The sequence below is a fragment of the Xyrauchen texanus genome, chromosome 5, assembly GCF_025860055.1.
Source record: "Xyrauchen texanus isolate HMW12.3.18 chromosome 5, RBS_HiC_50CHRs, whole genome shotgun sequence".
NCBI classification, from domain to species: Eukaryota; Metazoa; Chordata; class Actinopteri; order Cypriniformes; family Catostomidae; genus Xyrauchen; species Xyrauchen texanus.
In genome coordinates, this window is record NC_068280.1 from 22,178,034 (window position 1) to 22,250,122 (window position 72,089).

At 41.0% G+C, this 72,089-nt stretch overlaps 1 protein-coding gene across 1 annotated transcript; it reads right to left on the reverse strand.

The window, feature by feature from the left end:
* Positions 1-14,317: 14,317 nt before the first annotated feature.
* Positions 14,318-46,371, reverse strand: pudp (pseudouridine 5'-phosphatase). The gene is made up of 4 exons (XM_052127033.1): positions 46,242-46,371; positions 45,073-45,291; positions 44,661-44,890; positions 14,318-16,537 (listed from the first exon to the last, which is right to left on the reverse strand). The coding sequence occupies exons 1-4, from the start codon at positions 46,294-46,296 to the stop codon at positions 16,361-16,363; spliced, it is 681 nt and encodes a 226-aa protein (XP_051982993.1). The 5' UTR covers positions 46,297-46,371; the 3' UTR covers positions 14,318-16,360.
* Positions 46,372-72,089: the final 25,718 nt, after the last annotated feature.

A 72,089-nucleotide genomic window follows, 5' to 3' on the forward strand; every position in this document is an offset into this window, starting at 1 on the left:
AAACATGAGTGCTGATATTTATCCTCACCACACCCCCACTGATTAGCTTCAAAATCACCCTTATTTACATAAACACACAAGAATATCTAAACACAGAGCATATATTTGAATGAGTCATGAAGCCTGACTTTTTGGTATTAATGAATATTCAATATTTATTAAATATTGATAGAGCAACGGGACCTTTAGTCCTGTTGTACCCTAAAATACAAAGTATTTATTTTGTAACTACATGTTTTTATGCAAAATTCTCACAAGATTCACAAAGGTGTAAGGGTTAGGTTTAGGGTAAGGGTTAATGGTAAGGTTAAAAGTGTAAACAGATGTAGTTAAATACAGGTACTTTAAATGTAAGTACAATGCAACAACACATATGTACATAATGAGTACATTGTATCAAATGCATAAGTACACAGTAGTTGAAGACACCTAAAATAAAGTTCATCAGACTTTTTCTCTAACTTTTCTACTTTTGTTCAAATTTAATTGAAAAGTATGTGGCACACAATCGCGCAGAAGAATTTTGAGCAGCCCCCAACTTCGTAGCTTTGCAATGTCAATTGGTGTCAAATGGAGTCAAAGGTGTGCGTAATTTCTTTATATTTTAGGATGCTGTATATCGTCCACGTCCGGTGTTCGACCCCCCTTAACCCTTTCAGACGTACTGTAACATATTTGTGACACTTAATAACTGGCCTCCACAGAGGAGCTTCACACATTTGTGCATCTGCAATAGCCAGTGATGTCACAAGCTACCAGATTCTAATCGGCTTTCGTGCCAACACACAGAGATGTGCTGGCCAAGCAGATTCATTTTTGCACAAATAGTTATGCAGCCTTTTTAAGCACATGATAAGTACATTATATACACAGACATCCAAACAGTCACAAATAAAACCACAATAAAGCTCAAATACTGACAGTCAACACATCAAATGCTATCATCTACGAAGCCATGTCTGCCTGTGGTTATGCGGTTGTTATTCATCATAAGTCACACAAACGGCTACTCGAGTTTACAGCTCTTATATACACAGTCAACACATCTATGAAAGCTAGTATCTGGTGCACACAACCATGTCTGCTTATTAGGTGGATATGTAGTTGTCATTCACACAAACAAGTACTCAGTCTTTTCAAGCACGATATGTTTAATATCTAATATAAAGTGGGTCTGACTTTTCTATGACATGTATTTCTTGACGTTACTGGAAAGAGGTTTTCAAAAAAACAATTCTCAAAGAAGCAGGAATTCTTATGGCATTTCTGATAGAAAACAAATCCCCATCATCAAGATATTCTCTTTGAGAAACACCATGTGTATTGTGGCTTTAGTGACAGCAAAGAATCGATTTCAAACCAAGATACTGATGTGCTACATCAGTGGTATTAACTGAAAAGTATAAATAACAGTATCAGATGAATAGGCTCAGCTCAATATCAGTTTGATAACAGCCGGTTACACACACACACACACACACACACACACACACACACACACACTTGTAAACTGGCTGTCAGCAAGAAGCACTTTTGTTTTAAAAGCTGAAACCGTTTGCAGACGCTGTTCAACATCACTTTCTCATGGTCGACATTCTATTGATATATCAGCAGGCAACAAGCGCAACAGCAACAGAGCCATCGACCTGCCCCAGCCCCCTCTTGAGCAAGGAACCAGTGGGACATGGAGAAAAGAGGAGGAGGCAGGAGAGGAGAAGATCCTATTTGAATAGTCAAAAGGGAACATACTGAACTAATGTGGCAGATTCATGACTCTGCATAATCTGCCAGGTTAATGCAATGAGTGCTTTTCAGAAACAATTCATCCAGAGTTGGCCAAGTTAGTGTCATAGAGTCTTCTGAAAGATAATTCTGATCACAAAGTATATACAGTATCTCCACTGTTTGTTCAGTGTTTCAATGAAACTGTTCTTGGAGATGCTGTGCCATTATTTTAAAACTAGAAACAAACACAAATGTGGCAATTGGAACACAGTTTGCATATTCTTCTCTGTAACTATTTATAGATCACCAATTACCAATGTTTATGTTAAAAGTATTTAATCACCCTTTCTAAGTGGTTCATAAGAATTAACCAGTGTAAACTCCATATCGGTTGGCCTCTAATCTGTATTTTGTGACGTGTACCCCTCAATGTCTATAATAGTTTATGGCCCCGATTCACAATGCAGAAATTCTCCTTAGGAAACAAGGTTACTCTTTGTGGAGACCCCACTGCAGGTACTGTGAAGGCTGGTGCAAGTTGCCCTCCTGTTCTGACACTGCCTTTCCAGTTTCTCTTTGGGTTCTTAGATAGGCACTGTTAATCCTGGGTCAGTGTAATGAATCACAAACTATACAGAGTGTGGACAATGCAGAAGACTGGTTCATGCAAGGTTGTGATTTGCTCACATGTACATTAAGTAAAGGAAAGCAGGCTCGGTGGCCCAGGTATACGGTATAGAAGAGCTTTTCCTGAAACCTCTGGTTAAAGAGCGACAACAGCTCAAAAGCTGGCTGAGCATTTTATCTCATTGGATTTCATTGCTGATAAAGAGTCACCTGTTATAAAGGCTATATGGTGATAGAGCGGTAGAAAATACAGAGATAGAATTACTAAGCTTATGCAAACTCATATCTAGTCGCTCTTGTTGCCGGAAGTCGCCCGCTCAAATTGAAATTCAACGAGACGAGGTAGCTTTGTTGCCGAAAGTCGCTGCATGTGTGTACAGGGCTTAAGAGAGGCAATTGCAAATCATAGTTTATATGAAGAAATCTTATGGAACACATCTTATGGAACAAAAGTCAATTCCATTTTAAATATCTGTTAATAATGCATGGATTTGTATTATCTCTCCCTGTAATTGTAATTGTGCACAATAATTGAGGCAATGCAATAAATTTATGTTTCTGCAGAGGCCTGGTCATCACAATATCTATCCCAAAAAAAAGTTGTTGCATATGTACGCATTAAGGAATGACTAATTGTCTAGTATGTTTTGACTAGGAAAATCTTAGGCAGGTTGATTGTTCCTCAAACCCTTCTGCATATTCAGGAGTGTTTTTGTGTTTTGTTCTTTTTTTGTCTTTCCTCCCACCATTTCTGCTCAACCACCTGCTGTCATAATATAATTAATTCTCTCATCAAGCCTGTATGAATAAAGGATGCTGCAACCTTATTTCTCTCTGCGCTTTTCACTCAGAGCAAAATTGCAGGGCAAAATCTTTTTTTCTTTTTTCAGTTTTTCTTGGATAACAAATGTAGATCATTCAAAAGCATGATACTGTATACTTTCCTTTCACTTCAATATTAGAATGCAGGATGCCTTGCTTTCCACTTAAGACACAATGTTGCAGTACAAAATATCTTATCAGTTTTGACTTGTTGCAGTCTGATCTTGGTGCTCTCAGTTTTTTGTTTTAATCTTTCATATCAAGTCTGCTCATGAAAGATAGAAGGCTGATGTAAATGTGTCATCGCTTTGAAGTATTGTTTACTATCTATCTATCTATCTATCTATCTATCTATCTATCTATCTATCTATCTATCTATCTATCTATCTATCTATCTATCTATAAACTGCAGTTTGCCAGTGCACATGGGGACAAAGAGTTTACATTTTGTACAAATGTCCTCTGGTCTAATGAAACAAAACTTGAACTGTTTGGCCATTATGACCATTGTTATGTTTGAACGAAAAAGGGTGAGGCTTGCAAGCCAAAGAACACCATCCCAACTGTGAAGCAGGGGGGTGGCAGCATAATGTTGTGGGGGTGCTTTGCTGTAGGAGGGACTGGTATACTTCACAAAATAGATGGCATCATGAGGAAGGAAAATTATGTGGATACATTGAAGCAACATTTTAAGAGATCAGCCAGGAAGTTAAAGCTTGGTCGCAAATGGTCCTCCAAATGGACAATAACTACAAGCATACTTCCACAGTTGTGGCAAAATGGCTTAAAGACAACAAAGTCAAGGTACTGGAGTGGCCATCACAAAGCCCACAAATTTGTGGGCAGAACTGAAAAAGCATGTGCAAACAAGGAGGTCTAAAAGTCTGACTCACTAGTTCTGTCTGGAGGAATGGGCCAAAATTCCAACAACTTAGTGTGAGAAGCTTGTGGAAGGTTACCCAAAACGTATGACACAAGTTAAACAATTTACAGTTTTTCTCAGTTGCTTTGGTACATTTCTCAGATCAGATTTGAAATTCTCAAAACTACCTGTTCAATCTTCACATCATTGTGTCTGTGCACATCATAAAAGCAGTTTCTCATTTCTTTGAACAAGTTGCAAATGCTTTGGTACATCCATGCAAATGATTATGTACAATTCTCTGCTGTTTCCTACATTATCAATTGCTTATGTCATGCTGATCAAAATGTATTATAATGGGTCTCTGTTGAATAGTCTCACCCCCCACAACATTTAGGCATTAGTTCATAGCATAAGTCTTTACATGCAAAATGGTTGAACAAGTGTCATAATATGTCAAGCATATTTCTATACATTTCCATTAGACTTTTTTTCTTAATCTGTCCTGAAATGTTAAATTGCTCCCAGGTGAATCTTGACTTTCTCTAACGAAGGTGCATTTCATGAACCATCAACTGGCAAGTATATATATAGCCGGAGCACAACACAATGTTACAATATCTGACAATGGAAGGACAAGGAATTGGACGGGGTCAACAGCCAGAGAGAAGAAGAAGAGGAGTGAGGCTGCGTGGCAAAGGAGTTGGGAGGCAAAACAGAGGAAGAGGCAGAAGAGGCCAAGGACATATTCCTGATGAGATAAGAGCCACACTTGTAGACCACGTTCTCAATCATGGGTTTAAAATGGCCGAGGCTGGTCGAAGGGTGCAGCCAAATGTTGGGAGAACAACTGTGTCCTCAATCATTCCGACTTTTCATCGGCAGAACAGGTATGTAATCTAACAATAGACACTATACTGTAATACTGTATACTTTCTCTAATTCTTCATACAATATTACAGTATTCCACTTGCATTTTACAATATACAGTAAGTATACTTTACATGTAAACAGTGACATTTTATCTTACTCAATTTTGTGTTTTGCATTACTATATTTTTTCCACGTAGGACTGCAAGACAACTTCAGAGGGGTGGCAGAGGGCCCCTTTTCACACCTGAACAGGAGGAGGCTATTTGCACCATGGCTGTAGAATACAATTCCATAAGACTAAGGGAGATACATAGTGCCATTATAGAGGACAACAACATCTTTGAAAACATCAAAAGAGTCAGCATCTCAACCATTGACAGGGTGCAGAAAAGACACCAAATGAATATGAAGCAGCTGTACACTGTTCCATTTAAAAGAAATGGTGAAAGAGTGAAGGAGCTGCGCTACCAGTATGTACAGGTAAAACATGTATGAAAATGCATCAACTGTACCTCACAGTAAACAGTACAACATCGTATAGTGATATACAGTACAGTAAGTGTGACCTTTACACATTTGCTATGGCTGTAGAAAAGAAGATGCAACATGTGCTGTATACATTTGATGTAACTGTATCTTGCCCAAAATGAAAATGCATGTAATTCATAAAACTCATTTTTTGTCTTCTGGATATAGCGTATAATGGAACTGGATGAGGCTACATGGATGAGGCTGGCTTCAACCTAACAAAACGCAGAAGGAGTGGTCGAAATATCATCGGCCACAGAGCTACAGTTGATGTGCCTGGCCAACGGGGCGGGAACATAACCATGGGTGCTGCTATCTCTGAGAATGGTGTGCTAACGCATATTCCCATTATTGGGCCATACAATACAGAGCGTCTTGTCACCTTTTTAGACACTCTCTACAGAGATGGTCCTATGTTCACATTTCTACTTTTATTTTTTTCTTTGTGCTATGCAGTGCTGTCTTTTCCTTTCTGTATCACAATGACATAGTCTGTCAACAAATTACAGTACAAACAGTAATAGCGTAAATGTGAATCTTGTCCAGTCTCTTGCAATCAAACTCCCACATACACTAAGGTGTAACCTACAATTTACAATAATTGTCATCAAAATTTTTGCCATAGTTTACATCAGAACATCCCTCCAGAGTACACTGTTATATTGACAACATGACTAAGCAATTTGACTGTCTTATCCGTACACAATGACTCAAGAACTTGTCATTCTGATGGTTCTGACATGTTCATTGACACAGATATTTACTTTTGAGAGATGAACTAAGGATTTTGAGCAAGAGACTGGCTTGTGCAGGTAATCCATGGTGTTTTGCTATTTGTACGAATTGTTTTGAGAAATGCACTTACTGTTTTGCAAATGTCGAGGATGATTCGAGAAATGTACCAAAGTGACTGAGAAAAACTGTAAAGGCAATGCTACCAAATACTAACAAAGTGTATGTAAACTTCTGACCACTGGGAATGTAAAGAAATAAATAAAAGCTGAAATAAATTATTCTCCCTACTATTATTTTGACATTTCACATTCTTAAAACAGGGCTTGACATTAAGGCTTGTCCGCTTGTCCGGGACAAGTGGATTTTTTGTAGGACAAGTAGAAGAGAAAATTAGTTGTCCGACCGGACAAGTTAAATTTCAAACAAAATAAAATGCCATGTTACTTCATGTTATGTGCCACTCATTACGTCTATTTTACAGATTTAATTTAATCGATTTGAAACAACAAATTTTTTAATAAACACAAGATTTTGACGCATATCCAAGGGTTTGTGCGGAGTGTGGAGCGCGCACTGCATGGAACAGAGGCGTGGCGTGAACACTTGCGTTTTCCTATCAACAGTGGAAACAACTTAAATACTCTATCATTTCTGGTCATACTGAAAATAATAATACATAATTTGCAACTACTTTTATTTGTGTAAACTCACAATAACAAGAAAACGTGCTTTTGCAAAATAAAATAAAACAATCAGAGCGCTTTCATGGTCTCCGTGAACTGAAACTGAACTGAAACAAAATATAGTCTATGTAACGTTAGGCTAAAGCTTGAAATGTCCACTTTTAAAGAACCAATTCGAATCGAAAGAAAATAGCCTAACGTTACCGTCTGATTATGCAATCCATATGAATTTCTCTCTAAAGGCGCATCTGCTTTACATCGGAGATGGAGGTATATTTCCAGCAAACACTGATTTAGAAAACATTAAAATGCCTCGTTATTTTTTCAGGTTATAAACTGACTGTTTATAAATCACCTATAGCCTACATTACCTCTCTGTATATGATTCGAGAGTATGGCTCTTCTCATTCAGCACTGCGGGAAAAATATCATTACCGGGTTTGGCCAATTCTCGCGGTTTTTGACGAGGTTTTGGGCTGGAAAACCTTGCTGGCAGCAGTGGTGGAGAGTTATGTTTCTTCAGGCTCCGCAGCCCGGCCAAGCGCCAGGAAAAGCTCCAAAAACAAGAAGTCACCTTAAACCAACAACATACGAATTAAAACGGGAACGAAATTTTTTAACCAAATGGAAAGATGAATTCGACTGGGTTATTTATGAAGACGGAGTAATGTTCTGTGGCGTCTGTCGGGCGCAACCCAACCTGGCTGACAAGTGACGTTAGCTAGCTAGCGTCGGCAGCTGTGTAGCTACTGTAAGCAAGCATTAAAGCATTAGTTCACCTCAAAATGAAAATTCCATCTAATTTTCTCCTCCTACTTCAAAATCGTCCAACATCTTTGTTTTATTTTATAATTATTAATAAAAAAATAATATTTCGTGACGTTTCCAACGTCGCAGACAGCACAAGACCAACAATTGTGGTTATAAAAAGTATAAATATTTTTTGACACTCCTGAAAATTTACTTGGTCCTGCCAGTCAGCACAGCTGTGTGTGAGAGAGGGTTCTCAACCATGAAACGGATCAAGTCCGACTGGAGGACCAGCCTCAGCTCAGTCCAGCTTCATAGGCTGCTATTTCTGTCAGTAGAGGGCCCAAAGTTGCAAGACTTTGATGCTGGATTGGTGGTGGAGAGGTGGTGGACCTGCAGCCAAAGGCAGCGGCGCCCAGGATTTAGCCCCTGGGAATCAAGGCATCGGTCCGAAGATACAGAGGATGAATAGTGTTGTGGAGTAATAGTGTTTTTTACACCAAGAGTCACCACTACCTCTGGTGATACACTGCACACCAGCGTGCAAAGTATTACTTTGTATTATGGAGTCTGGAGATCCTTATTTCTTGTTGAAGGGGAACTCTATTCTTGGGACACAAAAAAATAAATGAAATTATAAATCTTTACCCGGGCAAGTGACTTTTGTGCAAGGACAAGTGAAACATAAATTTACTTGTCCGAAGGACAAGTGCCTCAAAAAGTTAATGTCAAGCCCTGCTTAAAATAAAGTAGTGATCCTAACTGACATAAGACAGGGAATGTTTTCTGTGCTTACAAGTCAGGAATTTTGAAAATCTGAGTTTAAATGTATTTAGCTAAGGTGTATGTAAATTACTGATTTTGACTGTATATATATATATAGTGTATATTGATAGAAGTGTTATAACAGGTATACCAGTCTTGCAGGTTCACGCTTTTCAAAATAAAGAAAATCAGACCTTTCCTATCAGAATATAATGCAAAGATCCCGGTCAAAGCTATGGCAATTTCAAGACTGGACTACTGTAATGCCCTGTTGGCGGCCTTCAGCTAGCACGATTATGCCACTGAAGATAGTTCGGAATGCTGCAGCACATCTGGTCTTCAATCAAAGAGGGCTCACATCACCCCACTTTTGATTTTACTCCACTGGCTAGCAGAAGCTGCCAGCATCAAATTCAAGGCTTTCACTCTGGCCTTCAGAACAGCCAATGGAACAACCCTCTTACTTGATTTCAATCCTCCTGGTCTATGTCTAAACTCCATTTCACGATCATTCACTTTATCTGTTCCTCTGTGGTTGAATGATCTTCCAACCTCCCCACGATCTGCTGAAACTGTCTCAACATTCAAGAACCAGCTGAAAACACATCTTTTCCACGAGCACTTAACCAAATCCACACTAAATGCACTTACTATATAACAATAATAAAAAATAAATAAACTCCTTGTCTTTCTCTTTCTTCTGTGCTAGCATCTCTACTACTCTAACCACTTTGAGAACCTGGCAGTGAGATACTGAAGATATTGTTGACTTTTGTTATTGTTATCATGCAGTATAGACATCTTTGATAGTTTTGATGTGTTTCCGGTAATGCGCGCAGTATTTTAAGAGTGGTCCAAGTGCAACTTTTAAAAGTGTATCTCATTCTGCAGCTGCCACTGACTATGAGAAACACTTGCAGTCCTGTGTGTAAAAAAAAAACATGGAAGATGTGAGATATGAAGACAGTGTCCCTGCTTTGGCCAGTTGAAGCCGATTGAAGCACCCAAGTTAACCATGTATTGTATTACGATTGTGCATTCAGAACATATCAGTGTGGATTGCTTGTGAAACAGTCACAATATGATTCAAGCTTTGCAAAGGAACTGTTTTTGAATAATGGGGCAGTTAAAACTGGACTATTGGAAGAAAAACCATGAGTAAATCTTATGATCTAATTAATTTAATTTATGAATATTTAATATGTCATGACTGTTTGATAGTATATGGTGCTGCTTGAGTGAACAGTTTGAAACATTCAGATAAAATGTGTTGGGTGTGCCTTATGTGTTAACCCTGAAATATAGTTTTGTAATGTAGTGTGGAGTTGGTTCATTTTCATCAGACTGCGTTTCAAAAATGGCTGAATTTGAAGGACTACATGATGTTAGCCAATCACAACAGTGAAGTCTTAAAGGGCCAGACAGCTTTAAACCGAGCATTTCAGACAGAGGGCAAGAGACAATGTGGAAAATTATTATATATGACCACATTTTTACTGTTTGGTGCAAAAAACAAACAAAAAACTTTACTTGAAATACTTTAATAAAAAAAAGAGTATGTCCTGACCCCTTTAATACAAGTGCTCCGTCTTAGTCTAAATATTATCTGCTACAAGTATGGCTTTCATTTAAATTAATATAATTTAAGTAAATGTTGCAACTTCACATGAAAGATTAATTTAAATAAAGACAGTACAGTAAGTAGCCTCTCTTTTCTCTAAAGCTTTTATTTTATAACTGAACAATGAAAAGAGGTGTCTGAATGGAGGTTTTAAATCAAGGACTGTCTGACTTATCAGATGAGGTTTTTTATGGAACAGTAGTATCACTCGTTCAGCAGGACTTGGCAGTCTCTAAGAGGATGAAACAAAGGCTTTTATGTTTGAAATGAGGTCATCCATACCAAAAGTCTCTTCGACAAGTGTATTCTGCTGTAAGGGCTGGTTCCCTTAGTTTTGATAAAATCCTGACAAAGACTGACATTGTGGATGAATGCAGTCCACACACTCTGCCCCTTCAGCGTTGCAGTGAATAGAGAAACAGAATGTGTGAAAAGGGCCATCTCTCTTGGTATCTGCTCCCTCGGTTTTCTATATATCAATGTTACCGCTCTTGCAGTCATTCCTAAAGCTTCATTCCCTCTTTCCTATCCTTATCACTTTGCTTTTTCCCTCTTCTCTTGCAGCTTTTCCTCTCCATATCTTTACTAACCACTCTTTCTCTTATCCTATCCAGCTCTATTTGTCATTTTGCTTTCATCTCTCGTCCCACTAGCCATTTAAACCACCCTCAAATAAAGCAAGCTCACCTCCCGAAAGACCTGCATATTATACTCTGCCTACTGGCATTCAGGTGACAGTCCCATTTCTGACCAATCAAAGTGTTCCCAGGATGGGTTGTCTGTGGTCTGGTCAGGCAGAGATGGCTTATTTTTAGGTAAACATTGGACATGGCCGGTGGCCAGCCTAAGGCATCTCCCCTTCTCCATCTGTCTTGTTGTGCATTGAAACAAGGGCACAGTGCTGGGAAGTAATGGATTACATGTAATTTGTATTGCATAATCAGATTATAAAAATCAAGTACTTGTAATTGGATTCAATTAAATTTTAAATCTAAAATCTAAATCTAAATCAAATCACTTACCTGTTAGTTACGGATAGAATAATAGCCTATTAATCAGGCAACTGCAGTAATTTATTTATCCCCCTAACTATTATCTTTTCTAAATTATAAATCAGCCTATCGCTTATATACGCTGATACTAGCCACTTGACTGGCGGCTATAATTACATGGAAAATGGAGCTGTCTCAATCAGCATTTGACCACTGGGTTTACAATAATCTTTAATCTTTAAATAAGATAGAGGGCAAAAAAAGACTAAGCAATGTAAACTTCCAAAACTTAATATCTTGTCCACTGCAAATGATTCAATGTCAAATCTAAAGCCTAGCGCAAACTACATGATTCAAGCTCGTCTCCTTTGATGTTTTGATTGGCCACTGATCTGCAATGAGAAGTCTCAGATCGCACAGCAGATGATCATGTAGTGTGCACACTTCTGCATCTTGCCCAATCAAGTCACAGACGTTACGACAGAGTTCAGACCTGCTTGAAATCTGACCGACAAGTCGTCAGGTGCACACACTGTCCTGAAAAGCGACAATGAACAAAAGCCAACGAGGTACCAAGAAAGAGCAAGAGAAGCAGAAGACAAAAAATTATAATAAAATAAAACATTACCCACATATCCCTACACACTTTACCATCATTATTTTCAGTAGTTTTTTTCCCATTCTGTACAAATCAGTACAACAAACTGGAGCGAGCCCTTCTTTCATGTTAATCAGATTACAAAAATCAAGTAATTGTAATTGGATTACATTAAATTTAAATCATATTACAGTTACTTGTTTATGGATAAAATGATAGCATATTAATCAGGCAACCACAATAATTTATTTATTCCCCTAAATAAAAAAATCTAATTCAGCTTATTGCTTATATACCCTGGTACTAACCAGGTGGCTATAATTACGCAAAAAATGAAGAGGTCTCACTCAGCATTTGTCGACTGGATTTACAAAAATCATTACTCTTTTAAGGAGACAGAGGGCAAAAACAGACTGTGCAATGTAAACTCTGTCTTCCAAAACTTAATATCTTGTCCACTGCAAATTATTCCATGTCAAATCTAAAGCCTAGCAAACACTAAATGATGCAAGCTCATCTCCTTTGATGTTCTGAGTACGCGACTCAGATCACAGAGCAGATGGTCATGTACCGTGCGCACTACTGCAACTTCCCCAGACAAGGTCACCCGAGCCACTGCCCCTTGCCCTCCTTGGCTGAGGTGCCCCTCTGGAGAAAAGTAATTTCATTTGCAAATACTAATTTTGTAGACATTTTTTTTTATCCACAGCATCAAAGCAATTAATACATGATGAATAGTAAAACACTCTCTGCATATTTTTTTTTTTTTTTATTGTTTATGTAAAAATGCAGTAGACGACCGTCTTTGGCTGTTGCGTCGCATCTCGTTTTGCAGGCAGCGGATCAGGTGCAATGGGGGAGGGGCTCTTGACACTTGAGCGGGTCCAAATGTTAGAAAATGTGCATTAATTAGTAATGGCATTGCTTGAGTGGGCCCAAATGTGCTAAAAACGTGTTCATACGGTGAACAATCAGATGGCAGAGCTAACGTAAGTCTCTAAAAATGTATACTTTACTTTCATTTTTTATCATTTAAACATAAATGTAGACTGTCCAATTAATACCATTGCTGCACAGCTAAATCATAAAGTTATAATATAAATATTATATATAAATATAATAAAAATGATAAAAAATGATAAAGTGAGCCCTTCAACTGTTGCTGAACTGAATAAATAAAGCAAGCTGTCTTTTACAATGTACGGTGTATTAAAGTATACATAAATATATAAAGCCTTTGTCAGTCCTATAAATATAAAAATAGCAGTGAGGACAGTGATAATAACACTTAAATAATCTTGAAATGTAATGTTAAATAACACCAGCTCTGCATAGCAGTCATATGCTGTGCATATTGTATATGTTCAAAGTGTGTGTTGCACACCATTTATAGTTCCATGCCTTCGCTAAATAATACATTGCAAAGGAAAGAGAAAAAGCGGAGTTAGGGAGGCTGCAAAAGGGAGTGATTCTTTGCAAAGCTGGATTCAAGTCACCAGCAATCAAGCAGGTGAATCATGTTGAAAATATATAGCAAAATAACATTCACACTGTGTCTACAGGAAAGTGTTTATTAGGAATAAACTCTCCCATTGCTATACGTGTGATTTGTAAATCTGGATTGTAACTTTAAGATGTGTTTTAGACAATCCGTTGCCATTTACATTAAAATTTAAAGGAAATAACTAGAAGTTAACGTATCTACTTCAGTGTGCCTCATATCAACATGCAGTGACAGATGAAAAGCAAACATATCTGACAGTTAAAACAAGTAATCCACTAATATAACCCTGCTATAAACGTCTTGTATAGACATCAAGTTTGTGCTTAGATTAAATGTAAGTATAATGAAGAGAAACGGTGTTTTGATTTTTATATATTTAATTTTCTTTTTGAGCTTTATTATCATCAGTAATAAACTGACAAAATTATGAATGTATTTCATAATGAAATCAGATACTCTCCCTTCAAAATCCATAAAAAGCAGGTCAAAATAGACGTCCAGGGTCTCCTTGTGATCCGATTACCCAAAACGCATTACTCTGTGTAAACGGCACTGCATATATAAACAACTCCTAACAACACATTTGAATTATTATTTGAATTATCACTCTGTGTGTCATATAACCATGTGTCGCTATGACTTTGGAAGGCTTTTGTCCATCAAACGTACTGAAATGCACAAATACATGTTATTTCATATTCACAATGTAATCCACACATAAATGCCATACTGATTGCAATAGTGCAGTAAACTTAGTTTTGTAAACTGTACTCTGCTTCAAAAATTTTAATGAACGCACTTTTGCCTTTCTGATAAATTTTGAGACTGTTTTTTAGGATGCTGATTCACAAATATAACTGGTCTGATCTGTTACCACCCATAGAATGCATAATGGAAATCGACGAGTAAGGCCACGTTTGTTTAACGCACCCGAGTAGGGTCTAGAGCTCCATCAGCATCAGGAGGGAAACATGAAACTTCCTTCATATTTTTACACCATGTAAAATACATTTGTGATCCATGCTTCTGAATCTGTGGACAAAAGCATCATTCAAATGATTAGACCATGCTTTCTCAATAATTATGCAAGTTATTTTACATCGCTGATATAAAGCTACATACTACTACAGTATGTCTACATTATATCCATTGACCTTCACTAATTATTTATTCTGGAAGCCAAATAAAAAAATAAATAATGAAATAAAATTCAACTTGGAAGACAAGTTTAAAAAAAATACAAATCTATAACCCTTTAAGTGCATTTTTTTTATTTCACTCAATAACAGACAAATAGAGATTAGTTTGATTCATTAAGCAATTTGTCTTAAATGCATGTAAGCAACATTATGTCAAAATGGTATAGATTGTCCTACTCAAATGTACACTCACCAATCACTTTATTGGGAACACCTGTACACTTACTTATTCATGTATTTATCTAATCAGCCAATCATGTGGCAGCAGTGCAATGCATAAAATCATGGAGCTTTTGTTAATGTTCATATCAAGCATTGTAATGGGGGAACAAATGTTCGACTGTGGCATGATTAGTGATGCCAGATGGGCTGGTTTGAGTATTTCTTTAACTGCTGATCTCCTGGGATTTTCACACTCAACAGTATCTAGAGTTTACTCCAAATTGTGCCAAAAAACAAACAAACAATTCCAGTGAGAAGCAGTTTTGTAGTTGGAAATATCTTGTTGATAAGAAATGTCAACGGAGAATGACCAAACTGGTTTGAGTGGTCAGAAAGGCTATGGTAACTCAGGTAACCACTCTGTGCAATTGTAGTGAGCAAAATAGCATCTCAGAAAGCACTGCACCGCAAAAATCCACATCGGCCACTTTATGAGGACTGTAGTGTTCCTAATAAAGTGCTCAGTGAGTGTATGTGACATCAAATGAGCAAGAGTTAGGTCAGAGGTAATCGAAAAATAATACAAAAATAATTTATTTAGATTATATATTTAACAAAAGAGATTGCGTTACTGATTGCAATTTTAGTCATGTCATTTGTAACCAATACCGGGCTGAAATGCAGAAGCAACCAGTAGTCCAGTTGCCTGTGCAGTACTATATTCAGTACCATATATCTTTATTTATTTGTTGAATTTGTTGAGTTGTTCAAGTATGCTCCATTACAATAAAATGTATGTCTAATACACACAAATATGTTAAAACACATGGTGTTCTCAGATGATGGGCACCACAATCCATGCTTCATTCGTGTTTCATGGGTCTCACTTGTTCTTTTCAAAAATCATCAACATAATAAAATTATTATACACAATATAAGCATTTAAGTATATGTACTACACCGAGGAATAAGCGTGTGTGCATATGCTAACATCCCCTCAGTCACTCACACCCTAAACCTTAAGTGTGAAATGACATGTAAAAGGCTTTCTTGGAGTGGAAATTCCCTAAGAAAGAAAAGCCTTCCAGATTACCCAATCTTTAAGGATGAAAGGACTCAGAATATACGGGGAGGAAGTGGATGCTGGAAAAAACCCTTTACCAGAGGGGAAGGCTCAGAGAGATGGGCCTGAGCTCTCTGAGATGTTAGACAGCACTGAAGAGGAAAGAGTGAACCTGCTAAATCCAGCTCTATGAGGGTGAACATGGGAAGAAGATGAAAGGCGACTGCGGTCTAGGATACCCTTTATTGGATTACGAAACATGGTTCAAACTCGAAAATTTCTTTGGTATTTTAATAGACCTCTCCATGAGGGAAAGGTAATAGAAATCATGGCTGGTCGAATGGGTTTGTTGAACCGTTACTTACTGTAAATTCAAAGCATGACCACAACGTTGTGAACTTGAAAGATGCACCTAATTAGAGATGTATATACACACAGACAGACATACGAAAAGAACAAACACTCATGAAGAGAGCACCAATGCGATTTGTATATATAAGAAATTCAACATTACACTCTGTTTGGTTGAAACACAAAATGTCAATATGGATTAATGGTTTGACTAAGGTTAATTGAGCAGAATAATCTAAATTAGTTTTGGTGTCACTCACATGGTCAGTCTGAGAGAAAAGAGATACAGCCTTGAGATTGCCTAATAAAATTAAACCACTGAGGCCATGACTAGACAGAATCAAAATTCGGTTCTGTCTCTGTACGGCAAATCTAAAGCTGATAGAATTTTTTTATTTTTGTTTTTTTAACTTTTTTTATTACATGAGCTATAGATCAGCCTGCTTCCATTTCTTCAAAAACTTATAGTGGAATTGAAATCACCATGGTGATTACTGTTCTTATTGGTAGGCTGGGAGACCGAAAAGTTCCGGTCTGAAGTCATCCATGCTTCTGAGAACCAAGGTGGCCTCCTTGGTGAGGCTGTGGTCCAGGTTATCATCTGGGATCATCACCACCTGCATTCCAGATGCCAGGCCCGCCTTTACTCCATTTGGAGCATCTTCAAATACTAGACACTGTGGAGGGAAAACCAGAACAGACTAAATTAATACAATTGAAGGCACACATATTTTAACACAGAAAACTGACTAATTATGGTAATGTTGATTGTGAATAGAGAAAATCCAAAAGTGGAAGACGGACAAGTCCAAGGCTGAAAATCCACTAGTACAATAAGTACCCCTTCACAGTAGAAAGATATAACTGCCATACTGTGGCATGTCTATCATCTTCAGAAACAGATTTTCTTGTACTTTCCAGAGACACATTTATGCAGGGTAAAAGAGTAAAGAGCTATTATTATGGTTAGAGTTTCGATAAAAGATGATTTGTAAAGAGTTTGACAGCAACTGTCAAGTGCATTTCAGAAGTTTAAATGCCAGCTGATCTGTCTCTTGAAGCCTTTTGGTCTTCCCAGTCATTCATTCATACTATCCAAGTTCAACAAAACCAATTTCAATTAGCCATATCATGGACAGGAAGTATCCAAATATCAGCCCACAATTTCAATTCTGAGAATCACGCAAACCATCAGCCTCTTGAATATCAAAATTTGCTGTGATATGACTCCAATAATGTGCACCTGTTCTTTCTAAAGGACATTTAAGTTTATATGAATTTCACATCACCTCTTCAGACAACACAACTCACAACCCTTCAAAGGTTGCCATGAAATAATATTACATTCCCAAAATAATAACAGAAATATTACACTAAAGACACACATAAAGCCATCATATATATATATATATGATCTATGGAATACAGACCTGCATTTCAATATTTTCATGGTTGGAATCATAAACCTATGAGAGATTGTGAATGTTTGCTCAGGAGATACTCAGTATGGATAACTGAAACTCAGGAAAAGAGACTCCCCATTCCCTTCCTCTCATCACGTACAGGAACAACACAAAAAGGCACTTGAATTTCCATGAATGGCCCTAATTGACTGATGTCACTAAGCCAGTTGTACGATGAGTGGAAGTGGCTCACAAAGCCCAGCGGAAGCATGGAGCGCACTTTAGAGAAAGAAGCTTAGCTATTTCCCTTGAATCGAGGGCACAATTAAAACTTTTAATTACGCAAAGAGCCTAGAAAATGACCCATAATTACCATGGCACGCATGTTTGTGAACAGAAAGGAAATAAAAAAGCTGGAGGAAAAAAGCTAATGCTGGCTTTTTCACTGTCAACAATTTAAAGTGGTGCATCTTGTTGGATTAGAAACAGTTCAGGACATCTAACACAAGATATATTCAGTATTTACTCATAGCTAGTGTATGAGAAGGCTTAAGATTCACATGTCACTTGAGCAGACACATGGGGATGAGAGGGTGAGATCACTGTCACAAACACCTCTAATTAAAAGAGTAAATCAGCATTTTAAAGTCAGATTTGCTTCACAAATCAGGATAAGGAGGAATGTTAAAAGGTACACTTTGTTACCAGTTTTATTAGAAATTCCTCTAACATGGCATCATCTTTACAAGACGACAGAATAAAGGTGTTCAAAATAAAAAAGGGCCAAACTATGACTTGAAGGTGCAAATGATAAAAATGTAATGAGAGAGACTTCAAATTACTTCAGGATCTATGCATCATCTCACCCAGTATTTGGCCTTTAATCGGGAGCATTTGCTTTAAGTAATCTTGTTTAACAATTTTTCATATTATGTTTATGTTTCATGAAAATAATGTGAAAAATAAGCCACATCCATATCTAAAATATGCAACTCTATGATGTACACTAATAAACAGCTTTCTGTGAAAAAAAAAATAAACAGTATGCCTGTTGTATTTAATTCAATCATTACACTAGCGACTGTCTATCTATTGTTATTTCTGATGTATGCAACCTTATTTGCTCTATGCTAATTATCCGGTTCAATTACGAAATGATTTTACTAAGAGTGCGATGAAACTTAATTTTGTGTGCATGCGAGGAGTTGCATTTGACAGCGGTCTAGAATTTGTTAGTAAAATGTATGATGGAACAGAGTATTTAAATTCGCTGCATAAAAACACTTCTACCAGAGCCATATGGCATTTACTGCTCAGGTGCCTATGAGCAAAGATGGCAGCAAGCGGATCACATTCTTCAGGGCGTGCACGTGTCCCAAGTATAAGAAAGATCCTTCAGTCATCCACCTCCATTTGTCTGTTGTTGTAAAACATTAAGAACTCCTTCAAAACGTCAAATGCAAGCAACTGAAAATATCTTCAGGACCAGGTTGTTGAATCTTTCTCAGCACACGACAATCAACACATAACCAAGAGTAATCAATGTGTGTTGATGTTATATTACCTCACAAAGAGTCATTACAGTGATGAACATTAATGGGGAAAGGCTGCAAAGGGTCCTTTCACAACAAATCTATTGTTAATAATACTTACCTCCCACAGATAAAAATAAAGATAAATGATTTATGTTTTAAACTGAAGTAACAGATTTAGGTGTTTAATATAATATTTAATGTATGGTGAATTAATGGTGAGGATGACACAAAGGATGACATTTAGCACTTTTACAAGCTATTGAGATACAGCCTCTAACACGTACATGAAAACGTGCCACACTTAACAACTAGACATGAATTCAAAGATGATGCAAAGATGTCCTGACACAGTAGAGTCCTTCTACATTCAAGCGCTCTGGGAAATGTCAGGGGCCAGATGACCATCACAGCCAGGCTACATCAGAGTGACTAACGTCACGTGTATAGAGAAGACACATCACCAATGCATTTCTCATGCACGCAAGCAATCACACACAAGCAGCTGACTTAAAATAGACTGAAAGACTAAACAAAGTTCCTAAATTATCTATTCTTGTAAGATCCTACAGAGAAAAGTATGCCTAAGAAGTACAGCCCAGGTTCTAGCATGTGCACTGCATGATGCTGTCCTAAACTAATTTGTTAGTGCCCTATAAGTTTTTAGAGCTTGCAGGGGTCTGTTAATAATTGACAGGGGAACCTTCTTCTGTTTCTCCAGAGCCATTATGTAAAAAACAACAAAAAAACATTATAACTATTTAAGACAGACACTTGGCATTTTCAGTTGATCCAGCTAGACAATAAACAACCTAATATCTTTACTACATGGAAAAATGGCAGAAGCAATGTCCATTCATGCCTGAGTGTCCTGCTAAAGAAATTATATGGCAAGTAATCACAAATCATTTCCTTAGTGCTAATTTGAAAAGGCTGTGCCTGTGGTCATTAATAAGCCCAAGTCCATCTGCTCTGATATGGAGCCAAAACACAGACATGACAAGACAGATATGACAACAACAAGAACAGAGAAGCGTGTGCACTCATCATCAAATAGCTGAGCATGCGAGTCACGTAAGTGACTGTACGTATGTCATGTGACTGTAGGTGTGTGCGTATATGGGTAAACATATGTGCCAGTAAGGAAGGTTGTTAAAGCTGTTCTCCAAAGACTTTGACAGATTGCTGACAGCATCTCATAAATGATCAGTGAGCCTGTGGCAAGCCTGAACGGAGATGATGTGTTTGGTTTATCATCTATGTTAGAAAAGAGAGGGAACGACAACCGCTAAGCGCCCACGCCTGACACCGAGCACTTTATTGGGTTAAGACGCAAAGCCCCAAGACCACTGTATTATAACACTTAAACATCATTGGATAAATGCAGTCCTCATCCATCTTCACCTCTGCCTCAAATGCCTCTGTCTCAAATGGACCATATATATATATATATGTAATATATATATATAAATCAGTTAAAAGGCATCAGAGATTGAAAAGGCATCTTGGTCAGCAAATTGTTGTTTTTTTGGTGACACTGAAATAATTCTCACAATTTTATGCTTGATGACAGTCTACTCAAAAAGATCTTAATTCATTCCTCTATAGACATATGCCTACATATATCAAGGAATTGAGTGGACAACTGAGGCAGTCATTTGATTATATATTTGGCCTAATCTTAAATTGCATTTCCCAACACCCAGTTGGCATGTCCTTCATAGGGACTTGGGCGGGTAATCAATACAACAAAGCTCCTCAATAAACTCACACACTCCACTTCTTCAGCCCACTCACTCTCTTCATGAGGTCTTGAACTTGGCACGGTCTCCACTCTGCACAAAGCTGCAAGTTGATAAAGTGCTGAAGGGGATTGCAAAGCACAGCTTGGTTCACTACACCACACATCTCATATATGCCAGGTTATGATGCTCTTCTCCATAATGTCATTATTATTGGACGAATTTCTGTGATGATCAATAAAAAATTCATCTCATTTTAATACAATTTAGTTTACCGCCTGTTTTCCTTGGGTTTTAATAGTGAGATGTTAATTTTGACAAATGGGAGTTTTGTGAATAAAGCACAATCTATAATGAACCTAATTTACATAAAAATTATGCGTGTTTGTGTGGAAAGCAATGACACTGACTTAATTTAAAAACTCAAGCTGTAGCTCTACTGTATTTCAGCGCCAGCTGAATCTAGATTGTGTGTGGTAGTGAATAAGACAAATGTTTTTGCATTGAAATATCATGCACAACTATTTTGTGAATTTCCTGTGTGTCTACATTACCTCACTTTGTTCCTTAAAACTATATTATCTTCTGTCCAGCTCTCTCTCAAATGTGCCGGATCAGTCCACTATTACTCTGTCATTATGATAGATAAGAGCAGAATGTGACTTACAGAATGTTCAAACAGAATCATGAACTTATGTTTCTCTATGTTTCATTAATCTATCAACGGGACTGAACCCACCTTTTGTAAAACTCCACTCCCTTTAGGGCACTACTCAGCATTGAGGGCTGCAAAATGTTTGGCTCTTCTAGGAAGAGGTAGTCCACTTCCTCGCCTCTGGTCACAATGGAGACAGATGACTGGGCATACATACATTACTCACCTGCATGAAAGGGCCTCCATGCCTCTGGAAAGACTACTCAATATTCACATCATGCTGGCCTTTCTAGCACATCACACATGCATGCGTGGAGTGAGATCCGAAAATCCACTTTAAGGCTCCAGCTCTAATGATGGTATGAACTTAAAAAGGTTCCCTTATGATCAGCTGATCAATAGATTTATTGTGTGGTGATTGTTCTACACAATCTTCTCGATATTGGAAATAAATTTGCTTCTGTGCCACTGAGATTTATCAAGTTCGATCCTGAGAAAAATATCTAAAAAAACAAAAGCTAAATGAGTGTTGTTTCAAAGGGAAACTATGTATTGTCCAAGGCCAACATATGCACAATGGAGAGGGATTCATTTTTGATCTGTTGTTCCCTTTGAAGAGCAAGAACCCACATATATTATTAAGAGAATTCCGGTGAAGGCTGATGAACAGTCTGCTATCACAGACAGACATCAATGCTTAGAATATTTTTATCATTGATAGCCAGACCTTCTCTCAGATGTCAGTGTTCTGAAGTGACATGAATCTGATTGATTTGTTTCTGGTTTAGTACTGCACAATAAATAACAAATTAAATTAAATTAAATTAACAACTACAGTGGCAAGAAAAATTATGTGAACCCTTTGCAATGAGCTGGTTTTCTGCTGGTTTATCTTTCATAAAATCTGATCTCATCTTCATCAAAGTCACAAGTATAGACAAACATTGATTGCTTAAGCTAACAACACAGAAACAATAATGATCTTTCATTTATTTACTGAAAACATACCATTAAACATTCACAGCACTTTGGAAAAAGAAAGTGAACCCTTGTTTTAACAACTGGTCGATCCTCATTTGTCAGTAATAACCTCAACCAAGTGTTTCCGGTAGCTGAGGATTAGACCTGCACAATGTTAAGAAGGAATTTTGGACCATTCTTCCTAACATAACTGCTTCAGTTCTGCCATATTCTTAGGATGTCTGGTGTCAACGGCTCTCTTGAGGTCATTCCACAGCATCTCTATTGGGTAAAGTTCTGGGCTCTGAATGGGCCACTACAAAAGGTGTTTGTTTTTTTAAGCCATTCTGTAGTGGATTTATTTTGATGTTTAGGGTCATTGTCCTGCTGCATCACCCAACTTCTACTGAACTTTAGCTACATAGTGCTGCGTGTTCTTCCCAAAAATTCAACCTTAGTTTCATCAGTCCACAAAACATTTTACCAGAAGCGCTGTGGAGTTTCAAGGTGGCCTTTTGCAAACTTCAGGTGTGCGGCAATGTTTTTGTTGGAAAGCAGTGGCTTCCATCGTCATGTCCTGCCATGGACAAAATGTTTAATGTTTTCAGAAGTAGACTCATGAACTGATATGTTAACCAGTTCCAATGATTTCTTCAAGTCTTTAGATGTCATTCTAGGGTTCTTTTTTACTTCATTGAGCATTCTGCGAAGGAAGCATTCTGTCCACCTTCTTTCTCCTGTCCAACCTCTCTGACCTGGGCATCACAGGAACTGCGCTTGGATTGGTTGAGTCATACCTCACTGGCAGATCTTTCAAAGTCTCCTGGAGAGGAGAGATATCCAAGACCCACCAGCTTCCCACAGGTGTTCCTCAAGGATCAGTGCTTAGACCTCTCCTCTTCTCAATATACACAACATCACTCGAACCAATCATTGAAGCGCATGGCTTTTCCTACCACCGCTACACAGATGACATGCAACTCTACCTGTCATTCCAGCCTGATGGCCCTACTGTCTCAGCTCGTATCTCTGCCTGCCTCTCGAACATTTTGGCCAGGATGAAGAAACGCCTTCAGTTCAATCTTGCCAAGACAGAACTCCTTGTGATCCCAGCCAACCCATCTATTGACCACAACCTCACTATTCATCTTGGCTCAACTACACTAACACCAACCAGAGCTTGTAACCTAGGAGTGGTGGTAGATGACCAGCTTAATTTTACTGCCCACATCTCATCACCTGCCCAGTCTTGCAGATTATTGCTCTACAGCATCAGGTCATCCAAGCGCCAGTCATTTGAAGACTGGACTACTGTAATGCTTTGTTGGCTGGTCTCCCAGCTAACATAATTATATCACTGCAGTTGGTCCACAATTTAACACCGTGTCTGGTCTTCAATCAGACAATAAGGGCTCATGTCGCCCCACACTTGACTTCACTTCACTGGTTACATGTAGCTGCCCACATCAAATTCAAGGCTTTGACTCTGGCCTGCCTCTTCAAGATAACTTTTTAACCCTTATTAGCTTTATGCAAAGCAAATATTCTTGATCGTAAGTCTTCTGCAATATGTTTTGCTAGGCATGGTCCATGTCAGCAGCTGCTTCTAGTGAATAGCAAACTCAAAATATTTGAGTGCTTTTTAGAAGTTGAAGTAGCTCTAATCCACACCTTCAATAGCTTTTTTGACGTTGTGTGTGTTATTAGTTAAAACAGATTGTGTTTGTTCATTACTGTAACTTAAATGAAGATCAAACCAGATTTTAAGACACATTTATACATACCGATCAGCCACATTAAAACCACCTGCCTAATATTGTGTAGGTCCCTCTTGTGCCACCAAAACAGCACCAACCCACATCTCAGAATAGCCTTCTGAGACGCTATTTTTCACACCACAATTGTTCAGAGAGGTTATCCGAGTTACCATAGATTTTGTCAGTTCGAACCAGTCTGACCATTCTCTGTACCTCTCTAATCAACAAGGCATATCTGTCCACATGACCGACCCTCACTGTATTTTGTTTTGTTTTTGGCACCATTCTGAGTAAATTCTAGAGACTATAGTGCGTGAAAATCCCAGGAGATAAGCAGTTACAGAAATGCTCAAACCAGCCCGACTGGCACCAACAATTATCCATGCGATTATCTAATCAGCCGATCATGTGGCAGCAGTGCAAGTTAAGGTTCACATCAACCATCAGAATGGGAAAAAAAATGTTCATCTTTTTTTATGATTTTGACAGTGGCATGATTATGCCGGACAGGCTGGCCTACAAAGTCTATGGTAACACAGATAACCTCTCTGTGCAATTGTTGTGAGAAGAATAGCATCTCAGTATGCTATTCTGAGATGTGGGTTTGGCGCTGTTTTGGCAGCATGTGGGGGACCTACACAATATTAGACAGGAAGTTTTATTGTTGTGGCTGATTGGTGTAAATGCAATTCCAAAGGGACACATATTTTTCTTGCGACTGTATAATATAAAATTTTTGTTATCTCTTACGTCATTGTGCGTTGATCAGATATATACTGGTTTAAATCAGCGGAATGCGTCCCAGAGCTTTCACCACCTTTTCACGTGAAATGATAACACAAAGTAATAGTGTTGTTTTACAGGTTAAAAGGCAATTCAAGAAGAGGAACTCCTGAACTGCTGACCTACATGACAGCTACATTAGCACTTGGGATGTGCATGAGTAGTCGGATATTCAAATATTGATTCTGCAATAATTATTATAATAGTAAAAATACTATATGAATTTCGCAAAGTTTTGCTTTGCTTGCCATATATCCATTGAGATGCATGTTAAATCCTGAACATACAAAAAAAATTGGCAGTTATTACAGAATGCACTGGGTGGCGCTGTGGAGTGTGGACACAAGTTGATCACATTTGTTGAGCAAACAGTTCTGTCACAGTACGTTCAGATGGCCACAAAAAAGTGGGTTTTTGAGAGAATGTGGCTTACTATGAGAAAGCTGGGTTCCTGTTTAAATGTACTGGATAAGCAGTGTATACATTACTCTCATATGCGTGCAGCTCGTCAGAAAGCAGCGACCCCGTTGCAACGTAATCCCTGCGAAGCTGCTGTAAACAACAAACATGGTATCCAAGAAAGACTATGCAAGCTGAGGTAAGGGACATTCCATCATATAAACTGGTGTGTATAAATGAGTACAGTTTACAGAGCACGTGGATATGCTTGTTTTGTCAACAAAAACATGACATGAGACACAATATAAACATGATAACTATTATATGCCAAGTGTTTATAGTCATCCTGTATGTTAACTACGTCAGTCTACTTCATTAACGGATTATTTTCTTTCATGTTGCATGAGATTTAATGCTTTCATTTCATTCTATGTCACCTTCTCCAAGACCATCACAACCATAGCCCCATACAGTTCACAGAGCGCTTCCTTAGCGTTAGCGCTGTGGGGAATGTAAACTCTGGTTAAAAATAACAGTGGTGAATTCCCGTGGTAAATAAAAAGGTCTGCATCTAACAGTCACAAGCTCCACCAGCGATGAGCAGTAACTAGAGACTAGCATAGAGTTATTGCACCATTCCGTGTTGATGTAAACACACAAGCCACCACCGCAAGACTTACTGCACAGAGCTGCATTTCTGTCGGCACAAAACTAGGTGAGCCCGTCTAGCTGAATGGCACCGTCCGGAACTCTGTCGCTGAGCCACGTCTCCGTGAAAACAAAGACGCAGCCGTCTCTAAGCTCATGCTGCGTAGTCTGCTGGAGTCGGATGTAGTCCAGTTTATTGTCCAGGGAGCAAACATTTGAGAGCAGGATAGACAGGACAGCCGGCCGGCTAGGGTTTGTTTTTAGCCTAGCATGGACCCCCGCCCTCTTGCCGCGCTTTCGCTTCCTTGCACACCACTTACAACGCCCCTTCCCCCTGGCACCGGCATCAGGCGATGCCGAGGACTGGAGGCCTGGTCTCCGCAGCAAGCCGAGTTCACGTAGCAACTCCTGCAGATCATCATGCAGCCTGGTTGTTGCATGAATCTTATATTTTAACAGTGTCTGTCGATGGTAGACATGAACACCGGTTGCTCCGATGTCCACGTGCCGTAAAAGTCGGGCTAAGTGACAAAAATAGCACCATTTTGGATCCGGAGTGGCCGCTGCGTGCGACCGCGCCGCCATCTTGGATCATCCATGTGCAGTACCCCCTAAAATCCAAAGTAAAATTTAAAAGATAGGGGAAGGCCAATGCGTAGCAGTAGCGGGAGAGAGAGAGAAGGAAAAAAAACACTTACTCGCCAGTTCTCTGATATGCTGTTGCTTGGACCTTGGGCCACACCTCCACCCTCTAGCGGATGACAGACACGCCTCCCCGGGTGGATCGGAGGCAGTCGTCCATTCCCTTTTGGGCAGAACGCCCCGCCGCGTTTTTGGTGGACGGTAGGGGTCTCCCCCGCCCTGGCAGCGGTAACCGCACAAGGCGGTTGGTTGGGAGCCCCTCCGATCCACCCGGGGAGGCGGCCATCCTCCACTTTGAGGCGGCCGGGCTCCTCCGTCCACGGCTGCTCCTTTGGGGTGGATGGTAGTGCTGAGAACTCCACTGGATGGTAGTGCCGAGAACTCCACTACGGCGCATCCATCCTCCTTCCCAGGTTTTGGCACCAGTGTAAAGGGGTTGAAGAGAAAGGAGGAGGCAAGAATCGGCTTGACAATATAAATAATAGTTTAATATAAAACTCAGCCAAAAAGACAAACAATCTCTCTCTCTTGCATTGCAGTCTTCGGTCAGCCTTTATCCCTCTTGAGGGCTAATTGGCCTGATTAGGGGCTGGGTGTGCGGAATCACGATCCGGCCCCGCCCTCCCACAATGATATAAGTTTGTTTTGAATATAATTAGAAGCTTTTTTTTAACCTATATGACTAAAAAGAATATTTTACAATGTCTCTTTCTCATTAATTACCTTCTTTTAAATAATAGAATATTTGAATATTCTTTTTTTTTACTTAAATATTCGAATACCAAATTATTGATGAATGCCCATCCCTAATTAGCACCTGCAATTGTCTTAACAATGAGGTGTCACTCCGGCATTTCTAGCTGAGTATTTTCACTTTGGCCAAAGGGCATTTCATCTAGTGTGAAAATACAAGTCAGTCAATTAATTATCTTATAGTTATTCAGCCATTATTCCCTCACTCTCACACTGTTCCAAACCCACAAGGTGTTTCTGTGGGTGATTCTTCCTTCACCATTCATTTTCATCTTTGTATTTTTCATACAATGAAAGTGAATGGTGACTAAGGCTGCCATTCTGCCTAACATCTACTCTTGTGTTCCATGGAAGAAAGAACCTTTGTACTTAAATTTGAACTATTCCTTCAACAGTTAATATATAGTGCTTAGAGGGATAGGATGGAGAGAGACAGAGACAAAAAGAAGAAATATATAAAAACGAAGAGAAGCCTGCTCTGCATTATATAAGAATGTTTTTCTTGCAACCAGATAGAAAAGGATACAAAATTCATGGTGCATACAGAACAGAAGCAGTGATGCTGCAAACATGCTATAAGTGCTGAACGGCTCTCCTCCTCTCTCCTTCCATCATCTACTCACTTTCTTTCTCTTCTTTTATCTGTCTGCTGGATCCTTCCTCAAACTAAATGCCCCTCTTTCACTGTTGTTTCATCTCTCTCTCGCACAGGCCGAATATTAAAGCGCATGGTAAACTTCAAGGCAGGCGCATGACGCAGCATCATTTATTATTCCCTTGATCACTCTACCGATTCCCTCTCAGGGCTTTCATTTCTTATCAGCAGAGATGCAGGTTTTAATTGCACAATTTAAGACCTAGCTGAATGTACCTTTCTGAAAATGTCCTTCATTTTGTAAAGGAATAGTCCACTCCTCTCAAAAATTTAAATTCTCTCTTCATTAACTTACACTCATGCCATCCCAGGTGTGTATGACTTTCTTTCTTCTGCTAAACCCAAATGAAGATATTTAGGAGGATATCTCAGCTATGTAGGTCCATTCAATGCAAGTGAATGGTGACCAGAACATTGCTCCAAAAAGCATATAAAGGCAGCATAAAAGTACTCCACACAACTCCAGAGGTTAAATACATATCTTCAGAAGCAATATGATAGGTGTGGGTGAGAAACAGATATACACTGTAATGAATTGCTGTAAAAATTTCAGTAAGTGAAATTTCAGCTGTGTGAGCAACACACAGTTTATACAGTGAAGAAAACAACACAGATATGCATTACTAAGGGTTCAAATGCGAAATAAGGGATCTCAATATGTGTTTAAAGATTGACTATTAAACTATATTTATACTTGACACAGTGACCTAAACATTTAATTTTTATGACGCAACACACCCGAGACGCGACACAAGCATGTCTGACGCAGGTCGTATGGTAGGGTGACCATCGGGACAGTCCCGAATTTTAAAGCTTTGTCCTGTGTCCCGCAAGTCATAAGCAGTGTCCTGCATTTAAATTTTGTATGTATAATTATTTATCTTTATAATTATTTCGTCATCATTTTATTTCATCGTCCTTTAATTACAAAATCACTATGAAAAAGTTAATAAGAAAACACTGAACATGTGCAGCGCAGCCTTTTTTTCTTGCTAGAGCTGGAAAACACTGGGAAAAAAAAACTGCAACAGAAAAATGGGTCTATCTGCAGCTCCCGAGAAAAAAAGTGTCTTTGTTCGTATAATAAAGAATTGGAGAAAATATATACATGGTTAAAACCAGTTACAGGTGACCCTAAAGTCAGGGTGCAGGGTATGCCACCGAAGTTTCACGGACAGCTCTGCTGAAGCATTTCAGTGCCCCAAACATGACAGCTCTAATATCTTTGGCTTTGAGCATTCCTGTCACCAACGCATAAAATGAGGGTGTTTTCACTGATGACCACTGCATGGACAGAGACAAGGAACTGAGCATCTGTGGACCTCATCAAAAGTGAACTCCTGGTGAAAGTGAACACCTACACCTGCCAGGAGTTCTACAGTCATAATGAATGAGGAACTACTCGAAGCAGCCAGATCAGACAAAGACATTTTATTCAATATGCACTAAATCCGGTAAGAACTGCAAGGAGGATCTGCAAGGAGGAATGGCAGAGGATACCCAAATCCAGATTTGAAAAACTTGTTGCATCTTTCACAAAACGACTCATGGCTGTATTAGATCAAAAGGGTACTTCTACTAAATACTGAACAAAGGGTCTAAATACTTAGGACCATGTGATATTTCAGTTTTTCTTTTTTAATAAATGTGCAAAAATGTCAACAATTCTGTTTTTTTCTGTCAATATGGGGTGCTGTGTTTACAATAATGAGGAAAAAAAATGAACTTAAATGATTTTAGCAAATGGCTGCAATATAACAAAGAGTGAAAAATTTAAGGGGGTCTGAATACTTTCCGTACCCACTGTATATATAATTTTTTAATATATAAAGATAACTATGTATAATTATTTCATCATTATGTATTGAATTATTGTTATATGAGGGGCTTTCTCAGCAAATATTTGTATATGCGATTAATTAATCGGGACAACATGTAATTAATTTGATAAAAAAATGTAATCAATTGACAGCCCTAATATATATATATATATATATATATATATATATATATATATATATATATAGATAGATAGATAGATAGATAGATAGATAGATAGATAGATAGATAGATAGATATATTATAGGTATCATACACTTATGACTTAGAAAGACGCTGTTGGCAAAAACAATGAACAATGTTCTTATCATAGTGATCTCACGAAAGCACAAGCCTGCCGTAATTAGTTATTTTTAGGTGGTTGTTGCATTTATTAGCTGTAGAGCAGTGATTTATTGTGATAATCCAGTCATTTCAATTTTAGCTGTGGGAAAATCTTGTTTTCTACCGAGGCTGGCTGTGTTTTTACGTCCGTTCTTTGTAGCTCCGGTGTGTCAACCACGTCTAGTGTCAAATTAGCATGAATTAGCACGTATTTCGGGGTATTTTTTTTTTTATGTAAGCAATGAGGTACGTGTAGCGCTGTTAACTGTTTAAAAGACATAAAAAGATCTGCGCATTTTTCTTTTTTCGTGCCGTTTCTGCCTTGTTTCCTTTCACTGATCACCGGCATGATATCCAGAAGTTTTTGAGAGAACCTTGCAAAAATGTGATGTGTTTTTTCCTCATTGAATTGACAGAGGTGTGCCTCAGCAGCAGATCTTCAAGAAACACAACATAACTGGGACCCTGCAAATCATTGCGCTTCGTAAGTATTCACTGAGATAGTGTACACACTCTTGAGTGACTAGAACATAAGAAACCCATGTACAGTGTAATGCCGCCTACTTTAACAATGTACTGTGGATCCCAATGTTAGTCTGATAATGTTCCATTTTTTAAAGAGAGGAGTTGATTTAACCTATTTAAGGTCTTGTTGTAAGGTTTTGTGTTGTGAATGTTTCTAATATTGTGTTCCTCCATTTAAGTTTCATTACGTTAGTATTTTTGTAAAGGTCTCTTGTTGGATTACATTTGATTGATGTTTTTTGTGTATATTGATTCAGATTCAAGTAGCTTTATTGGCATGGTAAAAAGGACTGACATTTTTTATATTAAATTACAGACAAACACATGTACACACAATAAACAAATTATTAAATAATAACAATAAAACTACTAATACTAATAAAAACAAGTATAAATAGTATTTATATTTGTTTTTTTCTCTCTCTATCCTTACTTGTTCTATTATAAATACTAATAATAACAAGTATATTCTGAGAAACTTGCTCATTATTTGTTCCCAATGCCTCTTGTAAACCTTGGTTTAAAAGAATCAGTTCACTCAGTCATAAATATTAAAATAAAGTTTAAATGTCAAAAGATTGAAGATAAAAATGAAATGACATGGTTAAAAATATCTGGTGTCATGTGTGGTATTGATTGTTTCAGAAGACATCTTGACTACTGGGCACTGGATGCTGAGCATTGAAGGCGAGGTTGTGTGTGAGGGCACTCAGCCCACCTTCCTGTCTGGGCTTGCCACACTATTTGCAGAGTACTACCTATTCAACCTTGAGTACCAAGACAAGGTGGTGTGTACATTGTAGTTTATTCAAAGGTAAAGGGTGAATTCTAACAACCTCAAAACCTGCTGTTCATATATGTATATATGTTTTATATCTGTTGAGTCAACAAATATTATATGGTGGTACGAAAACTTCCAATCCAAAAACTTGATTATATGCCTCAAAAGCTAAAACCAGCATTAAAATGTTGTGTGTTTCATGACACTTTCAGGCACTTTGTAGGCATTAACCCTCAGAGAGGGACAAAGAAGTCAAAAAGGAAAAGTGACCTCTAAAACCACTGGGTGACTTGTACAGAAGAAGAGGTTGCAGTGGACCCACACGTCTCCTCTCTACTCTGCAAACTGATGGACTACCAGTGGAATTTTTGAAATTGTAAGAAAAAGCAGACAAAGACAAAGACAAAGATCCCCCATTTAGCCTGAACAGACTGTAGGGGCAAGTGCTGTTAGCGAGCACCTCTGAAGGCCGGAACGGTACACGAGGGGGTGGGTGGCCAGCACCACGCCCGACCGCCTTTGTCTCCCCAGTGGCGATGTTTTACACACCGCACCAGGTACTCATTTTAGGCTGAGTCGACCTAGGGGAGGCCCTGGACCGGTTCAGATAATCATCACTGATGTTAGCCATGAGCGGGAATCGAACTCGGGTCGCCAGGTTCATAGCGCAGCACGCTAACTGCTACACTACCGCTCCCCACAAACATACACAAACATGGAACACTGTCCCGCATACATACACACCGACACATTGTCCCGAACACACACACACACACACACACACACACACACACACACACACACACACACACACACACACGCACACACATGTACACACGCATACACACACACACGGACACACTGTCCCGCATACACACACCCGGACACACTGTCCCGCATACACACAAACGGACACACTGTCCCGCATACACACACACACGGACACACTGTCCTACACACCACGGGCACACTGTCCCGCATACACACACGGACACACTATCCTGCATACGCACACGGGCACACTGTCCCGCACACAAACTGTCCCACAAACTATCATTACTCAAGACATATTGAAGAGACAACAAAAAAGCACAAAAAACTAATTGTATCTATCATCCCTCTATCCGTCTCTAACTGTATCTATCGACCCTCTCCCATCTCTAAATGTATCAATCATCCCTCTATCCGTCTCTAAATGCATCAATCATCCCTCTATCTATTTTTCTGTATTCTATAATTACAGTAAATCATTTTAATTAAATTTCAGTAAGATCACTGTAAAAATTACAGTAACTGGCTGGCAACCCTGCTTTTTTTTTACAGTGTATAATATTAATTACAATAAATACAATAATATTTAATTTATTTTTTACTTTTTTACTATAAATTATCCTCCCTGCCCAGTAGGTGGCAATATGTACGAATAATTTGAATCTACAAAAACAAAAGAACAATTATTTTCAAAAGAGAGAAGAGAGTGAATGTGAAAGTTGACATTAACTCTTTCCCCGCCAAACACGGAATTTTCCGGGTTTTATGAAAAAACGCTTCCCCGCCAAACACAGAATTTTCCGGGTATCCGTGTTTTAGGTAGTATACGGTAAGGAAGACCCGCACGCATGTTTTGAAAGAGTACGCAACTCTTTGATCAAAGAAACAGACTGCGATGGTCTCAAACGTGAAGTGGAACACCATACTAATACTAAAGCACTTGTTTGATAAAAATGCCTTTTTCTCAGCTTTTTGTCCAAAATGTTGTTTTTGACAAAACCTACCTCTGTTCAAGTGGCAATAAAAAAAGAACAAATGAAGATAAAATAAAATCGTTTTTTTATTGCCTAAAAGCAGAGGCTCAGATCTTTATTTTGATATATAGCATCTTCATATATTCATGGAAGACAATATTCTGCGGGCCATTAAATTTAGCGAAAATCGTCAAAAACCCTGGCGTGGCTGGCAACTTTTTTTAAAAACGCTGGCGGGGAAAGAGTTAATAGTAAAAAAAAAAAAGAAAAAAAAAAAGATTTAAATATTGATCTGTTTCTCACCCAAGCTAAAGATATGGATTTAACCACTGACGTAGAATGGATTACTTTTAAGCTGAATCTATATGCTTTTTGGAGGTTTGCTTACTATTCACTTGCATATTCACTGGACCAGATATTTTTCAAAAGATCTCTGTGTTCAGTAGAAGAAAAAAAAGTCATACACATCTGGGATGGCATGAGGGTTAGTAAATTATGAGAAAATTTTAATTTTTGGGTGAACTAGCCTTTAAGAAGAGATGACAAACAAGATGTTTCTCTGCAAAGACTTCATGAGATTCTCACCTCTGTCAAAGAAAATCACACAACAACCTATTAAAGGCTACAGCTGTTGATCTTAATCACTCAGCAAAGCTTATCTGAGAGTGATGATGCTCTTCTAACAGATAGGGATAAAGGACAGGATGTTTGATGATTCTCAGAACTGGAGTAAAAACTGTGATTTTGCAAGCACTCCAGAGCAATTTTGATAGAGTTCTCATTGGCACAAGGGAAGGAGATAAAATGCGGATACTAAAATATAAAACCTAAACTTTATGGATTAAATGGATAAAATGCAAAAAATAAAAAAAGAATTGGAGAAACTGCACATCATAATGTGCAACAGCTTAAGTCCTGCATTAAGTAGTTTGAAAATAATCAGCCAGCACACAATATACAGTTACTGTAAAGAACATCTTTATCCACAATTGGAAAAGTAGCAAAACCTCCCCCAATTCTAAAACATATCACCACAATTAGTAAATCAGTAAAGACACTTACTAAACTGTACACTTTAATATCATCTATAGATACAATACAGCAGCACCAGTTAAACAATGGGAAAAATATCTCAATATCAACACTGACGAGGAATTCTGGAAAACAGTTTGCAGAAATACTTTTATCTTACGTGCAAATACAAATATCCAGTTAATTCAGTATAAAATTGTCCACAGAACACACATAACACAGCGTAAAATGTTTAAAATGGGACTAGTAACTTCTGACAGATGTACTAACCGCAATTTAAACACACCAGACACTTACCTTCATGCACACCTGTTCATCAGTTCTGGACCGATGTCATCAGATTTCTTGAAAATTACAATCCCTGCACTCCCATTACTATGCCTTTTAGGTGACATCTCAAATTAGCCCCCCTCTTGAACATTCAACTCTTCTGCTCATATCTCTATCTATCGCCAAGAAAACAATATTACTCAATTGGAAAAATAAAAACCAAATATCAATTACACAATGGCTACATCTATTAAGGGACCATATTATTAAAGAGAAACACACATCAGCAATTAAAAATCAATTATACAAATTTAATACAATTTTCAGCCCACTGCTTACACCCTTAAATATTGATTAAAACTAACTGGTGAGTTGATGCCTCAATTAAGTTCTATAGTACATAAATACAAACTATTTATATAATACATAAATAATGATTATTATATAATATACTGCTCTACATTTATTTGTAGATTGATGTAATTTATATATATTTGAATGTTCTTTATGCTATATTTTTATTTAATACATTTTCTATATATGTAAAATTTGCATATAATTGTTATTGCTATTAATGTTACTGTTGGTGGTGGTAGTAGTGGTAGTGGTATTGATATTTATATTATTACAGAAAAATGTGTCCTCCTTCCCTCTCCGTTCCCTTATAAAACGGAATTATAAAAACATTATAAATAAACTCTTATAATGTATATGCTTTATTAGCTGTCTGGGTCTGGCAGTTGTTCTAGTGTAGTCGGTGGGTGTGATTGGAACATCTTGTCAGCATGGGCATTACCGGTTCAGTTTTTGGTTTGCCTGGCCCTCCCTTTCCCATATCTGCCGGCAACCCCTTCTCTCATTTAACGGGACTGTGTCGGAGTACGATCTAGGTTGGATGTGGTGTCTCTGGCTGGGGAGCTAACTGGTGCACAACACAGTTGCAGCCACAGATTACAGGCCAAAAAAGGGCAACCAAACAATGATCCGTATAAGCTGCTATGTCTTGTTAATTTTTGTTTTGTTGAATAAAAAAAAAAAGAACATCTTGCTCAGGATACATCAGAAATAAGATGACCTATCCGAATGCCTTCATATGATGACAATGTGTGTGTGTGTTTGTACATGTACCTTAATTAAAGGGATAGTTCATCCAAAAATCTAACTTCTTGAATCATTTAACCACCCTCATACCATCTCTGATTTGTACGACTTTCTTCAGCTGAACACAAATGAAGATTTTTCGAAAACTATTTCAGCTCTGTGGGCCTTCACAAAACAAGTCAATGGGTACCAAAAATTTGACGCTCCAAAAGGACATAAATGCAGCATAAAAGTAATCCATAGGACTCCAGTGGTTAAATATATATCTTAAGAAGCTATATCATAGGTGTGAGAAACAGATCAATATGCAAGTACTTTTTTGATCATTATTCAGCTCATTAATCTGAAGGAGAGCTGTGAAAATACAATCAAATAAAGAGTGATCCAAAAAAAGTATACTGTAAAAGGGAACAAAGTTGATAGCTAAGTAGACAATAGCCAAGTTAGTCAAGATCTAAGTTGGGTGTCCCAGTGGATCCTGTTATTCCACTTACCAAGAGAATAATGCTAAGACTAAATTGTGCACCAGTCAAATATAACAAGAGCTCTGGATAGAACGCTGGCCTGTTTGAGTGAGTGGCACAACATTTTATGGCATAGATAAGACCATGATTTTAACAATATTTCAAAGCATTATGTGAAGTCAAAAGAGAATCTGTGGTCTTAAAATTATAATGCAACTAACTAGAACAACCTGCAAATCTGCCAGGAAAATGGGCAAAAATCACATATGAGTGGACAATCTTTTGGTTGATAGTTAAATTATTTGATTAACGATTCACTGGTTTAAATTAACAGTCCTTAACAGGAATCAAACAGCAGTATCAGGTATTCAAGCTAACATTTAAAAGCTGAAAATAAGTGATACAATGTAAAAAGACAGCTTCAAAGAGCATGCATGCAACACTTGTTGCATTACAAAGCAGCCATCTGTCAGTCAGACAGCATTTTGGTACCGAACTGAGTTGGTACACAGTATTACTGATTCTGTCTGAGTAGTGTTATGTTATAATTTTGTATTTTTTTTTTTTTTGTATTTGGTTTATTGAGTACATATCTTTCTTGAGTAAATATTGTCCAAGACAGTCTAAAAAAATGCTACAGTTAATCTACCCTCCAATTAAAATGATCAGTGTTAAATTATTTTTAAATAATCTTCAATTAAATTAAATTATTTAACTTCTGATTGTTCTTTAATCTAAAACAATGAAGGGACAGAATTAGAGGTCGACCGATTAATCGGTTGGCCGATTAATCGGCTGATTTTTTTTATTTTTTAACATAATCGGCATCGGCCAATATCCAAGTATATCAAGCCGATTATTAGGCAGGCGCATCTGTGGGCAGCCTAGTGTTGTTGTGGAACGCGTGTTCGACGCACGCTGCCCCTAGAGTCATTCTCCAGCAGAGTGAGCAGATCTCAAGGAAGGAGCTAAGTTCCTTGGAGAAAACAGTAAAGATTAAATTTGTATAACTTCTTTATATTTAATTAAAAACTTTTGATATGTTACTGCCAACTTCAAGAAAAAACGTGACAAACGCGATAGGCGACATGACGTTCGGCTACTTTGGATACTGATAGCGTAGTTGAAGTTGCATTATCACAGCAGAAGGGTTGCTATCATGTCACAATAAGCAAGCAAGAATTTTGCAATTACAGACAGTGAATCTGAGACTTTTATTTGTTCTGTTTGTGTGTCTTATATTTGAGAGGGTTGTCACTCAATGCAGAGAAATAAGTTATAAAAAAGATACCAACGCACTATAGGCTATTGAAGGACTGGCTTTGGTAAGCTCGGACGTTATCGGTTCTGCTGTCGGTACTGAAGAAATTAAGAAAATACATTTATTATTGCTATAAAGAGAAAGTTATTTTATCTCAGCCAGCCATTTCTATGTATAATAATATGAAACCATTTGTCTGTGATGCAATTTAGCTATTCAGCAGTCAGAGAGAGAGAGAGAGAGAGAGAGAGAGAGAGATCTCACGACAGCGAGCACAACACGAGCCCTGCTAAATGAGTGACAGAACTAAACATTCAAACATAGCCTGGTTTAGATCTGTGATTATTAGTCTGATTTTATTTTAGATTTTGCCTTCCAAAGATTATAAAAAGAATATTTATACATAAGCCGCATTCTGTCTAGCACAACTTCCTTCCCTTCACAGCGGTGCACTGACATTTCTCCCTAAAACTCAAAACTTAACGTCAGAATCAGCACGATCGGTGATTGTTGAAAATGCAGTCTAGCTACTGTTGCTAAATTGCGGGACGCGTTTAATAATAAAAAGAGCGCAAGAGATACCGTTCCCAAAGCGTGGCGCTCGAAACAGACCACAAAGAGACAAGCAAAGTATAGTCTACTTTGGGTTTCATGTGCGCGTCTAAACGATCAAATATACACAAAAATATGTCAAAACGACCGGCTTGGAGATTCACTTAAACACAGTTTATGTCTTAAATGGATGTAGTTATGGAAATAGTTGGGAGAAAATATGCTGCATCAGGAGCCTATTAGACTCGGTCTTAAAGGGGAAGCTGTCTAATAAACATGCTGACGATTGAGCCATTACTGCGAATCAAACAACAAAAGGCAAAGAGAAAATCACTTACAGCTCTTGAATGAATAACTTCTGCATTAATAAGCATTAATCTATCTATGATAAACTATGCAGTGTTATTTTACAATTGATTACTTTATTAGATTTCTTTTTAGACCACACCTGAACAGTAATGTTAGTAGACCTTCCTGAAATTAAATGACTGTGCCTATATAACGTTTATCTTTGTTTAATATATATATATATATATATATATATATATAACAAAAAGAATGGTTAAGAATACCGTTAAAGTACCGGATCGATAAGCAGTATCGGTAAGATAGTAATACCATTAAAACCTTAATGATACCCATCCCTAGTTATGCCTGTGCTTCTCTTGGATGCTCTGAATATTGGATTACGTGTCTGGATTGCCCCTTAATTAAAGCTGAATTTGGATCTCAAACTTCGTGTCTCAGAGCAGTTCGTAACACCTGCTTTGTTTATTTAATATATTTGTTATACATTATTTATACAACATGTTTTCACATTATACATTTTTAATTTAAGTCTACAAGTGCAGATTGGTCTAGTGTTCAATAAATGTATTTGTTGAGAAATTTTGTCTATCTTAAGTAATTATCTGTGTTACATTTTATCTTTCAAATAAAAGGTTAAAATAAGAGGTTAAAAACAATGAGAATTGACGAGTGGCACATGCATGCCCCAAGGGGAGGTTAATGTGACAAATACTTCATGTGGGCTCACTAGCCGCACACGGAAGAGGCGAGGTGGTAGGTTTTCAGGATCATGGGAGAGCCATCCGGACCAAACTCGAGGGACTTGCCATCTACTGTGTCGTGGTGGGCTACGATAGCAGCTACATACACCTTCAAGGTGGAGGGGGACAGCCTCCCCTCCAGCCTCTCCTGTAGGAATAGAAGCACTGACCGAACTGCGCATCTCAGCGTGTCTTCGGCTCGGGAAGAACACGAATTCGCAAACAAGCGCCACTTTAGGGTGTAGAGTTGCCTGGTGGAGGGGGCTCTGTCTTTGTTGAGCGTGTCTACGACAGCAGGTGGTAGATACACTAGATCTTCCACATCCTGTCCAAGGGCCAGACGTCGAGGTTCCAGAGGTCTGGGTGCAGATGCCAGAGGGTGCCCCTGTCCCTGAGAAAGAAGGTCCTTCCTCAGGGGAAATTTCCAGGGAGGGACTGTCGCGAGGAGCATGAGATCCGATAACCAGGTGCGGGTGGGCCAGTAGGGGGCCACCAGGATGACATGTTCTTCGCCTCCCTGATCTTGCACAGCACCGATGCAAGAAGGCTCCCTGAGGGAAATGCATACTTGCGCAGCCCACGGGGCCAGCTGTGTGCCAGCGCAACTGTCCCGAGAGGGGCTCCTGTCAGGGAGTACCAGAGTGGGCAGTGGCAGTTGTCTTGGGAGGCAAAGAGATCTATCTGTGCCTTGCCAAATCAGTCCCATATGAGCTGGACCACTGGGGGTGGAGCCTCCACTCTCCGTTGGGCAAAACCTGTCACGACAGCGTGTCCGCCATCATGTTGCGGTTGCCAGGGATGTGAGTGGCGAACAGCGACTTGAGTCGCGGCTGGCTCCAAAGGAGGAGATGGCAGGCGAGTTGTGACATATAACGAGAGCGCACGCCGCCCTGGCGATTTATGTACGCTACAATCACGGTGCTGTCAGAACGGATCAAGATGTGCTTGCCTCGGATTAGTGGGAGAAACTTCCATAGGGCAATAATTACAGCCATCAACTCTAGGCAATTGATGTGCCTAGAGTTTCCAGGGGCCAGCGGCAGCGCGCCCGTTGCACACGGCACCCTAACCCTGTCTAGAGGCATCTGTGGTTACCACGACACGTCTGGACACCTGCTGCAGAGGGACTCTAGTCCGCAGAAAGCAGAGGTCTGTCCAAAGGTTGAAAGTCTGATGGCAAGAAGGGGTGATTGTCAAACAGTGTGTGCTGTGGTGCCATGCCCACCTTGGGACGCGCGTCTGTAGCCAGTGCTGTAGCGGTCTCATATGCATCAACCCGAGCGGCGCGACCGTGGCTGAGGATGCCATATGTCCCAGGAGACTCTGGAATTGTTTTAGAGGAACCGCTGTGCCAGGCTCGAAGCAAGCGAGGCACCTGAGCAATGACTGAGCGCACTCGTTGATGAGCCGCGCTGTCATTGAGACTGAGTCTAACTCCATGCCGAGAAAAGAGATGCTCCGAACCGGGTCTAGCTTGCTCTTTTCCCAGTTGACCTGAAGCCCTAGACGGCTGAGGTGCCTGAGCACCTGGTCCCTGTGGGTGCATAGTAACTCTCGAGAGTGGGCCAGAATGAGCCAGTCATCGAAGTAGTTGAGTATGCAGATAACCAGGCCAACCAGCGCGACGGATTGGGAAGTGAGAGCCATGCATCCAAACTCTGTGCGAGAGGCACTAAAAGGGACGATCGTTTTTGATATACCGGCAGGGCTTCGCGGCGGGTGGGAGCAGGTAATAATGCGTCAGGAGGAAAAAGAGCATCCTGAGGCTTGGGTGCTGAGAAAAGACTCAAAGCACTTACCTTGCTCCGCGCACCCAGTAGGAGGTGGGTTAGAGACTGAGAAAGAGGTCCTAAGGAGGCGTCTTTGGAACTCTGGCCTGGCGGGGCTGAGCTTTCGTGGGGCCGGAGGCGAGAGAGCTGCGTCCGGGGAACCGGGACTGTAGAGTTTTAGGGCCAGGGTGATGTGAGAATGGCACACACCGGATGGATGACCCATGGAGTGGGGAAATCGCTCTTTTATTGAACATGTGGGTGCCGCAACTCGGAGAGGGAGTGGCAAATAAAAATAAGGAAAACAAGGATTCTCCTCCTGGCCCTACACCGGGGGACGGAGTGGTCTTGGTACCATCAACGGAGCGAACATCCGACTGCCTGGGTTGCCCATCTCAGGAGCGCTTCAGAGCATTTCTGGTCCGGGAAGGGATCCTGGAGACGGGGGGCATACGCCGCCTGCGAGGTGCTCGACGCTGGGGCTGAGAGCTGGGCCCAGTTTGCAGAGCTGCCTGCCGTTGTTTGTTTGCAGAGGGACGCCGCTGTGTATTGCTCTTTTGTGAGTGGAAAACTCCTTTAGAGGAAATACACCTCTTTTAGGAGGAGACAATCTTTTAAACAGAAAGAAAGAGCTGTCAAAGCGCCCAGGAGCGTGAAATGCACAGCGTGCAGAGAGAGAGAGAGACGCCAGCTGGAAATGCGTAGTGCGGATCCAACAGCAATGTTGTAAAGCTGGTAGAGGTGAGTGGAACAGGAGTGAAACTCAGCTGCTTGCTGCAACACCATTGGACTCCGGCATTCGCTGCCCCGCTTCCCTTTATACCTGTATGTCAGGGCCGGGGCATGCAAATTCTGTCTGCCAACTTGACATTGATCTTTTCTCAGGTTCAGAGGTACAATTCAGTGTCCAAGGAAGACCCCTTATGTCACATCATTCGACACAACGTTAAGTGAGTGACAGAAGGGGAACTGACTTGTAGAGTTTACTATTCTTTTGGTAACAGCCAAAGTTTTCCCAGACCTTTTACTTAATAGTGGTTGCGCCTTGCAACCTTTTCACTCCTAAATGCTGTATTGCAGACAACTAAATAATGATGTATACACTGCAGCAGTAGTTTATACAGCTATTAAAATATATTTAAATATGTATGTATTTTTAAATATTGTGATGAACGGGTTCCTTAATTAATTAAAAATGTAAATCACTGTAACAATTTGCCTAAAAAAAACAATAATTATGTAAATCTTATCTTTAAATGTCTAGAATAGGCTTAATTTAGTTACATACTCAATGTCATAGTAAAGGAACAAGTGTCAATCACTCAAGGACAAAAGAAACAAGACAATTCGCAGTCCTGTATCTCCTTCCTGGCATCCTACCCTCCTTTCAAAGCTTATTTTTATCATTTTTCAGAAAGGGTTTTATGGCAGTATAAAATGAAACATGCATCTAGTTAAATCCCATTTGTGATTGATTATTTCCTGCTAGACATTGTAAGAAAGCCTCATGTAAGGCAATTAAAGAAGAAAATAAGCAACTTGCAAATTGCCAAACAGGCAAGCAGCATTAAACATTTCATATCACTACACAGACTTCAAAATATATTAAAGACAATATAATTTGCATTTTAATAAAACTAACTAAGAGGCATGCATGACATGGAGAACTGAAACATTCAGTTTCATTGTGTTCACAAATCCACAGTGCCTATTGTCTGTAGGAATGGGGGGCATTGTGAGGTGCAATGGGTTGCTAATTCTCTCATCTCACAGTGGGGTTTAAAGTCTTATATACAATTATAAACTGACTTACAGAAGATATTAAAAGATTAAGGAAGGAGCATCGTCTGCTGATTCTAGACAACTGGAATTATAAACACAGGAAAGCTGCTTGCTTGTATATATATATATATATAACTTGCACTGAGCCTCATGACGTACATCCACTTTCAAATAAAGTGGCTCGCTAGTTCCCGGTTATATGTGTGTACAGTGTGCCCTAGTTGCCTAGTGAAAAATTTAAAGTACAGATATTTTCAGAGACAGGAGAATAAATATTCTGAACATTACTGTGTACAGCGTCTTTAAAAGCTCGGTGGAAGAACAGTTTACAAAGCTTTAATTCAGCCTAAACCGATCTGAGAAAGCAATAACTGGAATACACTCCAAGCGCATTTCAACAATTCTCCTCAAGCAGAGGCCTTTAGCAGACATTTAACTACTGATGAGCTTGAACTGCAAATTACATAAGTTTGAAGTAGACATGGGTGTCAGTACCAGTGCTCTTTGAATGAAAGAACTACATGCTTCCAGCAATGCATTGCTCCATGTATGAGGGAGAAGAGAGGCCTAACAAACGCATTCATCACATGTTTTTATTACAAGTATGTTTTAATCTATATTTTGTGTCATAGTTTAATTGATATTGATATATTGAAGTATATCAATATATGTTGAAATGTAAATGCATAAGTAGAATGAGTTTTGGCATTATCTGCCAAAGATAATGAGATTTAACATTTGAAAGTAATTAAATCTGTGTAGTGTTGTTAAATATTTTTGGAGCAGACTATTTAATGTATTTATTCAATTTGACATTAAAATTGCTTCAGAGAAGAGAATGGCTGATTTATAATCATGAATGGTTGTACGGTGATATATAATGATATAAATGGTTGTATGGTGAAATTTATCGTTGAAGCTCAACAGGTATGAAATATCATCAATGAATGAAATGCGTTAATGAGATGGCCAGATTGCTGCAGGCTATATATGCTATGTTTGAGGCTATTATTCAGGAGCTGAGTGCAGCTACATTTGGAAAGAAAAAAATATACTGAGAGGCAAATTTCAACGAATTTTAAATTTGAGATCAGTCACATTAAAGGCAAAAGCATGATTTATTGTTATAATCAACTGACAGCCCCAAAAAGAATAAATAATCTACCTTCCCATGAGTAAACCTCTGCATTTAGGTGCACTAAATGCTGTAACCAGAAACACCTGAGCCGCATTACATAGAACACAGAAACATTTGTGCAAGTAGTCCATTGATCCACACCGCTGTTTCAGTGGATTGTGATGCACAAACGGTTCTCACGCACTGCACTCATCTGTTGACTAGCATAGTTTGGTCAAACTTAAAAAAAAAAATGTGCTTCCCATTCAGGTCATAACTGTCGCTTCATTATAATGAGGAAGGATTACATCACGCGGTTTGGCATGCATTTGTGAGGGACTTCATATAAATAAAATACATACTCATCTCTCGCTCAATGTTGCTCACGTACCAGTGATTATGCTTTAGCTTGCCATAGGTTGCTGACCCCTGTGCTACTTCATACAGGATATTTGACAGGCACAAATTCATAAACAAATGAGATGTCCTTGTGGCCCTCCTGCCATTTATTCAAATAAGGCACTGCAGCTGCAACTGAAATGTACAGTATAGAGGACTAAAGTACTCAAAATAAAATAACTAATTTAATAATTTTATATATTTAAATCAAAAAGAATTCTAAAGCAACAAGAGGCAAGAAAAATTTATTTACATTGATTTACATTGCATTTTAGAAGTTTCAAGTTAAAAATAATACTTTTAAAACTGCATCTTAAAATCCTTGCATTCTGTTCCCTTGTGCTGTGCATAGCTGATTTTGAACGCAATGTGCACGCCCTCTCACCATTTTGTACATATGTACGGTTGTTGTCTTCCCGCTTAACAGCAGCTCTGTGCACTTGCCAACTGAACTGATGGCATAAATGCAGCACTGGCCCAATTGGGTTGTCAACAGGCCTGTATCTGTTGGGCCAACCTTAATGTTAAGTACTGTTTTTTTTACAACTTTACAGAGTTGTTAAGGAGACCTGACCCTTTAAATATTCAAATTATCCACTGTAAAATGGCATCAGTTTGCCAGCAGTGTTTTATGGTATGATCTTGATGCAGGAATCTAATCTTGCTGAATTATCAGTTTCTAAACTTGATTACTGTATATACTGTCATAAGGAAGTGAAATCAAAACTCACTACAGGCTAGAAGCTTCTTTCTCCTGGATGGCTAACCATGTGAAAGAATGTAACGGCACATTGGTCGGCACACACACACACAGAAGGAAACTAATACAACAGAATTATGTCAATTTAGCTTTGTCCCTACCTGTTCTGGGTTAGCTGGGGGACAGAATCTCTTGGCACACACCAAAAAAATATCAGGCTGTGGCTTGCCATTCTTTACGTCTGGATCATCTCCAAGAACAATGTGATTAAAGAGGCTGAAGAACTCTTTATGACGGCTGGTCTTCATCTCAAAGGTCAGGCCAGCTGAGCTTGTGCCCACAGCAATAGCAATGTTGTGCTTTTGAAGATGATTGACAAGCTTCTCTACCCCTGAAAAACACAATGGTCTCTTAAATGTGTAACTAAGCAGTGCGAGGTGACATTGAATCACCTTAAGATGGAATTCAGATGGGGACTTTGAGGCAAAAATGTGGTCTAGATCCCTCCTTGAGCACTTCTGGTACACTCTGTTTCAAAATGATCTTCCAATTTAAATCCTACATGGACATTACCTGGCATCAGAGAAGCTGTTGGGAATAATCGCTCCTGAATTGTCCTGGTCTCCTCCAGAAGCTCCTCGGGTGTCATGGGGAGTTCAAGTTTATCTCTGATTATCCTGGCAGCATTCAGAGCCTTCTCACCCATCACAGAGGACTTCACTTCCCAGGTGTATGTTTTACTGAACCGGTCACAGATTTTCTGGAACGAGACTGAGTACAACCTCTCTGTATCTGCAATGGACATATAAATGAACCAAAATAAAAATATAAAAAAATGCAGAAACACATTATAACATGACTGAGTAGGACAACAATGCAAATATTAATATGTTTTAATACAGAAACTAATGAGTATTAGGGAAAAAAAGTGGGAATTTGTAAAAAAAAAAACAAAAGAAGTACAACAACAAATCTCCATAACATCTTTTGGCACATAAGCCCCAACAGTAAAGGTATTAAAATATTTACATTGAGAAAGACTTGATCATAATTTTGAATATGTTGATGAAGGGACAAGGACCATTTTAACAGTGGTTGGGGGCAACTTGAACATAAATTAACCCATTGTATCTCACATAATAGCGCACATCAAAGTCATAATTTTATTGCTTTAATACTTAAGCCTTTATTAATTAGTAATGTTTCTTTAATATGGCTTTAATTATTTTTGCTTTCATGAATATTAAGGGCCTATTTGTTTATAGCAAACGTCTAAGTAGTGCCCCTTCCTTGTAAGTATTTGTAAAAGGTGATATACTCATTAGTGGATGAGTATTCAACTAGATACTTTTATGAAACAATATTATTTACACATTTTAAAGATGAAATGTTTCGATTTAATCATAGCATATTCGGAAGAAGTATCATCACATCACACAGCTTGATTGTGATTGAAGACATTTAGTACGTAACATCTGTACCTTTCCTTTTCTTTATCGTGTGCATAGTAGTGACTGATAACTGTCAAGAAGATACGTATGAGTAGAAAGCAAATTTAAATTGCTGACATTAAAAGAAACAGGGAGAAAGACAAAAATAATACTACACGCGGACCACGTCTGTCAAAACAGGTTTATTAAATAAGGTGACTTTTTTCTTATGCTTCTGCAAGTAAAGAATTACAGACAAGCCGCTAGGCTCATTTTAAGCATAATTTCTACAAGTAAATCTTTCTCACCCACCTAATAACAAGCCGTCCATATCGAAGATTACATGTGTTACTGGTTTATAAGACATATTTTAATGTTTTAACAAATAAGTGTGCTCGACACTGTGTGGAACTTTGCTAAACAGAGACAGAGATGCGGAAACTGCTGGACAATCAATGTTTCAGTAAATATCAAACAACACGCCCAAAATCAGAGAAACGTCGGTTAATGTTTTTCTTATGGTTTATGGATATTATTAAAAATTTACATTTAATAATATAGTATGAATACATCATTTTGGTATTCTTTTGACATCATTTTGGTATTATTCCTTAAATAGTAATACAGAACTCCGGACAATTTATAACTTGCCATTCTTGTTGCAAAGGCTTGTGGGAAATGATGTTTTACCGACAGCACAGTCATTCAATGAACTCTATTAGTCAAAAGCAATTAGTGGGTTATCGAGCGCAAATAAATAAAATAAAATAGAATAATAAAATAAAATAGATTCAAATAAGTTAATATGTACAAACACTCTCTCAAATGGTGGTCACATTGACAAGTAATTATCTACTGTTGTGATTTTCCAAGAACAATGTAATTTTGGGATGAAAGACTTAATTGCTTGTGCAAGGGCAACATTATTTTCACCTACATAATTGAATGACGCATTGTGAAGTACATAATGATTTGTCTTTTTTATTTTTTTATTTTAATTTTTTTTACATTGTGTTCAACATGATGTGATTACGGATCTACATTATCGTCTACTTCTCTGAACCTTACTACAGTCATTATACCAGTTATTTGTATGGCAATTTTAAGCTCTGTGTGATTGTACCTTTTTTAATACACATCCACCATTAAGCTCCCTGTTTATATAGGGTACAACGGAGCTAAGGATAAAGGCACTTTTTATTAGTTTTTCTCCCAAATCTCTTATTGTACAGAGGTACAATAATGTAAACCACATTGAATTTTATGTTTAAAATGGCTTCCTGATGCATCCTGGACAGCAGCAAAGCACCACCTCTCACCAGTCAATCACCCACCAAACAAATGTTTGAATTTACATGAGGATTTAAAAGGAAATAACTGTCCGATCTGAAAACTGAAAAAAGCTATTACATATCCAAGTATGAGAACTTCAAAGCTCTTCCTTAGTGTGTCTGTCTGATTTGAACATGCAAGGTGACAAGATGACAAACACACACATCTGAAGCTGAACTAACACATGTACTCCACTAAAACAGGACTCAAGATGGCACAGAGTATGGCTGCTGCGTTGCCAGCTCCGACACAACACTGCAGTTTATTGTTTTTTTTGTTTACAGTTTTTTTGTCTTGGATGTTGTCTGCCTTATTGTATACGACAGACAAACGCTTTTGGACATTGGTTCTGCAATTACACACCGAAAACCGGACTTTAAATTCCTCAATGCCGACTTGCTGTTTACAAACACGCCAGCGGAGACTTTGTCTGGGCCGCCCGGCCACGAAAACGCAGAAGGAAAAGGGGAACAAGAGCCGGCGTACTCATCAGAGTAAGATGTCATGCAAATCGACCCCCGCTACCCAGTATACTACTGGCAAATGTTCTGTCTCTGGACAACAAGCTCTGCGAGCTGAGAGTGCGGATCTCTTTCCAACAAGAGATGAGGGATTGCTGCGTTATCTGCCTTACAGAAACCTGGATGTCGGCGGAGATTCCAGACTCAGCCATCGAACCCGCAGGTTTCTCCATGGATAGAGCGAAAGACCTCTCATGTAAAAGCAGAGGTGGTGGTGTATGTTTTATGATCAACAAATCATGGTGTGATCAAAGGAACATACATTTTATCAAGTCTTTCTGCTCTCCTGATCTGGAACACCTCATGCTTCTGTGTCGACCATTCTGGCTACCGAGGGAATTCACAGCGGTCATTATCACAAGTGTGTACATCCCCCCACAAGTCGACACAGACCAGGCACTCAAGGAACTGTATGGGAGTATAAGTGAGCAGTTACCGGGGACTTTAACAAAGCTATTTTAAAACAAACGCACCAAAATACCACCAACACATCAGCTTCAACATATGAGGGGACCGGGTTTTGGATCATTGCTTTTCTCCTTTCCGGGATGGCTACAAACCCCTCCCCCGCCCAACATTTGGCAAATCAGACCACTCTTCCGTTCTGCTTCTGCCCGCTTACAGGTAAAACTGAAACGGGAAGCACCCAACCTCAAAACGATCCAGTGCTGGTCGGACCAATCAGACTCTATGCTACAAGACTCTTTTGATCCCGCGGACTGGGAGATGCCTCTGATGATGACATCGAGGTTTACGCTGATAGCGTAAAGTGTTTCATCAGGAAATGCATAGAGGATGTTGTGCCAACCAAAACAATACGGATCTACCCCAACCAGAAACCATGGGTTAACGCCGATGTTAAACTGGAGCCCCGCAGGGCTGTATTCTCAGCCCACTCCTGTATTCCCTATACACACATGACTGTGTGGCAACACATAGCTCCAATGCCATCATTAAGTTTGCTGATGATATGACAGTGGTAGGTCTGATCACTGACAATGATCAGCCTACAGAGAGGAGGTGCACACTCTGACATGCTGGTGTCAGGAGCACAACCTCTCCCTCAATGTCAGTAAGACCAAGGAGCTTGTAGTGGACTTCAGGAGGAAAGACAGAGAACACAGCCCCATCACCATTAATGGAGCACCGGTGGAGAGAGTCAGCAGTTTCAAGTTCCTTGGTGTCCACATTACTGAGGAATTCACATGGTCCGTCCACACTGAGGCCGTTGTGAAGAAGACTCATCAGCACCTCTTCTTCCTGAGACGGCTGAGGAAGTTTGGAATGAACCACCACATCCTCACACAGTTCTACACCAGTACTGTAGAGAGCATCCTGACTGGCTGCATCACTGCCTGGTACAGCAATAGCACCACCCACAACCACAAAGACCTGCAAAGGGTGGTGCGAACTGCCAGACACATCATCGGAGGTGAGCTTCCCTCCCTCCAGGACATATATAACAGGCGGTGGGTGAAAAATGCTTTGAGGATCATCAGAGACTCCAGCCACCCGAGTCATGGTCTGCTCTCACTGCTTCCTTCAGGCAGGCGGTATCACAGCATCAGGACCCGCACCAGCCGACTACATGACAGCTTCTTCCCCCAAGCAATCAGACTTTTGAACACTTGTTCTCTCATGATCAATAATCAGCACTCTTATTTTTGGTTTTGATTTGATTTGAACAGCCAATAATTTAGCTTGAAATGTTACGTTTGTGCTTAAATTAAATCTCAACTGCATCTGAGAGAAACAGTGGTTGGTTTAGTTCACTCTTTCTTTGTCTTTATTACTTTTTTGTCATTTATCATCGGTCAGTAACACACTGATATAGTGATTGTTGTATGTCCATACGAAATCATCCACGCTCTCCTCAAAATCCCAACAGCACAACGAAAGATTGAATGGACGTATTCTGCAACAACAGCTGTGTTAACTTGACAATGGAAGTAATGCCCATATTTCTCGCTAAGCATCACAGGACATATGAAAAAGGTGTATAACAATCTGCCACTATCTGTGAGGGTCATCACTTCTCCACACAGAAGCAGATCCCTAAACACACCCGTTCCTGTAAGGGTTTCAAATTGATTCTCCCCACTCAGTGATACACCCACTGAGAATCATGTTGAAAGAGCACTTGCTATTGGCTATTCTGTTGTAAGGAACGTGGAAATAGAGACTCCAGCCACTATTGTTAATTGCATTTCGGGGGCCAGAGCGTCTGACATCAAATCAAATTTATAAGTGCTGGCTAATGCTAAACGTTGATTTTCTAAAATTGTTATCCATGTCGGCAATAACGACGTCCGGCTTTGCCAGTCGAGATCACTAAAGATAATGTTAAAGAGGTGTGCGAATTTGCAAAAACGAGGTCACCTCCCTGCTCGTCGTGGTGACGAGGTTTATAGTAGATTAGTGTCACTGAATGGCTGGATGTCTGAGTGGTGTCTGAAGAATAAAATAGGATTTATAGACAGTTGGAAGAGTTTTTGGGGTAGACCTGACCTGCTAAAGAGAGACGGACTCCATCCCTCCAGGGAAGGTGCCACTCTCCTCTCTAGTAATTTGGCTCATAGTCTTAATAATGATAGTATTTGACTAACTGGGTCCCAGTTCAAGAAGTAGACAAACTGGTTAATCCGAACATCTGCTAGCTGCCTTGAGATGTCACACAGGTCACATAAACTACAACACATAGAGACTGTATCACCTATATATCTCATAGAGACTGTGTCTGTTCCCCGAACTACCAAACACAATACCCTCACTAAATAATTTAGAATTTTTTTTATTACGGTCAAACTTGAACAAAACAAACAAATTAAAAATACACATCATATAAAAATAGGGCTACTAAATATTAGATATCTTTCTACCAAAGCACTAATTGTTAATGAAATGATTACAGATCATAAATTGGATGCGCACTGTTTGACTGAACCTGGCTTAAACCGGATGAATATATTAGTTTAAATGAATCTACTCGCCCAGCTTATTGTTATAAACGTGAGCCACGTCTGAAGGGTCGAGGAGAAGGTTTTGCTACAATTTACAGTGAAGTTTTTGGGGTTACTCAGAGGACAGGATATAAATGTAAGTCTTTTGAATTAATAATGCTTAATGTGATGCTGTCAGATATAAATAAAAAAATCTCTGTCATCTTTTGTCCAATGTATAGATCACCTGGGCCTTATTCTGATTTCCTTGGTGAATTTGCTAATTTTCTAACTTGTTGTTACTATAGACAGAGCTTTAATTGTTGGTGACTTCAACATTCACATAGATAATGAAAATTATGCATTGGGATTAGCATTTATCGATATTCTCAACTCTCTTGGAGTCAGACAAAATGTAACAGGACCAACTCATCGCCATAATCATACTCTAGATTTAATTCTGTCATATGGAGTTGATGTTGATAATACAGACATTCTGCAGCAGAGCGATGACATCTCGGATCATTACCTTGTCTCTTGTTTGCTGCAATCAGCTAATGTTACTCAATCAACACCACGCTATCGTTCAGGTAGAACTATTCTTTCAACCACTAAAGATAGCTTCACTAATAATATTCCAGATCTATCTCATACACTCAATAAACCCCAAAGTCCAGAAGAACTTAATGAAATAACAAAAAATATAAATGCAGTCTTCTCTAGCACTCTTGATATTGTCGCCCCACTTCGATTAAAGAAAATTAAAGAAATAAGCCCTGCACCATAGTACAATGATCACACTCATGCTCTCAAGAGAGCAGCTCGGAAAATGGAGTGCATGTAGAAAAATACAAAATTAGAAGTATTTTGTGGTGCATTGAAGGATAGTGTCTGTAGAAAAGCTGCCAGATCAGCATATTTTAGTAAACTCATAGAAAATATCCACAACAATCCAAGATATTTATTTAGTACTCTGGCTAAATTGGTTAGGAATAAAGCCTCAACAGAACCAATATGATACCAATGTTTGTTGAACAGCATTCTTCCTCCTAAGAAATATTGCTAAATTAAGGCATATGCTCTCTGTTGCTGATGCCGAAAAACTAATTCATGCGTTCATGACCTCAAGACTAGATTATTGTAATGCATTACTGGGAGGATGTCCAGCAAGATCAATAAATAAACTTCAATTGGTTCAAAATGCAGCAGCCAGATTGCTAACGAGAACCAAGAAATATGATCATATTAGCCCCATTTTATCATCGTTATATTGGCTACCTGTTAAATTCCATATTAATTTTAAAATTATGTTAACTACGTACATAGCTACGAATGGTCTAGCTCCGCAGTACTTAAGTGACCTGCTACCACGCTATATTCCATCACGTTCATTAGAATCACAAAATTCTGGCCTGCTAATAGTTCCTAGAATATCAAAATCCACAAAAGGAGGTAGATCCTTTTCATATTTGGCTCCTAAACTATGGAATAGTCTCCCTAATCTGCATAAGGGAAGCCAAGTCAAACCAAGTGAAAAATCCAAAAATGTCATAAAATAGGTGGTTAATAGCCCATTGCGATATGGGAACGTGTCCGAGGGTCCCTGTACCCTGCACGCCAGCCTCCGAAAATTTTTCGGGGCCCCGGGGCGGGCGCCCGTTCGTTCGGGGGGTCCGACGGGGAAGGTCTGTGACGTGGAGGGCGCAGCGGACCCCCGCCACGGGCGTTTAAAGGAAGACCCCCGAATATAGCCTCTCCAGTGCAGTTCAGCCTTTACCCACGTGAGGGCGGCCTCACGTCCCACCTCTGGCTCGGTTGAATGGGCGACTTCTCCATTCATATCGATGGCAATCGGGCACCTCTCGGGGCAAGGCTCTCCCTCGTTCCATTTGTTGCAATGTGTTCTTTTAATGGGAGAGTGGGACGCAATGCCCCCTGAAGACCCCACGGACCCATTATCCTCCCCCTGACCCACTATTTTTCCAAAAGTGACCAATGAGACCCCCAGACCACCCGGGGCGGGGCTGTCCACGGACCCATTATCATCCCCCTGACCCACTATTTTTCCAAAAGTGACCAATGAGACCCCTTGACCACCCTGAGAGGGCGGGGCTGTCCACGGACCCACTATATGCCCACTAACCATCTATTTTGCACACAAACTGAGTCAACCAACAGACTAACTATCCATTAACAAGTAATTGTATAGCTTTATGTCCACCAACACACTAACTGTCCATTCATTTGACTGTAAGTGGGACCACCCACGTACAATTTATTCAACAGGCTATCTGCACATTATCAATTGATTGTATAGCTGTATGTCCACCAACAGACTAACTGCCCATTCATTTGACTATAGAAACATGCATGCATAGACATATATTGGACATATTGAGAACTGCACTGTGCAAAAGTGCTAAAAAGTGGAATTCTTAGCAAAGAAAAAACTCAAAGTACGTACCCCTTTGAGTTTTTTTTGCGCAAAATTTTCGACTTTCTCCGATCTTCTTGAAACTCACAACATAGATAGAGGAGGCTGAGATTAGGACAGAAACACAAGTTTCAGCTTCCTAAGTCAATCCAGAGCTGAGATCTGGACATCCCACATACAATTTGTCCCATTCGGAGAAATAAAGGTTTCGTGGTCAGTGACATTTTTATGTTTTGAAGGGCTGATGTTGTTCAGGGGGAGTCCTACAGTCACCTAAATGTGATTTGAAGTCATAAATGTTATCGTGGAGTTATAAAAACGCAGTACACCAAGTGATGATTTCAGCCAATGCAAATAAATGGCATTTGGGTAGACCCACTTCCAATCAAAGTAATGGGCTAAAAGACAGACAGACAGACAGACAGACAGAAAAACATCCTATAGATACATACATACATACATAGACATATATTGGACATATTCAGAACTGCACTGTGCAAAAGTGCTAAAAAGTGGATTTCTAAGCACAGAATCACAGATGGGGATTGCTGAGATCCGAAGTCTACCCACTTGCCATTTATTTGCATTGGCTGAAATCATCACTTGTTGGACTTCATTTTAATAACTCCAGTATAAAATGTATGACTTAAAAATGCATTTATATGACTCAGTGAAGCCCCTGATCAACCTGAGCCCTTCAAAACAAAGAACTGTCACTGACCACGAAACCTTTATTTCTGCGAATGGGACAAATTGTATGTGGGATGTCCAGATCTCAGCTCTAGACAGATTTAGGAAGCTGAATTCTCTGTTTATGTTCCTCTCCAAGCCTCCTCTTTCTTTGGTATAAATTTCAAGAAGATCGGAGGAAGTTGATAATTTTGCGCAAAACAACTCAAAGGGTGAGTTTTTTTGCATGAAATTATCGACTTCCTCTGATCTTCTTGAAACTCACAACATAGATAGAGGAGGCTGAGATTAGGACAGAAACACAAGTTTCAGTTTCCTAAGTCAATCCAGAGCTGAGATCTGGACATCCCACGTACAATTAGTCCCATTCGGAGAAATAAAGGTTTCGTGGTCAGTGACAGTTTTTTGTTTTGGAGGGCTCAGGTTGATCAGGGGGCTTCACTGAGTCACATAAATGTGATTTTAAATCACAAAATTGATCCAAGAGTTAAAAAAACCCATGTCCAAAAAGTGATGATTTCAGCCAATGCAAATAAATGGGAAGTGGGTACACCCACTTCCAATCAATTGAATGGGTCAACAATCATCACTTGGTGGACTTCATTTTTATAACTCCAGGATCACATTTTTGACTTAAAATGACATTTTAGTGACTGTAGGACTCACCCTGAACAACATAAGCCCTTCTAAACATCAAAATTCCACTAACCCCGAAACCTTCATTTCTTTGAATGGGTCAAATTGGAGTTAGGATGTGCAGATCTCAGCTCTGGAGAGACTTGGAAAGCTGAAACCTCTGTTTCTGGTCTTCTCCAAGCCTCCTCTTTCTATGGTATAAATTTCATTAAGATCGGAGGATGTCAAAAATTTCGTGCATACCCCTTTAAGGATTTGAGAGTGCAAATTTCGACTTCCTTGGATTTTCTTGAAACTCACAAAATAGAAAGAGGAGGCTTGGAGAATCACAGAAACAGAGGTTTGAGCACACCAAGTCTGCCCAGAGCTGAGATCTGGACATCCCACATGCAATTTGTCCCATTCACAGACATGAAGGCTGATGATTTCAGCCAATGCAAATAAATGTCAAGTGGGTACACCCACTTCCAATCAAAGTAATGGGCTAAAAGGATAGACAGACAGACAGACAGATAGACAGACAGACAGACAGATAGACAAACATCCTATAGATACATACATACATACATAGACATATATTGGACATATTGAGAACTGCACTGTGCAAAAGTGCTAAAAAGTGGAATTCTTAGCAAAGAATCACAGACAGGGATTGCTGAGATCCCACATACAATTTGTCCCATTAAATCGATTGGAACTGGGACTGCCCACGTGTAATTTATTTGCATTGGCAAATGATGCTTTCCTTTCAGCACCACTTAGAGGCTGTCTCCCCCTCAGGCAGCACCATGGGCCCTTTTTATGTTCCTGGTGGGATAGTGAGAGGAAGCTGGGCTCGTTGTAAATGTGTCAGGCAGCCCTTTCGAACGAGGTCAGTCCTGAGGTCGTAGCCTGAGAGCTGAGATCTGGACATCCCATGTACAATTTGTCCCATTAAATTGATGGGAATTGGGACTACCCACATAACATTTTTGGGATGTGCATATATCAGCTCTAGACAGACTTGGGAAGCTGAAACTTGTATTTCTGTTCATCTCCAAGCCTCCTCTTTCTATGGTATAAATTTCATTAAGATCGGAGGATGTCGAAAATTTCGTGCGTACCCCTTTAAGGATTTGTGCGCGCAAATTTCGACTTCCTCGGATTTTCTTGAAACTTACAAGACAGAAAGAGGAGGCTGAGATTAGGACAGAAACACAAGTTTCAGCTTCCTAAGTCAATCCAGAGCTGAGATCTGGACATCCCACATGCAATTTGTCCCATTCGGAGAAATAAAGGTTTCGTGGTCAGTGACAGTTTTTTGTTTTGAAGGGCTCAGGTTGATCAGGGGGCTTCACTGAGTCACCTAAATGTGATTTTAAGTCATAAATTTGATCCAGGAGTTAAAACAAACCATGTACAAAAAGTGATGATTTCAGCCAATGCAAATAAATGGCAAGTGGGTACACCCACTTCCAAACAATTGAATGGGTCAAAAATAATCACTTGGTGGACTTCATTTTTATAACTCCAGGATCACATTTTTGACTTAAAATCACATTTAGGTGACTCTGTGAAGCCCCCTGAAACACATAAGCCCTTCAAATTTGTGTATTCTGTACAGAATACACAAATACAACATGTTTATGCAACTTACAACTCATAAACATGCATCATTTGCCTAAAAAATGAAAGTGTCCATAAGCATTTTGTCCTATGGAGACTCAACAGCAGGTTTATGGGCTATTCATTTGAAACACTTAACATTTACATGCAGTTTTATTGACAAAATCCCTTTGGCAGCACTCAGAATACACAATACAACAAGTTGATGCAACTATCAACTCGTAAACATGCACAATTAGCTTCAGAGTGAGACTCAAAGGTCAATGATTAATCATTACCATTGTAATACGCTTATAGTTGGAGAACCATTGAATCTGGCTTGAAAATGGAGATGGGGGGAGGGGATCCAAATACAAGCCAAAACATGCAATTGAGGTTGGAGTGGGGGAAACAGTATGCTTTATTATGTTCCTTTATGAAATAGGACTCAACTCAGCCTAATATAACAAGCTGAGGCAACTATCAACTCATAAACATGCATAATGAGCATAAAAAATTAATTCCCACGAGCCATGCATTTGGTCCCATTCAAACAAATTGGAAGTGGGCACTTCCTGTATGATTCGGTGAAAAAAGCCTTGAATCATATGCCAGCAACTTCAGCCGTCGAGTACTCCTTCCTGAGGCCTTCAGATACAACATGTAACGAATTCAAGTCCCTCGGTGTTAAGCAAGTACTTTAAAAAAAATCAAGAAAAATATTCCTGAAAACTGATTGTCACATTACACACATTAGTCAGCCAATGAAGCACTTAACAAAGTCATTCAGACTTGAACCTTTTCACAGTGACTAAGGGGCCCCTGAGAAGCTACAGATTTCCATTTGGAGACATTTGGACCTTTCCAAGTCATGTCCACGGTCCCGCTGTGAAAATGAATGGTACAAATGGTAAGTGGGATTGCTCTTCCCGATGTCCCAAAGACCCCAGATTTCGCACGGTAACACGTCAAGGGCCCCTTATCGACATACTAAGAGGACTAAGGCCTAGGGTGCAAAGAAGTATTTTTCATTAATTTCAACAGATCTCTCTGCCTGTCACAGGAATCAATGAGACAGGCTGCATTTTGGGCCTGTGTGCGACAGTCCGTTCATCGGAGCCTTTAATACTCAGCAATCCCCCAGGGCTTCCAAACTCTAGGACCTGACTCGGGGGCCCCTGGCGATCGAATATCTGAAATTTCAAGGTCCTGCGACATCGGTAACCCCCTTTTCTAGACGTCCCACTATCCCTTTGAATCCATGCATTTTTCACAACGTGTTTGTGGACAACGTCCCTAAATGGCCCAAATGAATGGAAAATAAGGTCGAAAGGTCACGAGACTCTCCACGCTGTCTAAGGGCACCCCGACGATGCGCATATGTCGTTTTTGAGTCGTTTGGACCTTTCGGTGCCCCGTCCATCGACCCGTCTTTGAAAACGAATGAAACGAATGGCACGTGGGCTTTTTCTAGAAAGCTCCCCCAGCCCCCAAATTTCACACGGCGGTAGCCTGACGTCCCCCGAAACACATACCGAGAGCACGTGGCTCTAGAAAAAAGGAAAGGTTTTTTGGGGGAGTTTGTGCAAGATTCCCTCAAAATCCTTTTGCACTTAAAGCTTGAAAGAGCCTCTTGAAGGATGAGAGGCCACTAGGTTTAGGGTTTGAATATAAGCTCAGGAAGGTTCTAGAGACCCCAAACTTTGGTTCCTGATTCGTGGGGACCGGACGCTCGCGGATCGGGAGTTTCGAGAGCCTGCGACCTTTTGACCCCTCTTTTCCAGACGTCCCACTATCCCTTTGAATCCATGCATTTTTCACAACGTCTTTGTGGACAACGTCCCTAAATGGCCCAAATGAATGGAAAATAAGGTCGAAAGGTCACGAGACTCTCCACGCTGTCTAAGGGCACCCCAACGATGCGCATATGTCGATTTCGAGTCGTTCGGACCTTTCGGAGCCCCGTCCGCCAACCCCTCGTTGACAACGAATGAAACAAATGGCACGTGGGCTTTTTCTAGAAAGCTCCCCCAGCCCCCAAATTTCACACGGCGGTAGCCTGACGCCCCCTGAAACACATCCCTTTGAATCCATGCATTTTTCACAACGTCTTTGTGGACAACGTCCCTAAATGGCCCAAATGAATGGAAAATAAGGTCGAAAGGTCACGAGACTCTCCACGCTGTCTAAGGGCACCCCAACGATGCGCATATGTCGTTTTTGAGTCGTTTGGACCTTTCGGTGCCCCGTCCATCGACCCGTTGTAGAAAATGAATGAAATTAATGGCAGATGGACTTTTTCTAGAAAGGTCCTCTGGGCCCCAAACTTCACGTGCTGGTAGTCCGGGGCCCCAAGCGCGTCATATTAAAAGCGCAATTCTCTAGAAATAATTTTTTTTCCCATTTTTTTTTTTGGCTTGAATGCGAGAATCAACCTCACAGGCCTTTTGCTCTCAAAGCCAGAAAGAGCCTCTTGCATGTGCAAAGTCATTTGGGTGTTCATTTAAGGTCTAGAGCTGAAAGAGTGCATTCGGAAAATGTCTAGAGCTTCCAAATTTTAGGCACTGATTTGGGGGCCCCTGGGGATCCAGAATCCCAAATTTCGAGGTCCTGCGACCTTTTGACCTCTTTTTACAAGAAATCCCTCTTGCCTATTGAACCAATGCAATTTTACAGCGGTTTCGTGTACGGGGTTAAAATTGATGCTCAGACCTGGGGGCTTCGAATGCTTCATTGTTGGGCCCTCAGAAACAACATATTAAAAAGGTGTGTCCCTCAGAGTTAAGTAAGTACTTTAAAAAAAAATCAAGAAAAATATTAGAGGAAAATTATTGTCACATTACACACATTAGTCATCCAATTAAGCACTTAACGAAGCCATTGGGACTTGAAACTTTGCCCACTGACTAGGGGGGTCCCTGTGAAGCTACTGATATCAATTTGGAGTCGTTTGGAGCTTTCGGAGTCGTGTACACGGTCCCGCTGTGAAAATGAATGGTACAAATGGTCAGTGGGACGTGTTCTAACGTTGCACCCTGAGCTCCAACGGACCCCAAATGTCACACGGTGACACGTCAAAAGCCCCTTATCGACATACTAAGAGGACTAAGGTCTAGGATGTAAAAAGTATTTTTCATTATTTTCAACAGATCTCTCTGCCTGTCACAGGAATCAATGAGACAGGCTGCATTTTAGGCCTGTGTGCAACAGTACATTCATCAGAGGTTTTAATACTTAGCAAGCCCCCAGGGCCTCCAAAATGTAGGACCTGAATCGGGGGCCCCTGACGATCGAATATCTGAAATTTCCAGGTTCTGCGCCCTTCGGAACCTCCTTTTCTAGACGTCCCGCTTGCCCATTGAACCAATGCAATTCTACAGCGGTTTCGTGTACGGGGTTAAAATTGATGCTCAGACCTGGGGGCTTCGAATGCTTCATTGTTGGGCCCTCAGAAACAACATATTAAGCAATACTTAGCAATACTTAGCAAGCCCCAAGGGCCTCCAAAATTTAGGACCTGGCTCAGGGGCCCCTGAGAAGCTACTGTTGTCAATTTGGAGCCGTTCGGACCTTTCGGGGTCGTGTACACGGACCCGCTGTGTAAATACAATGTACAAATCGTACGTGGGATGTGCTCTAACTTTGCTCCCCGAGCTCCGATGGAGCCGAAATTTCACTCGGTTGCACACCTGGTGCCCCTCTATCACATACTAAGAGGGCAGACACCTCCTGCCATTCTTTTTTTTTTCACCTTCAAAATATGCCATTTCGAGGGTGTGGGCGGGCACCCCGGCCACCAAACGCGTGGCCCGTGAAATCCCAGAGCGTAAAAAACTATTTGGGAAAAACAATTGGTCAGGGGGATGATAATGGGTCTGTGGACAGCCCCGCCCCCCCTGGGTGGTCTGGGGGTCTCATTGGTCACTTTTGGAAAAATAGTGGGTCAGGGGGATGATAATGGGTCCGTGGACAGCCCCACCGCCCCGGGTGGTCAGAGGGTCTCATTGGTCACTTTTGGAAAAATAGTGGGTCAGGGGGATGATAATGGGTCCGTGGACAGCCCTCCCGGGTGGTCAGGGGGTCTCATTGGTCACTTTTGGAAAAACAGTGGGTCAGGGGGATGATAATGGGTTCGTGGACAGCCCCGCCCCCCCAGGGTGGTCAGGGGGTCTCATTGGTCACTTTTGGAAAAATAGTGGGTCAGGGGGATGATAATGGGTCCATGGACAGCCCCGCCCCCCCCAGGGTGGCACAGGGGGTCTCACTGGTCAGTTTGGGTAAAATAGTGGGTCAGGGGGATGATAATGGGTCTGTGGACAGCCCCACCCCCCCAGGGTGGTCACTGGTCATCGTGAGTGGTCAGCGGGCAGACAGTGGGACCGTGGGACGCCGGGGGTCTCACCGCAGCTTACAGCACCCCCTATGTGTGTCCGTTCGGTCATGTATTCCGGACCGCAGACTCCATGGAAATTTGACCGTCCACAGACCCATAAGCTCCATCTGTCCATTGAGATCGTTTACAGGAGGGCGGTACACGAACCTGTCACCGTCCCTCGCATCCATCAAACGTACAATGGCCGTTGATCTCAATGGGACTTTTTCCACCAACCCTCTAAGTTCCCTTACACTGTTCGAGATGCAGACACACTCCCTCAGTTTAAGTCTAGACTAAAGACTCATCTATTTAGCCAGGCATACACCTAATTTATCCTCCAACCAACAATTAGGCTGTTTTAGTTGGGTCTGCCGGAACCAGAAACCAGAAACATTGATCATGATTTATAACCGCAATAAATTGAACGGCATCTATGCTTATAATATTTTATTTGTTTCCCTGTCTCAACCTCGGAACTCCTATTCTAAGGTCACCAGAACCGGCTGGATCCAGCACCATTTCTGCGTCATGTTGGATTCCACTGCTACGTGTCGCTGAATGATGATGACTAAATGCAGCCGGTGCCGGCCAAACATCACTTCAGTCTATAATTATGGACTTCAGAGGATGAAATGATGCTAACTACAACCATAAGACATGGGATACTTTATATTCCATTGTCTGAACCTTGAATTTGGGATGGACCATAATTTATATCTTTATATATAAGGGCATTATAGGCAGGCTTCCATGTTACATATCTGAATTTCTTTCTTTTACACAGAGTACTTATGTTTTACGGTCCCAGAAAACTATTTCATTGAATGTACCTCAAGCCTGGACAGAGTTGTTCAAAAAGGCTTTCATGTTTGTTGCACCTTCTACTTGGAATGACCTACAGAAAACACTTAAACTACAGTGTCTAATTTCCTTAAATTATTTTAAAGGTTATGTTAAAACTATAGAACATGAGTCCATCCACACGTGCAAATGTTTTAATTAATGGCACTTTTATTTAATTGAAATGCACTTGAGTTGTTTTTGCCTCTTTTGTGTTTGTTTTGTGATTGTGTGATCTAATTTGTTCTGCTATCTTGGCCAGGTCTCTCTTGAAAAAAAGATTTTATATCTCAATGAGACAAACCTGGTTAAATAAAGGTTAAATAAAAAATAAAAAAATAGACATTACAGTTTTATCGTCTGTTAATGCCTGATCTTCTGTAAAGCTGCTTTGAAACGATGTGTGTTGTGAAAGGCGCTATACAAATAAAATTGACTTGACTTAAACGAGAGTGCCTCGTTACGAGCAGAGGCATGTTTGAGGAGTGGTGTATCAAAGCACACTGCATGGTTAGCTAGACAAGGTGTTTCCCCTAAGGAAGACAGAATGTGTATGTATGTCAGAAAGGGTGCATGGTGCTTTTTCCTTCTACAGGGGGCTTGTAGTTTGAGTAGCGGATACTAATGGAAAACCAAACCCTGTATTCTTTTGTGCATTGATTATAATTTTTTTTTATTTATACATTTTTGTTTTTGTTTCTTTATTCTAAATGCATTCCCTCTTCACTTGAGCAAACTACTATATTTGGAATTGATCATTGTATTGTAGATCGTTTCTGTAGATCGTAGCATGGCTACAATACATTCTTCAAGCTTCTATTTATTGGCTGCTTATCAGTATAGGTAAACACCCACAAATTACACTCACATAAAATGTGAAATTGACATAGCCCTAAATGAGTACATGGCCATCAGTCTTTGGATAAACAAACAGCATATATTTAATCTAAATCACTCTATCATGTTGAAAAACGGTGCTGTCAGTCTGGGTAATGCAGGACTGCACAGTTGCTCAAATCTATTTTTAGATGAATTCCTCCACAATTAGACATTGCTCTGTTTGTTTCCCATATATATTCTATATTTGTGATAATAATGAATAATTGGCCTTTAAGGTAATCTTTTTATAACACACTGCTTCTGACACATATAACTGTGGTGCTAATGAGTATTGTGCATAAAGGTCAAAGCTGACATAATCCCATCTATTAGTAGACAACAAAAACGTTCTATGTGACATTCCATTCTATGTGAACTTTATATATATATATATATATATTTATATATATATATATTTATATATATATATATATATATATATATATATATATATATATATATATATATATATATATTAGGTTTTTTTATTTATGTAAAGGACAACTGAAATTATAATTGTTTATGTGTTGTTAAAATCACTGTTATATATTCTTATCAGAGTATGGGTAAAATATGCAATTTTTTTAATATTTTGAACTCTATAGTTGAGTGATGTCATTGCCAATTACAACCTGTTTCTCCTATCGTGTCCAGCTCTCACTCTTAATGGCCTGAGAGACCACAAAACTAAGGGTGTGTGTGTGTGTGTGTGTGTGTGTGTGTGTGTGTTTGACCCCTGTTCATTCTTTAATAAACTGCAGATGTGGTTGACCAAAGAGTAGTGTCTGTGATCTATTTGTGGTGTTGAGATGAAGTTCACTTTATGAACAAACTGAAATTTGGGGGGCTCAAACATGATTGTTGGAATAATGGAATAAATTGTATTTTAGAATTTGTATTGTATTTGTATTTCATACTAATGCTGAATCCACTACAGCATGCTAATGATACAAAGCTGGACACTTACATTGATAAACCAAAATAAATGGTAACCTTCAACTGTTACCTTAATGGACTATTTTTTACATATAGCTGAACTACTTGACTTTAAGCTCTCTAGGGACATCTTTGTTTGAAACTCAGCAAACTCTCATGATAAAATCGGCAGGATTCGACTTTTCTAAATTTGGATAATTAATTTGATATCGCTGAATTTCTATGAATTTCACTTTCAGCCAGTGACATTGCAGGACATCATTTCCATCTAATATGCGATCATTTCTTGCTTCTGTCACACACAACAGCCTTCTATCATGTTTACACACTCTACTGATTGGTTAAGTTTAGATTTACGTCAGCCGTGTTTCGGCACTGTACTTCTGGTGGATGAATCTCATGATTTGATCTTACCTGGACATCACCCGTGTATGATCATGTTTGGGAGATATTCAGAGCCTGAGTCATAACATGCTATTTTCATGTATATATTATGTTTTTCAGTTAAACTTTAAAAATGAAGAAGTTGTTTATAATGAAGATAAAAACGTCTAGGTTAGGTATGTAACCTCCGTTCCCTGATGGAGGGAACGAGACGTTGTGTCAGAGAAGCGACACTAGGGGTCTCTCTTGAGCGCCGATATTCACCTCTGATCTATGAAAAAAGAGAAGTTGGCAGCCGGTATTTGCATGTCCTGCCCCCGGACATACGGGTTTTTAAGCGGCGCAAATACGGGAGTTCATTCAGGATTTTTCTGAGGAGCCGGAAATGGTCCGGCCACAACAATGGCTCGGCTCAGCGACGTGGCGGGGAAGACACAACGTCTCGTTCGCTCCATCAGGGAACGGAGGTTACATACGTTACATACATTGTGTCAGAGAAGCGACACTAGGGGTCCACTTATAAAAGTGCCATGCGCTGAGCCGTGTACATGAACTGCTGATACAGGAGCGAGCAGGTATTCTTACATGCAGGATGACCAACTGTATCAGACTGCACATACCCTTCCCCAATGCCCCATTCAAGCCATCAGAATCCTTTTCGTTACCCTGGAGGGGGGAACAAGGTAATGGCCGCCAACCTGGGAACGGGCCAGCCTGGATGGGCCTCTTTTCTCTCTATGTTTCTTGCATAGAGCAACTACGGCCGGGGCCCTTACACGCATTGAGGGAAGGGGGTCTTAGCCCTTCTTTCAGGGGGAGAAGACCCTGCGGAGGCCACACCTACCCGGCAGGGGAGGCAAAGAGTGGCAAATGCATCACATGGCCTGTTAGGACCTATGTGGAAAAGTTGGTGCGGTGGTAGATCCAGCCTCGTGGGGGGGGAAGCATACAGCACGGCGACCGAGGCAGCTGTAACTGCCTAAGGGAGACACGGGGGTCCGCTCGTGAGGGGACAGTACCGCGGAATTACACACAGGGGGAGTCCGAGCAGGAGGTCTTACCTGCGGAGCACCTATTCCAGTACAGGGTAGCTTTTGGGTACCCGTAGTGGCCTGGGTCGGCGAGTTCCTCCGCTGAACTGCGGACCCAAAAGGGCTAGGGAGGAGTCAACCAGCGACCTGAAGATGGGGTCTCCTGGGAACGGAGGCGCACTATTTTACCTCGGCTGAGGGAAAGGGCGCTAGGCGCAAGCGATTCACCCGGCCAGAACGTCAGCATGTTACCGAGTTCTACGGGCTCGGACCTGAGAAAACACGCAATGATACTGACTCAACACGGAGATTGTAAAACCTCGAGAAAGTGTTAGGTGTTGCCCACCCTGCTGCTCTGCAGATGTCTGCTAGGGAGGTGCCCCTGGCCAGTGCCCATGAGGACGCAACACCCCTAGTGGAGTGAGCTCGGACCCGCAAGGGGGGCACGGCCTGGGTGTGATAAGCCAATGAAATGGCGTCGACAACCCAGTGGGCAAGCCTCTGTTTGGAGACAGTATTCCCTTTCCGTTGTCCCCCGAAGCAGACAAAAAGCTGCTCAGAACGTCTAGAGCATCTAGCACGTACTGGACACAGCAACGAAAGGGTTGGGTCTGCCTCCTCCTGGGGCAGCGCTTGCAGGTTCACTACCTGATCTCTGAAGGGTGTGGTAGGAACCTTGGGCACATAGCCCGGTCGCGGTCTTAGGATCATGTATGTGTCTGCCGAACCGAACTCCAGGCAAGTGTCGCTAACAAAGAACGCTTGCAGGTCCCCGACCCTCTTGATGGAGGCGAGCACGATCAGCAGGGCGGTCTTCAGAGAGAGGGCCCTGAGTCCAGCTTAATCTAGCGGCTCGAAGGGGGTGTCTCTGGAGGCCCGTGAGGATGATCGAGAGATCCCAGGAGGGGAATATGTTAGGCTGGGAGGGAGTTAGCCTCCGGGCACCTTTGAGGAACCTGACAATTAAGTCGTGCTTACCAAGAGACTTGCCGTATATCGTGTCATGGTGAGCTGCGATGGCGGCGACATACACCTTGAGGGTGGAGGGGGACAGCCTCCTCTCCAGCCTCTCCTGAAGAAACACGAGCACTGACCTAACCGAACAGATGCCACTTTAGGGCGTAAAGATGCCTGGTTGAGGGGGCTCTGGCTTGGTTGATAGTATTTATGATGCCAAGCCGCCTTTCTTGGGTACAACGAGTAGAAACCCTTCTTCGTTTCGGTTGGAGGGACAGGCTCTATCGCGTCCTTGAATAGAAGGGAGGCTATTTCTTCGCGCAGGGACTGGGCATGTTTGCTGTGTACTGCGGAAAAATTAACGCCCACGAAGGGGGGCGGAGGCCTGGCAAACTGAATTGCGTAACTGAGTCGAATGGTCCGGTGCAGCCAGCGTGACGAGCTGGGCAGTGAAAGCCACGCCTCTAAGCTCCGTGCTAGGGGCACCAAGGGGACGAGTATTTTGGATGTACCCGTGGGGCTTCGCAGCGGTGCGGAACAGGTAATGCGGCGTCGGGAGGCAGTGAAGTGGCCCGAGGCTCCGGTGCTGAGAATAGACTCAAAGCACTTGCCTTGTTCCGCGCACCTGGCAGGGGGTGGGTTCATGACTGAGGAGGAGGTCTGATGTTGGCGTCCACTGGACTCATCTGAACTGGCCGGCCGGGGAACAGTCATGGGGCTGGAGGCGGGGACACCGCGTCCAGGAAGCCGGGGCAGTTGAGGCCTAAAAGCAGAGTGCTGTGAGAACGGCATTTGCGGGCCATGTGACCCAGAGACAAAGGAAATAGCTCTTTTATTGAGAATTTGGGTACAGGGCTGCAGCAAATGAAAAAACACAAAACCCGTGGCGCGCTCCGCCGTCGAAGGTGGAGAGGGCAGATGAGCAGGTGGTGGTGTGACGAGTGGAGAAGGGTGATCTCCATGAAGACAGCTCATCATGCACTTCCGAGAAGAACGGGACTGGGGTGGGACGAGGCTGTGAGCGGCATCCAGACCCCAGAAACCAGTCATCCAGCCGTGATGGCTGTGGGGAGGATGGAGGGTTCCAATCCAAGCCCACGCTAGTGGCTGCCCGGGAAAGCATGTCGGTCATCTGCGCGTTGGCCTCAGCCTGGGCGTGCAGGCCCGAAAGCGGCAGCCCAGGGGAGTCCTCAGTGTCAGTACCACACCCTCCGATGCCGCGGCAAGCTCATCGGTTTCGATGTCAGGAGGGTAGGCGGACTGACTGTAAGGCGAGTCGCCGTTGCCTCGAGCACGGACGGGAGTCAATGAGCGTGCCGGGGTGCGGGTGGTCTGAGGGGGCGTACACGGCGGAGCTGCACCCACTGCCATCCCCAAATCGCCTCCATCGCCAACAGCATCGTCCTCAATCCCGTGGGAAGGAGCAACGCGGGGGGTGGCTGGAGTGGCTTGCTTACGGTTGTAAGCGAGCCGCGACCGCAACGTTGTCATTGCATTCTCACTGCGAGAACATGAACCATCCACAAACGCAGCCTCGGTGTGATCGCTACCCAGACACACGAGACAACACCTGTGGCCGTCTGAAGTGGAGAGCACTCTACTGCATCCAGGAACAGCACAGGGGCGGAAAGGCATCTTTTTAAAGACGCGTCCTTAAAAGGACGTTCAACGCCGCTGTGTTTTGCTCTTTTAGAGGAATTATTCTTTTAAATAAAATCACTCTTTTATGGAAAAAACTCGTGAGAGTTTTTTAATCTGCACTGTCGAAGTGCCCAGGGGCAGGAATGCACAGCCGTGCAAACAGGAGAAAGCCGCTGTTGTGCGCCGTAGAATCCAACAGCATGCAGCAGAGGAATGTCAGGAACTCGGTGTGTAACACGCAGCTTTTTTCAGGGAACAAGGGTTACACTACGTAACCTGAGAAGTTCACTTTACAAAAAGCTTCACTAGAATGCTGTACTGAGAAAAGTGCTTTGGGACTGAGAATACCCACACCGCCGCACTGAGGCTGTCTGGACCCCTACGGTTGTGAAGTGTGCTCACAAGAACGTGAGAGGTCTCAGACATGAGCTTGAGATGTCGACTCAAGGACATAAGAGCCCGGAGTAGCATGAACATCCAAACTATAAAATTTGATGAATGTGTGCGGAGAGGACCAGCCTGCCGCATCACTAACTTGCTACAGAGGGACCCCTCTAGCCAAGGCTTTAGAGGAGGCGACCCTTCTGGTGGAGTGACCCTGATACCTACTGGCGAAGCTTGACCGTGCGCCTCGTAGGCCAGGGCAATAACATCCCTCAACCATTGCAACATAGTCTGCTTGGAGGTGGCCGCTCCGGTTGCTGCTCTCATGGCAAACGAATAGTTCCCCTGACTTATGCCACTGGCTAGTGTGGTGGACATAAGTCTAAAGGGCACAGACTGGACACAGTCTGTGAAGTCCTTGCTGCTTCGGCGTTGCAAATGGTGGGGAGGAGAATGCTTAGAGAGATAATCACCATAAGAAAAAACATCTTGAGAGTCAGAAGTCTGTCAAACGCTGATTCTAGAGGTTCAAAGGAGGTCTCAACCTGACCCTCAAGGACTATTGCCAAGTCCTATGAAGAGGTCATGGTCTTAACAGGAGCCCACAGTCGCATGGCTCCACGAATGAAGTGAGCAAGTAGAGGCTCTGAAGGGCACTCCGTCCATCAAGGCTTGGCAACCACACTGCCAAAGTGGCAGCCACATAGACCCTGAGAGTGGTGGGGCATAAGCCTGCTGACGGTTCTTCCTGCAGAGACCAAAACTGAAGCGATCTGGCTGTTAACTGGTTCTTTTAATAAAGGGAAAAACATACAGGCGCATTCTGGGCCATGTATGCATCACCGTGTTCAGCCCCAGAGGGGGGTACTTGGTGACTCGGGGAGAAATAGAGGAGACATTGCACGGTTCATAGAGGTGAACAGGTCCTCTTCCGCCCTGAAAAATCTACCCAGATTTGTTCCAAGTAGAGGGAGCCCTAGTACTTAAAATGGTCTCGATAACCTCAGGAGAAAGCTCTGTGTAACTCAGTTGGTACCCAACAGGGGCCAAGCATGAGAAGGTTCGGGCCGGGGATTAAATACAGTCCCCTGTGCCTGAGAAAGAAGGTCCTTCCTGTTCGGAATCATCAGAGGCAAGCCGTCGAGGGGAGAATTTAGCTCCGTAAATCTGTAAATCTGCTCGCATATGCGGGCATCCAGGGATATAGAGACAGGAGCTGCCCTGGGCCCCAAGGAGAATCCGACGTACCAGAAATTCAGCTGACATGAACGTGGATCTCCCTGATGGTTTATGTAAGAGACTACCGGTGTATTGCCTACCCGCACCAAGACATGGCAGCCTCAGGAGGAAGTATTTCAGGGCCAGAAATACAGCCATCAACTCGAGACACTTACTGTGACAACTGATCTCACGACCCTCCAATTCCCTTTAAGCTGGACGACCACTTAAGGCCGCTGCGACAACGAGACGCACCTACAGGACCCAAGGTAAGAAAGGGTTCTGAACCACATAGAAAGGGAACGTAACCATTATTAGCCTAGGGGATTTGGCCCTTGGAAGAAACCTCCCTGGCTTTGAGCCACAACAAAAACGGTCTCATGAGCAGAAGGTCCAGAGTGATCACAGAGGACACAGCTGGCCTGAGACCTAGTACAACCTTGACCTAGCCTGACTTCGCTCAGGGTATTCTTAGTGGACTCGATTTTAGCGGGAGACAGTTGTGGCCACATTGTGATCGAACACCATACGGTCCCCCAAAAGACAGTGTTCAGAGTTGGAGAGAGGACGCTTTTCTTGGCGTTGAGCCTCAACCCCAGTGAAACTAGATGAGCTAAAACGATATCCCTCTGCTGAACTGCCAGTTCCTGGAACTGCGCTAGATCGGCCAGTCGTCTATGTAATTCAGAATGTGAATGCCCCGGAGTCGCAAAGGAGCTGGCGCTGCGTCCTGCATTTGTGAATGTGTGGGTAAAAAGGGCTAGGCCGAATAAAAGAACCCGATACTGGAAGGCTTCTCCCACGAAAGCGAATCTCAGGAACTTCCTGTGTTTATGAGATCGATGGTAACCAGCCAAACGTGATGTTGGGCTTGTGACATGACCGTCTCGATAGGCAGCATCTTGGGCTTGAACACCCAGACTTATCAGTTCAAGCCTTAAGATCTAAGGTCAGACGCAACCTCCACCCTCCTTGGGAACCAGGAAGTATTTGCTGTAATAACCTGACTCTCTCTCTGGAAGGGGAACACGTTCTGTGGCCTCTTTAACCAAGAGATTTTGCAGTTCGTTCCACAGTAGACATGTCTGATCCGGTTTACGGTAGTGCAGACCACGCCATTGAAACACGGAGGGCGGCGAGCGAATTTAATTCTGTAGCCCTTTTCTACTGATCTTAGGATCCACGTAAATTATCTGGCAGAAGATTCTACGCTGCCAGGTTCTCAGAGATGGTTATTAATTTTTTAACACTTCCTGTTGAGGGGGTGTCGAGTGTTCCGTGTCCTGGATAAATGCACAAAGCAGCGAAACACCAAACGTTTTGATGGGAACCTCTACCTCCCGAAACACCGAAGGCAGGGATTGACCACAGGTTCTCTATGGGATTAAGATCTGGGGAGTGGCCTGGCCACGGATCAAAAATTTCAATGTAATGATCTCCGAGCCACTTCATTATCACGCTTGCCTTTTGACATGGTGCCCCATCATGCTGGAAAATGCACGGATCATCACCAAATTGATCCTGGATCATTGGGAGAAGTTGCCCTTGCAGGACGTTTTGATACCATTCTTTATTCATGGCAGTGTTTTTGAGCAGAACTGTGAGAGAACCCACTCCCTTGGATGAAAAACAACCCCACACATGGATGGTCTCAGGATGCTTCTCTGTTGGCATGACACAGGTCTCATGGTAGCGTTCACCTTTTCTTCTCCGGACTATCGATTTTCCAGATGTCCTAAACAGTCGGAAGAGTGCTTCATCAGAGAAAATAACTTTGCACCAGTCTTCTTCTGTCCAATTCTTGTACTTCCTGCAAATTTTTAGGCTGTCTTTGATGGGTTTTTTTGGAGAGAAGTGGCTTGATTGTTGTCCTTCTTGACACCAGGCCATTGTCCAAAAGTCTTTGCCTCACTGTGTGTGCAAATGCACTCACACCAACCTGCTGCCAATAATGAGCAAGCTCTGAACTGGTGGTGGCACTATTCCGTTCTCTATCTTTTGAACTCAAGATGGCACCGAGTATGGCTGCTGCGTTGCAAACTCCGAAACAACACTGCAGTTTATTGTTTGTTTTGTTTACAGTTTTTTGTTTTTTTGTCTTCGATGTTGTCTGCCTTATTGTATACGACAGACAAACGCTTTTGGACATTGGTTCTGCAATTACACACCGAAAACCGGACTTCAAATTCCTCAATGCCGACCTGCTGTTTACAAACACACCTGCGGAGCCCTTTGTCTGGGATGCCTGGCCACGGAAACGCAGAAGGAAAAGGGGAAAAAGAGCTGACGTTCTCATCAGAGTAAGATGTCGTGCAAATTGACCCCCACTACCTAGTATACTACTGGCAAATGTTCAGTCTCTGGACAACAAGCTCTGCGAGCTGAGAGTGCGGATCTCTTTCCAACGAGAGATGAGGGATTGCTGCGTTATCTGCCTTACAGAAACCTGGATGTCTGCAGATATTCCAGACTCGGCCATCGAACCCGCAGGGTTCTCCGTGCACCAAGCGGACAGAGTGAAAGAACTCTCAGGTAAAAGCAGGGTGGTGGTGCATGTTTTATGATCAACAAATCATGGTGTGATCAGAGGAATGTACATTTTATCAAGTCTTTCTGCTCTCCTGATCTGGAATATCTCATGCTTCTGTGTCGACCATTCTGGCTACCAAGGGAATTCACAGCGGTCATTATCACAGCTGTGTACATCCCCCCACAAGCCGACACAGACCGGGCACTCAAGGAACTGGATGGGAGTATAAGTGAGCAGGAAACCACGCTCCCTGAGGCCACATTCATTGTTACCGGGGACTTTAACAAGGCCAATTTAAAAATGATCACACCAAAATACAACCAACACATCAGCTTCAACACACGAGGGTGTAGCGTCTGGAGGAATCAGTGAAGGATAATCATTAACTCAGCCGGTCCCGAACAATAAAGAACCCACTGTTAAAACTCCCCTAATTACTGCAATAGCGCCGACTAGTCTCCACAGCACAATGCGCTATTGACAAAGAGACAAGGAACTATTGACAGGAAATCCTCGTGACTGCTAAGCCCCCCCTTTCCCATATGACTCGCCTCACACCGCATGCTTTACCATGTGAGATCTTGAACGTAAAAATGTGTGTGTGTGTGTTTTCAGTTTTAAACTTAGAAATGTATGTCTAATGAAATATGTTTTAATCCCTGTGTGTTTATTTGTCTGATGATAGATCAAAACTAGTTGAAATTAGTTTAGTAGTGTAGTAAAACCTGTTAATAGTTAATAAGGTGATCTTATATTTAATAGCCTAACAGTGCATATCCACATCTAAGTGTACCAAGTACATCTTTCTTGGTATCAAATTAAACCTTACGATTTGTCCTAGCCGAAAAT

What these genes read in the sequence shown, in the direction of transcription:
- pudp (XM_052127033.1), bottom strand. Translation starts at nt 46,296, where the DNA reads ATGTCTTATAAACCAGTAACACATGTAATCTTCGATATGGACGGCTTG. An exon ending in AACAGCTTCTCTGATGCCAG is followed by an intron (nt 44,891 to 45,072) that starts GTAATGTCCATG and finishes TGTGTTTTTCAG; the next exon opens with GGGTAGAGAAGCTTGTCAAT. An exon ending in CCCCAGCTAACCCAGAACAG is followed by an intron (nt 16,538 to 44,660) that starts GTAGGGACAAAG and finishes TTCCCTCCACAG; the next exon opens with TGTCTAGTATTTGAAGATGC.